The 66377-nt window shown below is 40.1% G+C and overlaps 2 protein-coding genes across 3 annotated transcripts; both read right to left on the reverse strand.

Moving 5' to 3' along the window:
- Nucleotides 1-589: 589 nt before the first annotated feature.
- On the reverse strand, nt 590-11262 carry alkbh3 (alkB homolog 3, alpha-ketoglutarate dependent dioxygenase). 2 transcript variants are annotated; one of them, XM_060908956.1, is made up of 10 exons: nt 11134-11262; nt 10707-10791; nt 10415-10485; nt 10301-10335; nt 10161-10208; nt 8009-8115; nt 7382-7470; nt 6146-6355; nt 5898-5996; nt 590-2325 (listed from the first exon to the last, which is right to left on the reverse strand). In XM_060908956.1, exons 2-10 carry the CDS (start codon nt 10780-10782, stop codon nt 2230-2232), a joined length of 831 nt encoding a protein of 276 aa, XP_060764939.1. In that variant the 5' UTR covers nt 10783-10791; nt 11134-11262; the 3' UTR covers nt 590-2229. The 2 variants fall into 2 exon arrangements, with proteins under 2 accessions (XP_060764939.1, XP_060764948.1); XM_060908965.1 differs by lacking the exon at nt 590-2325 and having other exon boundaries at nt 5949-6038; nt 10707-11262.
- A 4979-nt stretch (nt 11263-16241) lies between these two features.
- Nucleotides 16242-28513, reverse strand: hsd17b12a (hydroxysteroid (17-beta) dehydrogenase 12a). Its single transcript, XM_060914732.1, has 11 exons — nt 28200-28513; nt 21912-21958; nt 21443-21518; nt 19860-19967; nt 19614-19678; nt 19291-19335; nt 19121-19155; nt 18566-18647; nt 18379-18444; nt 18124-18273; nt 16242-17426 (listed from the first exon to the last, which is right to left on the reverse strand). Exons 1-11 carry the CDS (start codon nt 28375-28377, stop codon nt 17319-17321), a joined length of 960 nt encoding a protein of 319 aa, XP_060770715.1. The 5' UTR covers nt 28378-28513; the 3' UTR covers nt 16242-17318.
- Nucleotides 28514-66377: the final 37864 nt, after the last annotated feature.

Consider the following 66377-nt stretch of genomic DNA (forward strand, 5'->3'; position numbering starts at 1 on the left):
TGAGCTATGCAATCAATTTCTTCCAACCACAAGTGCCACTGTGGTCCATCAGCTTTACATAAGCCTCAGAACTATAGCATATCTGAGACTGAACCTCATGTGCATGTTAAGACAGTAAACTGTATTGTGTTCAGCCTCAGATTTAATCAGAAATGAGTCATTTTTGAATGGTATTTTAATGGATGTGTGAATACAGGTGTCCTTTCAGTTCCTACTTAGCTATAGCCATGATTTATCATGACTAATCAAGAAGTAAAATGTAGTGCAGTTTAACAGATTTAATCTACTGATGTAAAATTACTGACTTTTACAGGGTGTGCAGCATGAAAGCATGCCTATAAACGAACCGCAGGTCAATGTTTTATTAACTCTTAAAACCATTATACTAGTATACCATTATATAAAACCAATATAAACAAATATTTGAAAATCAGTGGCAATAGTGAACCTATTAAAAGCATTATGAGTGGCACTGACTAAAGTACTTGATCTGATATCACAGGCAAAGAGGAAATGTTAAAGGAAAGAAACTGAACCACTCAATACAATGAACTTTATATGTTTATTGATTAACATTTCTTAAGGTCAATAACTACTACTATACACCACATTTTATTGAACTACATGTTGAACGAAAAAAAAACCTTGTCAGAAAATAATCATTAAAAAGAGGAACTATTCAACAATGTGTGTAAAAGCTGTCAAAACTAAAATATGCTCTGTAAGTACAGTTACGATCACAAGTTTACATACAGGTGCATGAAGGTCATGGCAATATTGGGCTTTCAGTGACCTGTGAACAGTTTGTAGCAGAATGACTGTACAACATACAACTTTAATAGAAAAGAAAAATCCCAAGAAATTGGTGCACAAGTTTTATTTTCAGTTTTCTGAAATCAGTACCGGGTCAAAAATATACATATACCCAATTAGATTATTACGGTAAGTCAGTGGTGCTGAAAGTTCCAAAATGTCTGAACTTGCCAAGGCCTCTTACCTTCCTGTTAGTGATCATGACTGACTACAGCTGGTAGTTTCTCTGTGCCAACATAACAAGGGTTTGTCTGAGAGCACTCATTGGTTTGACCAACACACAGTACATTGGGAAAGTCCAAGGAGCTCAGTGCAGATCTGAGAAAGAGGATCATAGGATTTACACAACTGAGGAAACAGAGCAATTTCTAAACAGCTGCTGATTCCAATATCATCAGTTCAAACAACTGTATGCAAGTTATTGTTGAGAGGTGTAGTCACTTTAGTGGAAGAAAACCCAAACTGTCACCCTCATCTGAAAGGAAATTTGTTCGGATGGTCAGGAACAATCCAGGAACCATTAAGGTACAGGCCTGCCACAAACAGGAAACTGCTAGAACACTATCTATAATCAGGCAAGTTTTACGTCAGCATGGACTTGGGAGGCTGCTGTCCAAGGGAGGAAAAAAAAAGAAAGGAAAAAAACCCCACATTCCAGCTCAACTAAAAGTTTGCAGCTGACCACATGAACAAAGAAAACACTTCTGAAGGAAACCTTTATGATTAGATGAGACAAATATTGAGTTGTTTAGCCACAAAGACCAGTCAACTATTAAGCATGGTTAAAATATGGAATAAAAGTATTTGATTGTAAGAACATCTTATTTTTCATGAATTGAAAAAACTATCAAATTTGCAAAAAATTTAAAAAATGCTCAGTTTCTCAAAATCCAGTGAATGTGGATATAATAAAACAGTCATTCCACTCAATTTCATTGTGCATGGCTTATAGCCAACTTGGCGCTATGTGGCTCGTTGACCATCAGCTTATGTATGACTCGATTTCGTCGAATAACCTTTTTTATATATAAAGACTCTGCATGTATAAATTTTCACCGTGTTGATTTCAGAAAACCCAAAATAAATTACATGTGCACCAAATTCTTGCTTTTATCCATGTTGTACAACTATTCTGTTGTACAAAGAGATCATTAAAAGCCCAATATTAACATTATATTCATGTACCTGTATGTAAAGTTCTGACCACAACTGTAAATAACACTAGACTTTGTTTCAAGCAACGCTTATCAAGACTAACTGTATTCCACTTCCATTTGGTTTGAGGCAAAGAAATCATTTATCATTATCAATATATGTTAATGTAATGTATATTAATCACATCCCTTCCACCTCCAGTAAATGGCCTGCGCTTTTCCACATCTTGTAGCTCTTCTTGTGTCTCTTTTCCATTATCCATCATCTCTTGGAGGAATATACTGGTTCAGGGTAGATTGTACGAAAGGTCAGGTTTATCCGAGGCCCACGGTCATGGTACTCTTTCGCCACCTGATGCTATTCAACAAAGTTATTAAGAAAACAGACAATTATAGAATAAATTAGCCTTGAGGAATATGATGGGTCATTTCATATACTACACACAGTATTAGCACATAATTAGTATGACAGTGATCTGAACTAACTGCATGCTAGACAAATGTACACATTTTTAACTGTGCATCTCATTTGGGCCACACAATGATCATACGGTCAGTCAGTGCATGGTCTACCAAGTGACCAATCTAAACCACTAGTAATTTCACAATTGTGTAATTTTGTCTCTGGGGAATTGCTATCAGCAGTCTCAACCCATTCATAAATATTTACTGTATTTTTTAAATAATCTTTTAGCAAGTTGTCCATGTTGGATTAGTACACCTAATTATGGCTCTGCAATGTAAATCGTGTCTGACTGAAGTGTGCTTTCAGACACTTTCCGAGATCAAATTAAGAGCCTCAGAGACAGTCTTTAGGTGTTGCTATAAAATGTCCTTGACCTTTTTCCCTTATTGGTGCTCTCTGAAAAATGGCTCTCACTGGTGTTTGTGCCAGAATCCAAAGCAACTCTGCAGCAGGGGGAGAATACCCTTCCAAGGCTTTTCATGTTTAGCTGGCAAGACAATAATGTAATGAATGGGCCTGTCCGATCTCTAGTAGTTACCCAGGGTTTACATGGTTGCATTATGTATATTCACGGTTTAACGTTACCACTAAAGACTGTACATAATTTATCTGCCCATAATCACCAGGGAATACATCAGCAGCAGTATAAACAAGATTGTACAGTTCTTCCTTATTTAACACACACTATTCAAGAGGTCAGTTTATTCCAAAGGCCTTCAGTGTGCTGTGACTTTCAGGCACTTTGACTTGCGTGTGTATATTTTATATATATATATACACACACACATATATATATATATATATATACACACACACACACCGAGACATCTAACAGTGTAGATTAGATGTTAACAATTTTAAGAATAAACAACCAATAAGGATGGCCAGGGCAAGAGACTATTAACCAACTGTCCATTTAATACATTTAGATAGTTTAAAGCCTTCACCAATAGTGCCTTAGTTCATATCATTTTAATACCAAAACTGACAAGCTAAGGCCTAACCACCAAACCCTGCTTAGTTAAATTAAGGCCTTTGGACAGAATACAAGTTAATGCTGGAAACTACTTTTTAATCTACGGCTGACTGTGGTGTCCCTCAAGAATCTATATAAGGGCTATTAAGAGTTAGATGGATCACAGTTGGCGACACAGTAGTGTAGTGGTTAGTGCTGTTGCCTCACAGCAAGAAGGTCTGGGTTCGAGCCCCGTGGCCAGCGAGGGCCTTTGTGTGTGGAGTTTGCATGTTCTCCCCGTGTCCACGTGGGTTTCCTCCGGGTGCTCCGGTTTCCCCCACAGTCCAAAGACATGCAGGTTAGGTTAACTGGTGACTCTAAATTGACCGTAGGTGTGAATGTGAGTGTGAATGGTTGTCTGTGTCTATGTGTCAGCCCTGTGATGACCTGGCGACTTGTCCAGGGTGTACCCCGCCTTTTGCCCGTAGTCAGCTGGGATAGGCTCCAGCTTACCTGCGACCCTGTAGAACAGGATAAAGCGGCTAGAGATAATGAGATGAGATGGATCACAGTTGTTTTCAATTAAATTAAAATCACAAATCAATCTCTTTTAAAAACTTTAAATAACTTGAGTACGGGTAGAATACATCAGTCAATGGGCGAAGAATCTTTGTGATGAGAGATTTGAATAGTAGTTGGTAAACAAGAGCCATCTTCAGCATGGAAATATTTTAGAAATCAAACAGATCCTCTTTTTTCCAGGATTTGGAAATATATATTCATACATTCATTGGGTTTTGTGTAGATTTCCATAAACTGCTATATTTTGGCATAAGCAAGGGGTCTGTTGCTCTCTTAGAATTAACATAAAATTTCAGTTAGGTTGACGTGGGGCGGCCTTGGGCTGAGGTGCCGTTGAGCAAGGTACCTGACCCCTGCCTGGGCGCTCTGGTGTGACTGCCCACTGCTCCAAGTGTGCGCCAGATGGGTTAAATGCAGAGGATGAATTTCATTGTGCTTGAAGTGTGCATGTGACAAAGGTTTCTTTTTCTTCTTCAAAATGCAGATTGCTTACAGGCACCAAGAAAACACACCTCAGTTTTGGTATTCTCACACTAGCTACTTTACAGGATCCAGTTTGACATTTTGCTCTTTATTTTTAAAAAGCTCTTAAAAGGTCTAGCACAGTGGTCATCAATCTTTTCAAACCCAAGATCACTTAAAATTTCAAAACAAGTAAAGATCTACCATTCATGAGATATATTTACCTTGTCTGCTTGGAATGCACATCACTTGCACTGTTTAAATCGCATTACCCAGAACATTACTATAGGATTCATCTTGATATATACACAACATTTATGCACAGAAATTCTAGTAGGCTACTCACGATCAAATATTTTCCAGTCATTTCATTTCACAGCAGATCAAAGCTAGTGAGATATTTCTGATTGCATGCATTCTGAAAGTACTTTGTAGTCAGGATACTGCGAGTCTAATACTGTGAGATACCTCTCTGCCAAGTGAGTGCAATATTTTTACTTAAAATGAGAACCATGGATGTGCCCACCCTTCATGCAAGGTGAAGAGAGCCATCCTGCCCTGGTGATTGATATCTGATGGATCTTTTCTGAATGGATCAACATCCCAGAAACAAAGAAAAAACGGAGGTTGAGGACTGCCACACACAACTGTACAGGATGTCTTTGTATGCTGTATTTTTAAGATTTCCCTTCAGTGGAACTATAGGGATCCAAACCTGTTCCATGATGACAATACCACTGTGCAAAGTCCATGAAGACAAGACTGGCATGGAAGCACTAGTGTTCTGCATGGAGCCCTGACCTCAATTCCACTGAACACTTTTGGGATGAGCTGGAACGCTGACTACACCCCAGGTCTTTTTGTATGACATCAGTGCCTGACCTCAATAATATACAGGGTGTTTCAAAAAAAAAATTGATATAAATTTCCCCAATCTAATAACTTTGCCAATTCTCGTTCAATTGACCTCAAATTTTAACAGCACGTGTGGAGAAAGGTCAAAAGTTTATGTTTTTATCTTTTTTAGGTATAGAAATGCCATTCACTGGAAAAGAAAAGGCATTTTGTGTTAGAGTACGCTCGAACACAGTTGAACAAGACGAAAATTTGTTAAATCGTTCATAGAATCCACATACCTTTGAATTTCTCACTCAAATTTTGAGGAATAAATCTTTTATTGCTCAACATTAAGCCTGTCCAGTTTCATTTGCCTAGACTACATAGTTTCTGGGATAGTTACATCTCAAATGATATCAAATTTTTTGAAACCCCCTGTACTTATGGGTGAATGGGAAGAAATTCTCACAGCCACGTTCTCTACCTATAGTGGAAAACCTTCCCATAAGAATGGAGGCCATTAGAGCAACAAAAGGAAGACCAACTCTGGATGGGATGTTCAACAAACACATACGGGTGTGGTGGTCAGGTGTACACATACTTTTGGCCATATAATGTGATTCTATACCTGCCAGTCTTCTTGAGTGCATCCCTCCATTATTAAGAGTGTTCCATGACTCAATGGTATCTTCACCTTCTCTGCATACGTGTAGTCTCCATTTTCTTCCTAAAAAACACACAAACCTGATGTGCGTATTTGTCCACACACCTGTTTAAAAAGTTCATGAATAATAAAATTGATATGACCAAGACACCCATTCATCTTAAGCAACCCCAACTGCTACAACAATCAATACAGCAAAACCGATCACTCACTGGAGGAGGCTTCTTCCGGAGGCTAAACACCCTTGTGTCCCCAAGACTGAGAGAGGCTATGGTGGGGTGGGGGCCTAAAGATGCCTCATTATCACTGTGCCAAGCAATGCTGTCCTTCCCATCACGGTACAGGTTACACAGCAATGAGTTAAAGGTACGAGATATCTCCTGCTCTATAGTCTGGCGCAGATTCAGGAGGATGGGATGCCACTATGGGACAAAACAAGGTTGGCTAGGTATGTGTACAAAGAGAGAAATAGAGAACATGAGAGATTTTTTTTCCCCTACAATCCAAATCATGGTATTCTAATAATGAACTTAAATACTCAATATTAAGTAATATGCACAGTAATTTTTTTTCCAATCATGGCCCAAGATAACTTTATCCATAAAAAAACAAAACAACAACTTGCGTCAAGTGAACGACACCATATAATCAATGGATTTTTTCCCAGTGCTTATTTTAATTCATTGCTGCAAGATGTGGATGTCTGCTTACAGGACCTCTATGAGCACTTGTGTAAACAGCATAATGTTATAAAAAAGCATAAATGAAGGAGCAGAATCTGATCAGGTTTAACATAGCTGACACTGACCCATTAAAATATGCCTAGATCTGGTCCAATACCAATTTTTGGGGATCTGATCCTTTTACCCTACTTTCAATATTTTGAACTCCTATACAAACCAAAAAAATTGTGTTTCTAGGAATTTATTTCCCATTCAGTATGCATGAAAAAGTAATAATGTATTTTTATAATAACCCCTGGGCGGTACGGTGGTGTAGTGGTTGGCACTGTCGCCTCACAGCAAGAAGGTCCGGGTTCGAGCCCCGTGGCCGGCGAGGGCCCTTCTGTGTGGAGTTTGCATGTTCTCCCCGTGTCCGCGTGGGTTTCCTCCGGGTGCTCCGGTTTCCCCCACAGTCCAAAGACATGCAGGTTAGGTTAACTGGTGACTCTAAATTGAGCGTAGGTGTGAATGTGAGTGTGAATGGTTGTCTGTGTCTATGTGTCAGCCCTGTGATGACCTGGCGACTTGTCCAGGGTGTACCCCGCCTTTCGCCCATAGTCAGCTGGGATAGGCTCCAGCTTGCCTGCGCCCCTGTAGAACAGGATAAAGCGGCTACAGATAATGAGATGAGATGAGATAATAACCCCCTCCTTTTACAATTATGTTGAATTGTACTTGTATAAGGTACAGGAAGAATTAAAAGTGAAAAGAGAAAATGGCTGAAACCTTCGGGTTAGCTTGCATCGTGGAGCGAGAATATGTGTAAGGAAGTTCTCCATACCAGCAGGTCAACCTCGGTTCCTCATATGCTTCACCTGAACCAAGAAACATTTTACACTGTCAGCTGAAAAGCATGCACTTTTGCATGTCTATTTATAACTGCAAAAGTAGTGGAATTGTAATTTTCTCTCCATTTTTAAGGATTTCCCACACAATGTCCATGTTAAATCTAGGAGATTTCAATTTTTTTTGTTGTTACTTGTTTCAAATATGAGAACGAATCTAACTCTGATTGCACAGAAAAAAATAATATGCATCAGTAACAGGAGCTTTGGTCAAACAAGATTTTGTCCAAATGAAATGTTTATTCCCTTAGTATATTCAAGTCAGTATGATACACTGCTAGGCCTGGAAAAGATCAAAATCTGTGCTGGAGGCAGTAGCAGGTCTGCCAATTTAGAGAGGAAGAGGGTCTGGAAAAAGTGAGTCATCAAGTGCATGCACACACACAAACAAACTTCTTATTTCACAATAATCAGAGATTTATTTTTAATATAACATGCTACTGAATTTAACATGTTACTGAAAGGATTCTCTCTTCGATGTGCGTCAACTTCATTTGTTATCACTCACCCATCATGCCATAATTGGTCTTCTGTGACCATGGAAGCTCAGCCAACAGTTTAGAGAACATCCAGTCTGCTTGCTCCTGGGACACAAACCCAGGAAGGAGTCGCAGTCTAAGAACAAACATAACACTGGCTTTAAAAAGAGGCATGAAAGAAAAAAGGCATCGCATAAGGAGACACTGTTGTGTTTAGCAGAGCCGATGATTTTGAAACACTGATCAGTTCACACTTGATGAAGCCTCTCCTGCCGAGAACAACACTGGGCATTTTTCTGTAATGTTCAACAACTTTGGAGACACTTGCAGAGGGTCTTGCACCGCTCCGCAATGCATTTCATCTGCAGCGCCTTCATATATTCAAGCTTGTGTATTTGGACTGTCTGCTTAATTTCAGGCCAGATTGAGATGGCTGTTACAAAACATTGATTTTGTTCCTGCAAACAGTTCAGTCAGTCAATCTGGATACATGTTAGCAGAATTCACGACATCCAAGAGCCCCTGGACCGCTGTCCCACAAAGAACAGCAACAAAGCATCAATGCCCCATTACCAGATTTTATAGTGTGGATCAGGTGATTTTACCTTGTGTGCAGTTTATTTCCATCCTGGTACATTTTTGGATACCTTTTATGCCCCTTCTCTAATATACGCAGATCAACAACAAGCTGTCTATTTTGCATTTTCTCCATGGTGATGGAGAAAGTGATTTTACATGCGTGCAACCTCATATTTGGTCAAATGCAAGTATCAAGCTAAAGAGGTTATACAAGTTAGCTAGGTAGCTTAGCACACACACAGCTGAAAGATTCCAGGTTTCATAGCATTCTCTAAACTTGGCTGTGATTGGTTCATGGAGCCTAGTGACATCACTACGTGAGCTCATACTCAGTAGTTTTATAGTACTGAGAAAATCTACTTTAAATGGGGGTAAATTTGTTATGACATATCTAACCCAGGGCAGCACGGTGGTGTAGCGATTAGCGCTGTCGCCTCACAGCAAGAAGGTCCGGGTTCGAGCCCTGTGGCCGGCGAGGGCCTTTCTGTGCGGAGTTTGCATGTTCTCCCCGTGTCCGCGTGGGTTTCCTCCGGGTGCTCCGGTTTCCCCCACAGTCCAAAGACATGCAGGTTAGGTTAACTGGTGACACTAAATTGACCGTAGGTGTGAATGTGAGTGTGAATGGTTGTCTGTGTCTATGTGTCAGCCCTGTGATGACCTGGCGACTTGTCCAGGGTGTACCCCGCCTTTCGCCCGTAGTCAGCTGGGATAGGCTCCAGCTTGCCTGCGACCCTGTAGAACAGGATAAAGCGGCTAGAGATAATGAGATGAGATGAGATATCTAACACAAACACTAATATTTGGACTGAAATGAGCCAGCCTAGAAAAGTTCAAATTTAATATTTAAAAATCTTTCATAGTACTTCACAGGTATTAATAATACTGCCACGGGTTTTAAAAATAAAATACAATTAATGAGTTTGCATAATAATAGGGCAAAAAGTTTTTTTTAGCTATCTGAATTAAAAGAATCATTTTGTGCAATATTTTCTGCATAGCCCCCCCCCAACTCCGCTTTTACATTATGGGTAGGTAGCACATACGACCCTACAGTGCTACCACTTGCATGATCTCATCTCATCATCTCTAGCCGCTTTATCCTGTTCTACAGGGTCGCAGGCAAGCTGGAGCCTATCCCAGCTGACTACGGGCGAAAGGCGGGGTACACCCTGGACAAGTCACCAGGTCATCACAGGGCTGACATACAGACAACCATTCACACTCACATTCACACCTACGGTCAATTTAGAGTCACCAGTTAACCTAACCTGCATGCCTTTGGACTGTGGGGGAAACCGGAGCACCCGGAGGAAACCCACGCGGACACGGGGAGAACATGCAAACTCCACACAGAAAGGCCTTCGCCGGCCACGGGGCTCGAACCCGGACCTTCTTGCTGTGAGGCGACAGCGCTAACCACTACACCACCGTGCCGCCCCACTTGCATGATATACAGACAAAATGTTAAAATACAAACAAACAGTGTATTACAGTTTAATTTCTCTCAGAAGAGTTGAAGAGGGGTCACCCAAAACACAGAAACAGCCTTCAACTTACAAACAAACAAACAAACAAACAAACAATGCATTCAGTCACTGCTACCTGGATATGCCGGTGGGACCTTGGCTGATCTCATAAACCCCAGCATCTCTGCCAAAAAGAGAAAAACAACTTTCATTTGTGTTCCTCAAAATGCTCCAATTTGATCGTCTAGGGCCAAAAAGAAAGTAAAGATCACTCACTTGATCACCTTCTCCACAGGCATCACTCTGATGGGCTGGAGTAAACGTACAGAGTTTACCAAAGGAACAGGGTTATGGTGTGACCTCGCTCAAAATGCATTACTTAACGCTTACCTCAGCGGGCTGATTGAACTCGAACGTTACAGGTCCAGCCTTCCATGACCCAGACTTTTGCTCCCTCGGTGCTGTAAACATTTTAATGACAGTATGTAGTATTTAATTCATAAAACCAGCTCCACAAGTTCTCTCATATAAAACTAATTTGAAAGTTGTAGTGTGTTCCTGGATCCAAATTACAAAATGGATGTTGACTTTTGCATTTCACACTGTGCTAGAAACAGGGCTATTAGATTTGATGGTCTGTTTGGTCCAACAAGCTGGGTTCAGGCCAGATGGCATTTCCTACCTGTTGAACATGCTGGTTTGGGAACAGGTTTGGCCCAAGAGCCCTGCACTCTTGCTCTCTGGCGTTTATCTCCCATAGAATTCAACTGAATCAAATGAAATAATGTTATAATCAGATTTGTATTGTAATATTAAAGAGTGGTTGGGAGGTAGAGTCAGTCTGCCACCTTCAGGTCTAATGGGGTAGAACCTATGCAGTTAGCACAACATACAGATGATTCCTCACTGCTGACTAAATTTACAAATCAACCCAAACCATCAAGTCGAAAATTCAGGAGTTGAACAGCAGATGAATTTAAGGACAGATCTCTAGCTGTATGTTAACAGAAAGTCTGGAGAAGACTGACTGCCAGCATGCAAATGTCAATCTGTTACTCAGTGACTTTACAAAACCTGGACCTGATTATCCTGTCAGCTTTAATTCACACCTTGCAGTGAACGAAAAACCTCACGCGTTACCAACAGATCTGTATTTAACTCTATAAAGCTGCAGCATTTCAGTAAGTCAGGTTCCTCACGTCGCCTTTCAGCAAACTACTGACATGCTGTTCTCGAGGGAGTCGATTCCTTGAGCCGACTCTTTTAGGTGAACCGACTCGCACATTTACCTTCATAAATTCTCCCTGATTATACTAGTTTATTTATTATTTTAAAACGACGTTGTAAAATACAATGTCAAGTAATGTGAGGAACAGGAATTATAATCATTGGTCCTCATGCAACAACATTTCCGGATTATAATTTTAATTTCCTCACAGTGAGCTTGTATGAGTGTGCATTATCAGGTTCAGCAAACGCTCCTAATGTCAGATAACTGTGGAGCTAAATGACCCTGAATAAACAAACAAATGCTACCTGTGTGTAATTCAGCGTGCTTTCATGAGAATTGTAAATTAGCATAATTAACGCCCCAGTAATACCATATAAGGCGATGCATCCTTCCCCATATGTCAGGAAGTTTTCATTCATAAACATGGCCTTTACGAGTTCAGGGATTGAAGTCCTGCTTTCGGAAATCCAGTTAACCTTTAATTACTGCCTAATTTTTCAGAATTATGTTTATTGTCCAAGTATGTTGATACACACACAAGGGCTTTGGTTCCGGCAGTTGGTGTGTCTCTAGTGACGGGGGGGGGAAAGGGAGGAAATGTATGTATATATAACATAAGAAAAATGCATATATGTATATACAATGTACAATCTGGACAATATTGACATTACACAATATAATAAATATGCAATCTATAATAACTATTATACACAATATACATGATATACAATAACTATATATGCAATGTGTCTAAAATATCTGTATTATACAATATCTATAATCTCATCTCATCTCATCATCTCTAGCCGCTTTATCCTTCTACAGGGTCGCAGGCAAGCTGGAGCCTATCCCAGCTGACTACGGGCGAAAGGCGGGGTACACCCTGGACAAGTCGCCAGGTCATCACAGGGCTGACACATAGACACAGACAACCATTCACACTCACATTCACACCTACGGTCAATTTAGAGTCACCAGTTAACCTAACCTGCATGTCTTTGGACTGTGGGGGAAACCGGAGCACCCGGAGGAAACCCACGCGGACACGGGGAGAACATGCAAACTCCACACAGAAAGGCCCTCGCCGGCCCCGGGGCTCGAACCCGGACCTTCTTGCTGTAAGGCGACAGCGCTAACCACTACACCACCGTGCCGCCCATATCTATAATCTAAATATATAATATCTAATAATATACAATAATATATTATGCATTAAAATATTTATCAATAATATACAATATCTATAATACACAGTATAAATTATAAATAAATAATTTAAATAGTTTCGCAGTTTGTGATGTACATATTGATTTTGTACGATTATATAATAGCATCAGTAGCCAATTTAAATTAATGTTATCGTTTGGTTATATTAATATATTTACAATATTATAATTATTCGAATTGAAGAGTCAAACAAGATAATACTAACTGTGTGTGTGTGTGTATATATATATATATATATATATATATATATATACACACACACACACTGTGTACTTGTGTATACACAGTGTGTGTGTGTATATATATATATATATGCGTGTTGGGTGTGTATATTATATATATATATATATATATACACACACACACACACGATGACGTGGACAAGATTTTCAAACTCAAAACTGCTTCAAAGTAATGAAGAAATATACAATCTATTAGTGAGAAACTTGGGTTTGGATAACAGCAGACTAATTACACATGAGGCCTGAAACAGCTCTGGACCACTCGTAAATTTTGTTCGTGCCTCAAAAAAAATTCAAAATATGAGAAGAATGGTGACTGCAGCAAGTCCAGTGTTGGTCTGAGTGGTTCTCGCAGGAGGCCCATTGTGTCTGGTTTAGATCAAACTGGCAATGAACCGAAAGAGTCGACTCTAATGGGTGAGCTGAACCAAGTGATCCGACTCACTGTAAAGAGCCGGAACATACAGCAAACTCGGTGTATCCAGGATAAACGTCCGGCTTCCTGCATACTGAACATTGGTTCCTATTTAACATACAGGAAACCTATTTTTCAACAATCAAAGAGGCATATAATAAAATAATGCTTTTTTAATGTACAGTAGACATCAAACAAATTAAAAAAAACACCAAACAAATCTGCAGTATACTAGTTACATCAAATATGTATTTATAATCGGTTTGATTTTCAAAATAGTTACTAAGCAATCAACACAAAGTGTAAGGTGAGGTAACCTGAGTGCACCTTGGCATAGACTTTACACGTGTCTCTCAAATGTGTTCATTTGAAATCTCGTGACTGTGAAGGACATAAAGATGAATTTACTTAATTTCCATACTATCAAACCATTCAGTAATCCAATGCCCTGTGGTTGGGGACATTCTGGAAGTGAGCATTCCCCTCAAGATACTAATGTTTCATCATATGATAAAGGTGATCAATCAAAGTAACTTTGTATTTATTTGCAGTGATGCTTACCTCTAAAGAGAAGAGTGGACCCAAAACACAATGAGAATATTATCTTTATATCCCAGTGACTGGATTTTGCACCAGACAACACAAATGTGCATTTCTCTGTGTAATGAGGGGTTTATGTTCCGCACCCTTACTCAATAACATCTCATCTCATCTCATTATCTCTAGCCGCTTTATCCTTCTACAGGGTCGCATCCCTCTTGATATAGTTGCAGACATTCTCAGTCACCTGAGGAACAGTTGCATGATATTCATATGATATATGAATGGCTTTGTTCTTATCGTATGGGCATTAATCTAATTGGGTGTGCACTTTCAACCACAATTTTCAAACTTTATCATGGCAAGTGTCACTTTAGCGAGTGTTCTTTTTGAAACACAGCCAGTTGAATAGTGTTTGTGAGGTCTTTGATGGGCAGTAGTTCCCCAGTGGTTAATGCTACTGGTCTACTGTATGTGTATAAAAGTTCAGTAGTGGCCACTACCACTATTGATCTTTTATACAAGAATCTTAAACCTCAACTGTTCAGTTGTATCCAATTGCATATCATTTTGGGTAAAAGCATCAATTAAATGAGGTTAAAAAAATTGCTGAAGCTTATGCCAGCCATGCCCCAATAACAAACCCTCTTACTAAGCCAGATATTTTCCTCTTGCTTTCTTAATGCACAATAAAGGTCAGCTGGGCCTGCTCAGCATTTTATACCTGACACGGAGCATGGTACGACGTTGATTACTTAATTGAATCATGCAGTACACCTGTCTGGAGGTACCTACACTTGTTGGCCTAATGGTTAGAGAAGCAGCTTTGGTACCAAAAAGTCTCTGGTTCAATTTTCTGGACCAGCAGGAATGGCTGAAGTGCCCTTGAGCACCTAAACCCCTACTGTTTCGGGTATGTTGCTCTGGATAAGAGTGCCTGCTAAATGCCTGTAATGTAATGTTAAGTTTCAATACTCTTCTATTCAGTTTTCTCCCCCTTAATTTATCACCCAGCTGTGTGCATGCATATACACACACACACACACACACATAGAAATTAGTGTTTTACTGGGAAACACACAACTCGAATTTTTCATACAAACTACATCGAGGACATTGACTTTTCATATCCTCACTTGTGAGGACAAGGAATTGTTGATAAATTTGCATACTTTGTGTCTAATAAGAACATCACATGTTGGCTTGAGCATATGAAGTTTATCTTAATGTTGAAAAACCTCACATTATTCATATGAAATACAGTCACAGACCTGAGGGACATTTAATATTGGCTGATGTGCAGTGGTCTATCAGATATATTCCATTCAGCTAGCATCATATTGAACAAGTTCAGTATGATACTAGCTGAATAGAATACATCTGATAGACCACCCCCTCAAAAAAGCCAGCCAATATTACACACGCTTGCTGGAACAAACCTGGGAGCCATGTTTGTTTATAAATTGTCACTCACCAGTGTGGAAGCTTTACATACAATATGTACACTATATTGCCAAAAGTATTCGCTCACCTGCCTTGACTCACATGAGCTTAAGTGACATCCCATTCCTAATCCATAGGGCTCAATATGATGTCGGTCCACCCTTTGCAGCTAGAGCAGCTTCAACTCTTCTGGGAAGGCTGTCCACAAGGTTTAGGAGTGTGTTTATGGGAATTTTTGACCATTCTTCCAGAAGCGCATGTGTAAGGTCACACACTGATGTTGGACAAGAAGGCCTGGCTCTCAGTCTCCGCTCTGATTCATCCCAAAGGTGTTCTAGCAGGTTGAGGTCAGGACTCTGTGCAGGCCAGTCAAGTTCATCCACCCCAGACTCTGTCATCCATGTCTTTATGGACTGTGCACAAAGCAAGGTCATGTTGGAAGAGGAAGGGGCCAGCTCCAAACTGTAAAAACAGTCTGCATGCCTAGGTGCTTGATTTTATACACCTGATTCTGATAATTTGGATGGGTGAGCAAATACTTTTGGCAATATAGTGTATCTTATGGTATTTTCAATTCACTGCAACAGTACTGTGGTTGCTGCCACTGAAATAAATACTTCTATGCATGTGCAGTAGAAGACACTCATTGGATATTTGCATCAGCACCAACATGTGACATCTTGATAACCATGCAATAAATGTAAAGCATATTCACTCATTTTCCATTGGATAGTATGACATAATACATGTAATATTCTCTTAAACCAAATGAATGAAACCTGGTAGAAAAGAATACATGTTTTTATTCCATCAGGAAAGTGTCCTGTATGTATAATTCCTGATATTTCATGCCAATTAAGTCATGCCGTGTTTTCCTGCTGCCGAGACATGTCAAAGTTCAAAATTAAGTGGAAGTTTCTATATAAAAAGGATTACATGGTAGTGTGAAGACACCATCTTAGTGTTAACCATTTCACTTGTGAACATGTTCAACACTCAAAGATAAGCATCTTTGCACCACTGTGTAATAGCCCCTCTCATCTGTCTCAGATTCCAGTCTTGACATTCTTGCACCACCCCATTCTTTTATATTGAACACTAAATAAATTACACAATGAGTAAAATCACATCTTTATTCAAAAAAAAAAAAAAGCTGCAAGTTTAAACAAGCATAATTTGGTAGAACAAAGAGGCACACATTGTAGTCCATGCCTAAATGTTTTGGAATGTAAATTTCAAGTTTTCCCTGTGATACAACCAGCAAGGGTCAAATACCTGAGCACTCATTTGACTGGCTTTGGGTTCAACAAAAGTCAAAGGGAGAGCTAGGCTAAAGACCCCCATATTGAGACCTTTTAAAACAAAAAAAAAACGAACCCCACCATTCATCTGGCATGGTACACTCTGGTGAAAGTTTAAAATAAGTCACTAAATGTCTTGTCATGTTTGAGACAGAATAGCAGCTGGTAGAGATCTCTTAACAGATAGAAGATTCCTGGACTTTTCAGTAAGGCACATCATTCTGGATGATCAGAGATTGACACTGTGTCCAAGGTGGCTCAATATAATTAAAAAAAAAAACCCACACACAAGCACCATTGCAGATATTTGAGACAGCACCAGAACCACCACCAGTTTCATAAATGCTACAAAAATGTGAAAAAAAAAAAAAACCAAACAAAACTTAAAGGCCAATACTCATGTGATCATTCAACAGTTAAGGAAGACAATGTATAAATTTCACTCTTAATCATTGTAAACAAATAACAGGGAACTAGCATCAGTGAGCAAGTAATCAGGTGCACATGTAGCTTTTATACACAAACTTAGGAAACCCATCTCCATTCAAAATACAATCTGCCTAGAACAGCAGTGAAAACAGCCCTCCATGCACCCATGCAACACTCTAGACCCTGTTAATTATAAGTTACACACCCATTCCCAAAAAAAAAAAACCCACCAATTTACAAGCCCAGTTTGAACTACTTCATTCAACATGCGTCAGTGTGACATCTGTGGTCAGCAGTTCTTACAAGAACATAATATGCCTCAAACAAGCCTCATATACAGAAGCCTGGACACAGTACTACTCAAAACACTGATACAAAAAAAAGTCAGGCAGTCATACCCATACTAACCAAACAGGAAAGAAGGGACACTTTAAATATGGTTTGTCATGTCTGTTTAGACATCAAGCTATCGCAGTTTTCTCCTCCTGAGGTAACCACCACGCTGAGCCTTGTTCATGCGCATGCCAAAGTAAATAACGAGTCTGATTGGAACTAGAACAGTAGTCAACCATCCCTGTAAGACAGATACACAAGAGAGTCATTTGTTTGCTCACCTTCAGTTACCACATTAACCAGTCATTGTCATGATGGAATTGGAGTTTATCCTGGGAACACTGGGCAGACATGCATCCTGGATGGGACACCAGTCCATGACTGAACCATGCATGTGTACAGCCACACACCCAAGGGCAATCAAGCATTTTGGGGAGGTGGGAGGAAACCTTGGGGTGAACACACCCCACAAACAAACCCAAAATGCCACAAAATACAATAGTTACTTGTCCTTACCAGGCATTTGGTTTGTCAGTTTAACCTTTGAAGTTATTAGAAAGGTATGTAATGCATTTTGACTAGGGCCTCTGTGTGGAGTTTGCATATTTTCTCCTGTGCCTGCTCAGGTTTCCTCCCACAGTCCAAAGACATGTGGATTTAGTAGACTGGCTACTCTAAATCGCCAGCATGTGTGAATGGTTGGTGGTTTCCATGTTAACCTTGCGACAGATTGGCAGCCTGTCCAGGGTGTACCCTGCCTCTTGCTGAAGTGAGCCAAGGTTGACTAGCTTCCTCCATGACTGATATACAAGCAGTAGAAATAATGGAGGAATGTAATGCATTTTGTAGATTAGTTACTTATTCATGCCTTTGAAAGAAAGCTTTCAGATTCATGCAGCTGTCTTGGAATGTGCATGATTGAGTGATCATGTGCTTACCATGACTGCATGGGGAAAATAACCATTAGTCTGGTCTTGTAGCCCCACAGTTGTTAGCTCAGCAGCTACATAACGCTCAGGAGTTGGCTTGTCCAGGGTGGGTTTCCTGATCCTTGTCATTTTGGTGGCCACGAAGAAAGGCAACACACTCTATAGCATGTAGAACAGGGTGACGAGTTAAAGCGTCAGCACGGAACCAAAAGCTTAAGAGAAACATGCTTTACATAAACTGCTGAATGGAAATGAAATTCTGACCTGAATGATGATCCCTTTGCATTTGTACTCTGCTTGAAGTCCACGGGAGAAGAAGTCAACAAAAGCCTACAAGAGCAGTTCAAGCTTTACTTATTTTAGCATAATCGGCACCATATGGACTATTTAACATGTTCTAAACTAAATATTTGATATTCAAGTACATGGTTGTTTAAGGAAAAAGCCTTGCCTTGGAGGCAGAGTAAACCGTGAGTAGTGGAACTGGGTACATGCCACTAGCAGAGGAGATGTTGAGAATCACACCTTTTGCTCTGAAACAGACAAAAGGATTTGGATTTACATCTTTGTGCACAGCTGAACTTATTGAACCAGCAAGTAGACTAAAACTAGAATCAATTCTGACAACACTAACAGATCCCCCATCACATATACAGGCATTGCTTTATGTGTTGCCATGGCACCTGCTTTCACAGGCAGCATCCCTGCAGTAGTGTGCTTTAGCAAGCTGAGGTTGGTCCCATTTGTATGAAATTATCCCAGCACTGATTGGCTAGACCAGGTCACATGCATCAGTAGGACCAATCAGTCTAGCATGCATTTGTTGCCCAGTGTGGAAAGCCATATTTACAAAAAGACTGGGGGGGGGGGGGGATATGGGCAAGGCTAATCAACAGACAATGACTTTAAAACCACCTTTTCCTTCCCTTTCTGGACATCTAGAATTCCTACTACCATGCAATATGAAGTCCCCCATCTTAAACAGAGGAAGATTCTCAGGGCTCACCTAGCTTCCATTTTGGGCAAAACCAGACGAGTCATCTAATGAGAAACAGGGGATTAGTATGGAAAGCCAGAATAACTAGGAAGCTTACATATTTAAAAAAAAAAAAAAAAAAGTTAAAATGAGGCACAGGAATGCATGGTTTCAAAGTGCAGCTCAAATGTACTGCTTACCTGACACACTGATGTTATGTTGACATTGATCATTGTGTTGATGAACTGAAATAGACAAGTGTTTAATCCATCAACTTGAATACAATAAGCAATACACACCAATTGGTTCTGTATATTGTATCCAGTACACTACTCTAGCTTGTGAAAGGTGTGCCAAGATGCAATATACCCGAAAAAGCAAAAGTAGCACTGTCTGAACAGACTCCTTTGCCACAGCCAAAAGGGTCTGATGCCTTTTGTGCCAAGGCTTTTGCTTTAAATTAAACCAGTACCAACAGCAAAATAATCATGTCACTTATAATACAAGGTATAATTCTACTCACATTGTCCAGGTCAGGGATGTGCAAGAAGAACTCCGGGTAAGGGTAGGAAATACCAACATTGTTTACTATCGAGACAAAGAAAAAATAATTTTTTTATATATACACACACACGACAATCAACCAACTGACTTCAGGAAGTCAAATGAAGTACAGTTAGTTTAATGTCAGAGTAGATTCTGGTCACCTTAATTCTGAAGACCTTCACACAACAGTAGCATAAAATTACACACAAAAAAAGTGACTCACCAAGAACTCCTATTTCTAGCCCAGCAAGTGCAGAATCAATCTTTGGATAAATGTCAAGCTGACTGAAATCCACAGCAATGGTCTTGGTCTCCACATTATACACACTTTCTGTGTAGCAGAACATGAAGTGTTGACAAGGTTTCAGATGTCAGGAATTGTTCAAAAACAAACAGCCACGATTTCTAAAAGCAGTTTCTATAAGACTCACAATGGGTCTTAATGGAAATGACTATTTAAAGTAATCCATTTTGTGAATATACTAAAAATAAATTGGAGGAATCACTACAGATTTTGAATAGCAAGTCTTTGACAGCAGAGGGCGCTTTGTGCCAAGAAATAAGCTAGATGCAACTTCCCACACCCTTCCTGTACTTCAGTTTGATGTGCCTGCAGCAATTAGAATGCATTGTCCAAAGAATCATGTCTGAACCCCGTTCAAGGGAGTTATGAGAGGAAAATTCCTCTGATGCATCACACTGTAGACCATTTATATGGAGGATGCACAATGGAGTGTGTGTTTAGGGAGACTCCTGGCCAGTAAACACAGTCTTATTAGAAATCTAATGATCTAATAAGAAATCCATTTTAATAAAAGGCTTCTGGCTTTAAATAGCTTCGTGACTGTAGCAAAGTTGTCTTGGTGACTCCAAGCCCCCATGCTGCCAAGGCATTTGGTTGAGGCGTGAGCAAAGAGTGCCTGGTTTGGCAGGGATAGACCCAGCTCGTGACTACCCATAACCCCCCCTCCATCCCCTTTTTCAGTGTGCCTTCAGCACGACTGTGGTTATGGTAGACTGGATAGCTGCAGAGAGTCTCTCCATTTTTTCACCCACCACCCTTAAATCACTGCCTGGATATAAATATTGATACAAATCTGTCAGCCTGCAAAAACAAGATAGTTTTGCCAAATAAAAATCAGTTCACATAACCCAAGGACATGAAAGGGTTGTATACTGAAACCAGAAGGCTCATGCAGAGTAAAGTCAGTATTTAATTATTCTCGAACGCAGAAAAAGGAGAACATCTTTCCACCAGGGAGACCATCCCCATTCACACAGCATCTCCATTCAGGCAGTGCAGATAAGGGAGTCGACATCAATGAGCGACCATTCATACATGCAGAAATCCTTGTAACTCAAGTTCCCAGCCCAGAACATTTCCATGACAGCCATCATCAAAAAGGATTCCAGGGAAGGCAGTGAATAAGAAAAGGCTTTCATGGGTGGCATTAGCACAAACAGTATTCAGCAGGAGAAAATTGAGGCCATGCCCATGGCAAGTGGTACTGCCTGTACAAATATGGTCAGAAATGCTCCAGAAAGACTCTGTACAGTAGTGATAAACTGAAAAGTCTTGCGTGCATCTTAAGTTTGCATGTTGTACAGTAGTAGGACCAACACATGCATGAGACCTAGCCTAGCCAACAGTGGAGGTTCTATTGAAAAGAGCCACACCAAAGGCACCAGAAACCCCAAGGTAGAGGCCCAAGCCTTTCCCCTCTCAGGATAGCACCAAAATACCTAGCTTTGTTAACAGTTTATAGAGAGAGTTGTGCTTTGCTAACCAGCACACAAAATGCATACCAAGGGACTTAGCAACATCATCCAGCTTCTCCTGTGAGCGACTGATGAGCATTATGGAGAATCCTCGCCGAGCAAGCTGAGAACCAAAAAGAAATTGATCAAATTTTATATACACACACACTTCCTAGCCCATTTTTACTAAAATTATCAAAATGGCTTTAAAAAGTACTGTAGGAGGTATGAACATGATGTTCACTTCCTGTTTTTCAGGACAGATCGAGAAATAGACTATCAAATTTCATTTCCTTTAAGAAAGAAATGGAGAGTGGCCAGTTTTGCAGCTCATGAGTTTAGGTCAATGAGTTGCTCAACACTGCAAGGGTGTATGTTAGTGTGTAAACAGAGGGCCCTTTTACATGAGTAGTCCTAGTTGCCCTCCCTCCCATGGTCTTCAAGAGAAACCCATCTCTTTTGATGAGTCACTGTGCCTTCCATGGAGGGAGGGTTCCTCTACTTATTTTTCCCTTACCTCCTCCGCATAGGATTTCCCAATTCCATCTGTGGCTCCCGTTACAACTGGAAAAGTAAACATGAAAACAGTCAAACAAAACGCACAAACTTTGGAACAAAAGCACGAGGTCAACAGCATGTTACCATGTAGTAAATGATTAGGGGGAGGGAAAAAGGGCACATCACACCAACTCCAAGCTGCATAGCTGTATCTTTGGGTGACAGGATGCAAGTCAGGTCAGTGCAGTTTTAGCTTGAGTTGAGTACTACATTATAAAGAACATTGCTGCTAAAAACCTACACCTTATATCAGTGTTAGGAAACCCAGACTTTGTTCTGGTGGGTGCTGTCAAATTTGTTGAAGCCACTGGCCAGCAGTTTTTTTTTTTTTTAATAATTCAACTAGATACTGTATTAGATCAAGTTAAATACATGCTGACTTGACTGAAGTGAAGTCTTTAGACTGTGCATAATACCCAGATTTAATGCTTTCAGAAGGCAGTCAGTCATTCACTAGAGCAAAGCTAGAAGTTGGCTAGAAGAAAGGAGGGAGGGAGCAAGCAAGTGATGACGTTCATGGAGCCTAACAGAATGGGAGGGGTGAGGAGGGATCCTAGGGACTGCCAAAAATAGCAACATGGAGAGAGGGAGACTGCATAAAGTCCAGGGATGAAGAGGGAGAACTCAAATCTTTTCCTATTTTTAAACCAATGTTAAGAAATCAAACTTGAACTCAAACGAATTGCACAAATCTTATCAGTAGCTAGATAAGGGTAGAAAATATGGCTCCAAGTCAATTTGAGAACACCGTTACATCAAGCTCTTGTGGATGTCAGAACATGCATCAAGGAGGGACCACATTAGTACATCTAATAAACGCATAGATCAGCAGAAGGTTCCCCAACAAAAGTGGCTGCTGGGGGGGGGGGGGGGGGGGGGGGGGGAAACAGGTCTATTAACTGTAGTTTGACGATTTTCATTTAGCAGCTTTCTGCCGCCAAATTCAAACATGTACAACGTTCCTGGAACAAAATCAATTTGTCATGTAATATACAGCTTCGAAATGAAGGAAGGAGGCCAAGCAGGAACACATGCACACAAAAGGTCAGAAATAGGCAGGTTCAGTACATTTCACATCTGCAAGTCTTAGGCCAAGTTTACATTAGACCGTATCTGTCTCATTTTCTTCGTGGATGCACTGTCCGTTTACATTAAAACGCCTGGAAACGGGAATCCGCCAGGGTCCAGGTATTCAATCCAGATCGTGTCTGGTCCAGTGCTGTGTAAACATTGAGGATACGCGGATACGCTGTGCTGAGCTCTAGCTGGCGTCGTCATTGGACAACGTCACTGACATCCACCTTCCTGATTCGCTGGCGTTGGTCATGTGACACGACTGCTGAAAAACGGCGGACTTCCGCCTTGTATCACCTTTCATTAAAGAGTATAAAAGTATGAAAATACTGCAAATACTGCCCATTGTGTAGTTATGATTGTCTTTAGGCTTGCCATCCTTCCACTTGCAAGTGGTAAGTGACGCGCATGCCCGACATGCACCGAGATCACACACACAGCAGCTCAGTCCCGAATCACTGCTCGTGCACTCCACTCACGCGCTCTGAGCTGCACAGGGCCAGAGAGCACACCCTCCAGAGGGCACTCGCTGTTCAGGGTGGAGTGATTTGGAGCGCAGGATGCCTGCGGAGCCGAGCGTATCCGTGTATTGGCGTTGCTGTGTGCACGCGAATCGTGTATTGGCGTTGCTGTGTGCACGCGAATCGTTTTAAAAACGTTAATCTGATGATCCGCTGATACGGTCTAATGTAAACCCCACCTTAAAGATCAAAAAGAAGCTAATGGGCCTTTCCCCACCAATCCTTGGGACAAACCCACAGCAATGTTTCTGGCAGCAATCCACCGCCCTTATGTGAGCAATACCATGGAGAGGAGCTACACAAACTGTCCTGCAAGTACTAGAAATGAGGCTTCAAAAAAAAAAAGGCACTCTACATACAACATGTGAGCCTGCATGTCCATTTCAAATTGTCAAGAGAAGAAACAGAGCAGATGCAATTAAAGGCTCCACTAAGCCTCTTAAATGTTGCTTACAAATCGGAGCCATCATCTGGTTGACTCTGGGAAGAAATAGGATATGAAGATTGTCCTTTTCATTTTTCATTCCCCACCCCCACTCAAACATGGAGGTCAGAGCCTCTCTTCGTGAACATCACGCTCAGAAATACGGACTGTCCCAGCACTGCACAGGCGCACTGGCCCCACTTCCTAGGCTAAAAAAAGCAGCAGTGAGTAAAAATAGCTGCCGTGTCTGGAACAGCCACTGCACCTGAATACCAACATGCTACCCTCCCTCCACCCCCACCCACTCTCTGCTTTCCCCAGCAACCCAGCTCACGACAGAGCGCTTGCTGCACTACATTAGTGCCAGAACAGCACTCGAAGCCTTACTGCAGAATACTGCTCTATTCAACAGGGCCTTTCCACTCTGCCAAAAAGAACACAGCAATGATGTGGCTAGTCAGCCAAACACTTCAGCATCTGAGGATATGCTGACCATATACAAACTGAAGTCTTGTAACTAAACCCCATTTGATATTGGCGCCAATATACAACGCAAAGCAGTGGCCTACGCCCTTAGACCACTCTGACTATGCAATCTGTCGCATCCCCCCCCATTCATTGAATAAGCTCGTCCATCTCTGGCTCTGTAACTCTGCAGAACGTTAGACACCCACTTTCACCTCCTCCCACTCAAAAGCAGCTCATCATTCTTTAAATAGGCCCGTCACATGGCCAGGAGAAAAACTACACAGCAAGGCACCCAAAATAGCTTTGCTACTTGTATAAAAAGGTGGCTCAAACATGACAAAGTTGTCGTATAGTTAAAAGAAGGGAGGAGAGAAAAAAAAAGTCAATAGCTCCTTGTCTAGCTCTTATCTAAAATAGAATAGATGGCACATAAAAGGCAGAATTACTCATTCTCTATGGTAGATTCCAGTCTTGTCAATTATATTTAAAATTGAAAGTCTCAGCCCTATAACTGCCATGCATGCCCGAGGAACAAGTAATGCCATAACAGAACAGACAATAAAAAGGACCCCACATTCCCATTTTTGTGGGTCAGCTTTGGACTGTTAAGTTGACAAGGAATGAAGTTGGATAACTACATAAATTAACTATTTGGGTTCCACAATAGCAGGATAAAGTACATTTCATCATGACCTGACCAACCAGTCATGGTAAATATTTGCACAATTAGACATGAAGTATTCTAAATGCATAAAGAACTCATGCTGAAATTGAATAGAAATAAGGCACAATATTCATGCAGGCACAAACTTGAGGACCACCATATGGAAGACTACATTTCAGGAAATGTATAAATAAAAAGGTGACAATCGTGACAAGAGGGAGGGGGTCTAGGAGGGCAAACAGTGAGCAAAAAGAAGAAAAACTAGTGATGAAGGCTCAAAAAAAAAAAAAAAAGTTGAGATTTTACCCAGCATCCCTCTTCAGGACATGGCACTGAGCTTGCCAGTTACATGAATGAATGCGTTTTTAGACACCCCCCCCCAAACTGGTAGGCCCCTTTTACCTCACAGCCCTCCTGCCTGATTCCTGCACTATGGCACTGTTGGAGTCTCATTCACAACACATTCACAAGCAGCTAGACACACATGCACAGTTGACACTCGGACACAGGGGAATAAATTCACATAGCCTGTTGCTTGGTAGGAATGAATTCTGCCATTTAAGATCTATAGGCAGAATTGGTCCTAGATTTAAATCAGTCCTTAGTATCCATTTTTGCTTAATTAAAAAAAAGATTCTTTATGCACCAACTATTAGCTTCAGTAAAGAAAGCAAAATAGAAGTAGCCCTTGCATAACCAAGAAGCCATATGTAAAGCTACATTTGTACAATACGCATGTATACTGTTACTTCTACTACATAAATGTTTAATGTTGACAGACGAATCATTTGGGCAGTAAAATTCAGCAGTAGGCTACCAAGATAACTGATCAAATGCCTACTATCTCCTTCCACAAAACATGTTCAAAGTGTCCATTAGCATCCATATGCTATGATAAACACTTCCAAACATTATACACATCTATACATTACCAGGAGACGGGAGTAGGACTGGAATACAAAGATATACACTCTTGGAAATAAAGGTAACAGATTGTACTTTTCTTTGTTGCATGGGTGGCATCTGCAGGCAATACCTTCAACATGCACTTTTTTTTTAAATGTGGAATGGTACATGTGGTGCATCTAATTAGCTTAAGCCTTTAAAAAAAAAATCTATAATTTTCCAAAAGGTTAATGAGTCAGAAGGAAGGTACAGAGTGTGCAGTGATGGTACCACCCCAGCAACAAGGAAAAGTACCAGTTATTTCTGAGAAAAAGTACTCATTGGAGCAACTTAAAAATAGTGACACACAGTTACTGAACATGCTTCACTTTTCAAGAAAAGAGGAGGAGTTCAAATTAAAAAGCACACTGGGAAAAGGTTAACTTGGCACGCTGCAAAGGAGCATAGCTGCACCTGAAACACCAGTTTGTTACTCTCACAGCCTCTGTGCAATACTCAGACTGAACACCAGGGGTCGCCTGATCATAGGGCGCATGGATTCCTGAGTAACTGAATCCAAAGTAGCCTACATTTGGAATGAGCCAACATGACCCTAGTAGTACAGAATAAAGCATTATCGCTATTTTAAAAAAAAAAAAATAAAGTTAATAACTTGTTGGTCTGGACGTGACCGGCTATTCAGTTGGTTTATAGAGAGGAACCACCCTCCATTTAGAAACCCAGTATTTGGTTTGATGAACTCGCTCCAAATACATATGCATTAGCTACAATGTGTTCACCCCCCCCCCCAAAAAAAGTCCTAACTAAATGATCTAGAATCCTTCAAGCGTGAAGATGAACGATGGCCATAGGACCATGCAAGACGAACTGGCGTCTAGTTCAGAGACACGTGAGACTTTGAAGCAGGCTGTTGCTCAAGTTGACAGGACTGGCGCTGCAGGAATGACAGGAAGAGGAAGGTTTCGCCTTCCACCTGCATTCAAGCTCACCTGTGCTGAAGATGCCTGCGATAGGATTCGGCAGTGACGAGAACTAGTCAAACTGGTCGCCTGATTCAGCGTTTCAGGGAGTGGCGCGAATACTAGGCTACATCACCCCCAAAACGCGACTAAGACAAAATACACAAGACAGAATCTCTCTCTCTTTCTCTCTCTCTCTCACACACACACACACACACACACACACTCTTGGGCACGACCAAGTCTGGCTTTGGGTGGGGGCTTATTGATCATTTTATAATTAGTATCCATTTGACCGCCTATGATGGTCAAGTTGACTTGTGTGTGCGCCATGAATAGTCTTCATTGGGCATTTGATAGAACCTGAAGCCTACAGGCTCGGACATCAAACCCACACAAGGCGCACGTGGTATGGACCCGCATTATAATTAGGATTGGCGTTTTAAACTGCGTCACGTTGCCAGAACCAATATAGGCTATGTGGAGTTGGTGTGCTCTCTAAAAACCTGGCCACATCAATTTATTAACTGCCCTTTCTTTATACAACATAGCACTGAGGGGAGAAAAAAAAAAGCCTGTATTAGACGCACTGTGCATCAGTACAGACGATAAAATTAGAGAAGTGGGTCAGGCTAGGCAGAACAAACAGGCTAGTAGGATTCGAGATAATGAAAAGAAATAAAAAAAAGTATTTGAAAACACCATTATACCCTTTTTATATACATGTCTACGAACTAGAGGTTAAAAGAAACTGTATAAAGTACTCCAATTAAGAAACAATTAGCGCTAAAATGGCATTTTGGCTTCTACAGAGCTGGGATTTATAGCCACGATTTAGTCTGACTTCATCCCAGTGAGTCAGAACCTGCGATTATCTGCGCACAGCCCATGGAGGTATGGCGTAATCCGTCAATCTGAGACTCCGCGCCTCTTTAAGAACCAACCACTGAGTAGTTCGTTATTCAGTTTCCTTACCAATACAAATAAAACTTTATAATCTTACTGGAAGTTACATGTGACGTGTTTGTAGTGTGATGAAAATAGTTTCAGCAACATATACACATTTTAAAGAGAGTTCAATTAGTATGCCATTATGTAGTACAGTATAATATACATCTCCATGATCACTCAGTGGTTTTACTTGAACGCTCAAAATCTCCCACGTCAGTCACTGCTTGTAGCTCAACTTCCTGAAGGGCTTCCTTGGAATGAATGAACGAATTGAGCTCACCTGCCCATTTCCCCAATTTAGGGGACAGCAGATTTCCATTCCCAAGCACCCATATCCTGAAGCCGGAGATGATGTGGTAGAGGAGCCAGAGCGCCAGTGAGGCCGTGATGACTGCACCGACCCAGTAAAGAGGAGTCTCAGCAAGCTGAAGCATCTTCACCATGTTCAAGTGCTCCATGTCTGTACAGACTACGCGGCTGGGCGAGCGTGCTGTCTGACCCACAAAATTAAGCGATATGCAGTGATTTAGAACCACACACTGTGCAAGCCCCTTTATAAGCAGGTTGTGGCATCACACCCCCACAACTCCTCTAACATACTAGTCTATCCAGATTGAAGTGCACACCCCCGCCTACTCCTTCACCCGCCCGAACACGCCCACATTCACCGAGGATTGGATGAAACGCTTGTCTGATAAACAGATACTCTCCGCTCATTGGTTAATTCAGGTGTCAGTCACAAAGGCTTCTTTCTCATTCATCGGGGTTTGGGTCTGAAGTGGGTGGGCCCTGTGCGGCTCAGGCTCGAAGGCGATTGGACAAACATTACAGTAGTGCTCCATTCAGACACTTTCATTGGCTCTGATTCAGAACAGGTTTTCTGTTTCGGTCAGGATTATGAAACCTCCAAATCCACGTTTTTCGATCATCAACCCCTTTTTTATGAATGAAGTTCTTTACCTATTGGTCAGTCGAGAGCCTGTTCTCCCGCCTCCTGTGTAATGTGAGGATGATGCTATTCGGTGAGAGGTATGTCCTTCACATTCATTCACGGGTGCTGTCTCGCGTATGACTCATAGGATGCACAGAAAAGGACAAGAAGACCGACTGAACTATAACTACACATTCTTTGTCAGACTGAAATGGATGACATGAAATATAACTATTTTTAAACATATTTATGTCTATGCTATCATTTGTACTCACATACACCCATGATTATACGGATTTGAGCAGTTTTTTTTAGAAATAGGAAAAAAAAACCCAAACAAACTACAACTACCAGCGCTCCTCCTGAAATCTCGCGAGAAGGTCCGGTGTCTTCGTTTTACAAACGCGGAAGTGTCTGAGCCTGGGATTATGTAAACATGGCATAGATAGTAGTACATTTAGGGGGGAAAAAAAGGTGACGTGAAACCTACGCGAGAGTTTTACATACGCTAAAAAACCCAAACAAATTAAACGATGCCAGAATTACAGCGTGTATCTGTATTCCAGTCTCAGTCACCCTGGTTTATCAGACACATTTTAGGGTTGATTTCATCCCACAGATTTTCTCTCTTCCATGCATTCATGTCCTGTCGCCATGCTTTACTCGACTCTCAACACGACCTGATATATAACGTCAAAATTAGTCAGATAAAGGTTTAGACTTTTATCTTAATAAAGGAAACGTATTCCTCATATGCTATTTAGTACAAAATGCAATGTTTTATTCAACTAAATTATTTTTGCTGTTCACATTTAATATTTGATTTGAGTAACAATTCACAGGGTTATTTTTAATACTGTTAACGCTGAATTGGTTTACACATAGTCTCACATCGTTCACTCGGAAAATGTCTGCATGATTTAAATACTTGATTTAATACAGTGATTCACAAATGAATAACACAACCCAGCACTGTGCACAATTACATGCAAGCTTTATTCCTTTTAATTAAAATATAACAGCAAAACAAGAAATATAGATATTAAAACAATGGCAAATGATAGCCTACAGTGCCACTATATTAAAATCTATCAAAACTTTATCCTCTGTCAAAAACTTAAAATACACTATATATATATATATATATATATATATATATATATATATATATATATATATAAAATACTGAAATATATCTGTTGATCCAGTTTTTATAATGCACGCACTCCACCAAGCAGGACATTATCTCGTACACTATTTTGACAGGAGTATTACAAAGGTTCCTCTGCTTTGCACATATAAGATACAAAGAGCAGCAACGCAGATACAGAAATTATTAGGCTACATCTTACAATTTATATATATATATATATATATATATATATATATATATATATATATATATATATATATGTGTGTGTGTGTGTGTGTGTGTACATTGGTTATAAATATACCTATACATATTAAGCAAAACAAAACAAAACCTTGTGTATTGTTAGAGACACTGATACGACAGCTGAGGTTTGAATTACAGTGTGGACTACAGTCTAGTATATGTTCAGACGTGCAAGCTTAGCTTTGTTCCACAAATTGTTCATTTTTATGTTAAATTAACTCATATTCAGCACTGTTAAGGTACTCCACCCAAACGGTACGTGGACACACAGATCCTCGCCCTGAGCCACTCTCAGCCCCACCTACAGTATCGATGTATTCACAGTTTTCACCTTTCCCCTCCTTTCTGACTGTTTCGTGCATCACATTTGCAATTGTCTGTACACGTGCTTCTCGAGGAAATTCTTTCTGGACACTATGCCTGAGGACGCAATTGTTCTTAAACCGTGGACATTGTTAGAATCACTGTGTGTCTGTATCACACACTGAGATCACAACAGTCTGTTGTAAGCAATGAAACAATTACACACAATTTACTTAACGTATAGTCCGATATTAACACACTGCAATCTGAATGCAGGTTTTGGTTATCAGCACCTTTGCAGGGGACAGCGACCTTCTCGACATGAACTTTGCCTCAAAAACACCGAAACGTACCTTGTGACTTCTTTCAGACAAAAGTACTCAACATGTCCACGTATTCAGTTCTACCGAAACATTTTTGCTTGTATTACATCCTGTAAATTATTTTAAAAAAGAATCTCAGTAGGCCTACTGTCATGACATTTACTCAACAGCATCAAATATTTAGTTATGTAAGCCTCGTACTACTACAATCATTTACACCTCTGCACAGAAAACACATTTACTGTCCTCTATAGGACAGTGTTTGAGACCCCACATCCTTACAGTATCACGCCATTGTCCCCACAGCAGCCTGCTTGCAGACAAACCAAACACACGCGCAGCCGTGCTCTCACAAGCCTAATTCAGAGTGTGAAATGTTTTACTCCATCCTCCAGAATTTACTTCAGTGTACGTCTTTCTCATTAGCTTATTCTACTTTTTTGTTTTTATTACTATTTTTTTTAATACCACACGCATCATATGCATCAAAAAACGACAGGAAATGGCAGCGTTCTCAATGTGTGCATCCTGATCCAAACGCAAGCTCTATAGAGACAAAGACTTAAATACCTGACACTGTCAAATTGGTCCTTAATTAACCAGCTGCCCTCGACGTGTATAGAACAGTCCTAAGTGAATTTCAACGCAGTTATCTGTATCCAAATCCCTGTGCACGTGTTCATGACGGTCATCTGTACAGACAGATGGAAAATGAGAAGTGCAAAGTCAAAACATCATGTTTGCTGTTTACAGCTTGACAAATGTTACATTTGTGAATTTATAACGTCTCATTTCATAAATAAAACAAATAAACAGAACAACAAATAGCCTAAATATCTGCTTATAATGTCACATTTCACATCAAAATATAAACGTCACAATCGACACATCAGGCTGTAATCGTTTAATACCTATATTTAGAAACAAGTATGTACATATTACATTACATGTTGAGTGTTTCTGTACAGTCATGTTTTCATAGCATTGCTGTTTGCCATGGCAAAATTATATATAGCGTCAGAGGTTCCTGAGCCTGATAATACTGGACGTACCTGCCCAGATCCTCATTTTTAGGTTTCTGCAGATACACAACCACAGGATGCCAAAGCCCAGCATGGCCTTTCTGATACAAAGAAGACAAAACACATATAAAGGAACAATTAAACACAGATATCAACACCAGAAAATAATAGACAATTATGTTATATTATTCCAGATATTTTTTTCCAGCTACAAACAAACTCAGATGTATATGCACACACATACACACCACACAGAGACAGATACATAGGTATTCAGACACACACACACACACACACACACACACACACACACACACACACACACACACACACACACAACATTGCACATCATCTTTAAGATTGTCCACAGGTTGCAGTAATATATTAAATAATAAATCCCTCAGTTTTGCATTTAAAGATATTAACCTTACAGCAACAATTATTAACTCATGATTTAATTTTTTTTTACCGCAAAACATATAGTGCTACAAAAATGCAGTATATACGAGGCTCCATTTTACACATAAGACTGCAGTGACATAATAAAAAAAATTCTTAAGAATGCTGTTTGTCTTTACTTGAGCTTCTATATGCAAGAACCTTACAGCCGTCTTATATTACAGTATACATTCTGAGTCATGGAAACACACTCAGAGCAAAATTGTGCATCTTCTCATGCAAATCACAAATACATCAAACTTCACATACATTCAGGCCTACACACACACACACACACACACACACACACACACACAGAGCACATACGTGCAGATATATATTGTATCATACTTGGCAGACATAACATTTATGCTTGTGTACAATCAGATAGCCTGGCTGTTATATCATAAATACTCACAATACATTATTTTGAACATGGGGACATCCTTACAGTTAATTTAAGAATAAAATATAAACAACAGAACATTTTTAGCAATTCAGCATTGGTTAATATTAGCGCTGATTGCATGTAAGGGCCAACTTAACTGTACAGTCACATGGTCATACATATTTATGTTTCCTCTAACCTATGTAATAGAAATACACTGATCACTATGTCATGCCAGTGGCAGTTTTGTTTATAAACACTGCAAATGACAAGCTGATGAAAACGCCTACAAATGACAAATCTGTTCTGGACAAGCAGAAAGACTGCATGGCAAACACACATATTTCTACATTTTGAGAGTCAGTCTTGTTCCAGTACAAATAAAATATCAAGAAAAATACATGTAAAATGGTGCCATTACTTTACAGTATCTTCTGTACACACACACACACACACACACACACACACACACACACGTAATTGTTGGCACACTCTGTGATAACCTTACAATATTATATTATTTTTCACTTGCACACAGGGACTTACATTCTATGACCAAATCTAACAAACCCAGACAAAGGAGCACATACACACAGTCCCGTTTACATACATCCACACATCCACAGACACTTATACATACTATATATGTGTGCACACCTTGATGCTCAGTCATATGCCTTCACATGCTAAATCTCTCTCACATGCAATAACAGCCACACCTGGCATTCTGCTTTTATTGAAATGTCTGCTCATTATGGCCATGTTGTCCTTCAGTGACCATATAATCACACAATTAGATTGTCCTAAAACTGCACTTTTCACTTTAAACACTAAATTTTAGCACAGCCCCTTTACCAGTCTGTAGTACACAAGAACTTGTGACAGATTCAAATAATGGGCTTACAATGTGTGTGAAACTGTCACCATTCAACAGTCGTAGATGGATGACAAATAAGAAACAAAGCCCCCAAACTAGTTTTAAGCAACTCTGCATGTATTTATTTAATCTTCCGTTTTTGATATATGCTCTAGATTCAAACCTGGTAGGCCCTCTTTCATAGTCTCTCTAAAATGACATGGCACCAAACATGATCGAATTTCCATAAAATGTCCACCAATTACCAATCAGAAAAATCCAAGCATATCAGAGCTTTTAGAAACAGAAGTTTAAATATCTGTTAAGACGCTGTCATCTTGTTCCTTGATTAAGCTGCAGAAATGGCCTCTTGACATATGGAACAGAGATAAACAGATTGCACAAGGCAGATCCAATGTCTTGTGGATTTTCTTAAATGGCTTCCTGCAAAAACATGAACAGAACACATAAAAAAAAGATGTCTTTCAGCTTTCTTACAGCTACCTTTTAAAACAAAAAATATTAAAAATGTTTTTTTTACTGACTTTACATGCTAGGACATTGTATTAAGTTTCAAGTCCACAGATGTATACAGCTATAGTCATCCTGCTATAATTTAGAGATTTGCGTATTGTATTTTTAAAGCACTCATACAGCAGAACTTATAGACCTGGAAGTGTAATATAACGTAGCTTTGTACAGAGCTAGGAAATTGTGTAAAGACTAGACACAGCTGCATCAATTGTCCTGCAAATACCTATCCATATGACTGTTTAGGTGTTTTCGATAAAAGTAAGGAAAGAAAGAGGCATGTGAATGTAATGTGCATGCATTTTGATCCTCATGGACAGATAGATGCAGACGTTCACATGTACGTACATACACTTACACAAATGTACACAAAAGGAACAGAACACAGAATTAAAAAAAGGCATCCCTTTCCACTTAGACAGCAACATTTTAACAGACTTTAGGATGACATTCAAGTTACTGAAGCTTAAAAATGAAAGTAACAAGATACCAGTGTGGAAATGACATGAGCTCACAGATGAGTGGCACACTGTGTACCGTATAAAAAAGAATAAAGAAATAGATAGATAGATAGATAGATAGATAGATAGATAGATAGATAGATAGATAGATAGATAGATAGATACTGCAAATATTATTTTACATTTGATATTTTCTGTCTAGACTATGAGGCATTGTGTACTGGATTAAACCGAAACATAAAGTGTTAAATTGCATTTATTTGACTCAGATTGAAATAGTTGTGTTTCATTGTTCAAATTCAATAAAACCAGAGTTGTGACACAAAGCCCCCAAACTGACAAACACTTTAATGTAAAATATGCACTTTAAGCACTTAAATAACTGTTGAGCACTAAAAAACAAACAGTGCCAAACATAATAAAGGCACTATTCTTGTGTCTAAACAGCCTCAGTGACACTTCTCCCTATTAGGAGGAGATAAATACGATGATTTATAATAATAAGAATTAGAATGTGTCTATATTGCTTCCTGATAAAATCTATGTGCAAGTTTTGGATTATGTTTTAAAGAACCGGTCCATCCTTTAACACACGTATGCAGCCTTTAAACATACACACACACACACACACACACACACACGCAACAACTGGAATACGTGCATGCATCTACTGGATGGCTTCCCTCTCACCCACTCGTGCGCACACACACCCTCCTCATACACACACACACCCACAAGCAGTATTCATGAAAATAAGATTGTTTTTACCATAATCACTAACATATACATTTACATGTAACTGTAATAATTTACTTCCCTGTATTAACATGCACACAAAAAATTCATGAGTCATATCTTCTCTAGAATATATAAACAATACCTTAACGTGGCACATTTTTCTGTGTACATATGTGAATCATTTTGCAATGAAACAATTGTATATTTTTTTCTAATCAATAACATATCACTAACATGCTGTGATGTGGGTCACTAAGTGTAGTCACATCTTTCCTGACATAAAGACACACCCTGCACAGGTAATAGTTCTAAAGCAAAATCTTTACTCCCCTTTATTTGAGGAGCGCTCCAATCTCAGATCTATACTCAGTAAGATTAACATGATGGAATAGCGTACTTCTCTACACTGTACACAGTTGTCCTGATAATAATTTAATAATTGTGCACACATCAACATGATGTTGTGGTCAGAGACTTTAAATGCCACTTGAAATATACTCCTAGAATAACACATTATAAGCACAACTAACCAGTAAATCCATTTTTACAATATTTGCCTAAAATGGCAGGACTGCGTCACAGTACCTGCTGTAATCATTATCCCCTCAAGCAAATACTCATCTGTCATCTGACTTGAGGTTAGATACACACCTATCAAAATTTTTCTTCTTCTTTTTCAGTGGTCATAGTTAAAATCTTAGGTCTTAAGTTATACAAACAAACACACATATACATCGACTCACACAGACATATATATAAAAGGCAAGCACTTATTCAAGCAAATGTACTAAAAAGCCCCAGAAATGCAACTGATCCTTTTGTGCACATAAGGAAGTATAAATTTACATCACTACTTTTTACTATAAACAGACTTTAATACACAGGCATGCATACATACATCTCCATGCAGCACACATGCTCACTAAAATGGCTGCTCATGACGGTCAGTCAGTTGTTACTGCTACATCTGTCTCAGCAACAATAAAGTCAGTACACAGCAAAACCATCTCTATAACGTGAAGAATTTGTGTGTGTGTATATATATATATATATATATATGTACACATATATACGCAAGCTTCTATGTAACTGTCTTTATTGCACACACCACCAATATGTTTTTATTATTATTATTATTATTATTATCTCATCTCATTATCTGTAGCCGCTTTATCCTGTTCTACAGAGTTGCAAGCAAGCTGGAGCCTATCCCAGCTGACTACGGGCGAAAGGCAGGGTACACCCTGGACAAGTCGCCAGGTCATCATAGGGCTGACACATAGACACAGACAACCATTCACACTCACATTCACACCTACGGTCAATTTAGAGTCACCAGTTAACCTAACCTGCATGTCTTTGGACCGTGGGGGGAAACCGGAGCACCCGGAGGAAACCCACGCGGACACGGGGAGAACATGCAAACTCCGCACAGAAAGGCCCTCGCCGGCCACGGGGCTCGAACCCGGACCTTCTTGCTGTGAGGCGACAGCGCTAACCACTACACCACCGTGCCGCCCCTATTATTATTATTATTATTATTATTATTATTATTATTATATTCCAATAGCTGCTAGAAATATACACACCAACATATAACCTCTAATTGTTAAAACTAACAAACTGGACTTGCTATATGTTTAAGACATGACAAAGGCATATTGTGTGTGTGTGTGTGTGTGTGTGTGTGTGTGTGTGTGTGTGTGTGTGTGTGTGTGTTGTGTTAACCTCCTTTTAACACAAACGATCATAACCAATTAAAAGCAATTAAAATTTCTGATATAGGAATTATATAATATTATATACCCCTGGTAATATATATAGTTTCAGCCAAAAGGAGAAAATCTGAACATATTGCTACTCATTGCTATTTTCAACATGGTCAAGCTTCAACCAAAACACATCTACCACACGTTTTTAATCATCTTGCTCAGCCCTCCGTACAGAAATTTTCTATGTCTACAGAAGACTTCAGAAATTCCTTTCAAACTTTCTATCATTATGATAGCTTCGCTGAAAATAAAAATGTCAAACAAACCATGTGCCATGGTTTACAAGTCAGCCCATATGCTAACACTGAATTAATCAGTGACGAAAGGCTTGAAACCAAAACAAAGTCTCCTGAATGTAGTTAATTAATGGGCGTATTAATTGACATTGAATTAAAACATTAATACAGTTTGAAAAAGCATTGGTCCTCTTAGACCTATGGGTCCCCTTTTCGGTTTGTTTGTCTGGTGTCCTTTACATTCTCTATTCAAAGTGTTTTATCATCTGTAACCTTATTCTTTATGTTCAGTGTGATTTTAGGAAATGCAGCGTGCTGTTAAATACATTTAACTGCATACATTAAATGTATATTTTGCTGATTGAAAGTAAAGGTCATGTTATAGTGAGATATATTGTCCTTTTAAATGTGTGAAGCATCGAAACTACAGTATTCTGACTTCCTTTCTTTGACTAAATTTTGCTTTATTAATTTTAATAGAAATGTAAGTGTTTAAAGAACTAATGCTATGAGCAAAAGAATGGTCCACACAGACAGTGTGCACTCAGACATACAGTAAGACTATACAACTGAAGCTAAATATGTTTAGTAATTTAAATACTATTTTATTCTTTTCTCTGCAGGTATGCTTTGAGGTAAACGGGTAGCAGGTTATACCTACCGGTGCTGACTGATTCATCCACTTCGTTCTGATTCTCAGCACACACCCATATCGTCCCTTCCTCTGTCTTGGTCTTTGTGCTCTCTGTAGAAACACGATATGGTACTGTGACAGGATGCTTGGCACTCAGAAATGTCCTATAGTTTAAATCTGAACATTAATATATATCTAAATCAATGCATACCCACTAATAAACTTATACATACCTCTTACATCACACCACATGATGTGTGATGTGATGCATAAGCCTTATAAATCCTATAAATCCAAAAATTTAACTTTGCTTCATAATGTACATTATTTTATGTGTCAAATTTAACACTGATTTAGAGATTGTCTGTCTGTATTGCATCATATTTACTGATATCATGCCCTTGGCACACTCAAATATAAACTACTAACGTGTGCCTGCTTATGCCACCCTACCATGACACTGTTTTTTAAATCCAGCAATCATAATGTCATGTGTTAATTTTATTTACACCGGATGTATTTAGAATGATAAGCTGTAATTATTAATAATGCAATGTATTTAAATCACAGTTTTAAAAAGTCTCTGCTGAGCATGTTTTTCTAAGTTTAATGCATGTGATCATGTAGGAGTCAAATCATTAGATATTATTTTGATCGCTTTTATTTGTACAGTGCTTTTAATAATAAACATTGCTACAAAGCAGCTTTACAGAAATCTGGGTGAAATATCCCTAATGGACAAGCCAGAGGTGACAGAGGCAAGGAAAACTCCCTGAGACAACATGAGGAAGACACCTTGAAAGGAACCAGACTCAAAAAGAACTCATTTCCTTTTGGGTGACTGAATAGTGGGATTTAAAATAATTACAGTGGACGGTCATTACTTCATTCAGTAATCTGTCCATTAGTAGAGAAGAATGTTACTGAGGGAAAAAAAAACGTACCCATGATATATCATTAACATAAATAATATGAAAATGATATCATTACATTTATATAAATCTGTCACATCAAAGTTTAATTTGAATGCCTCTTGTAGGTCACTCTTAAAGTCCTGTCTTTGCATAACAAATGAAGCTAAACACTTTTATCAAAATTATTCAAATAGATTACACACAACTAGGTATAACATACTCTATAACACATACTGTATCGTATTACATACAAATACCAACAAAGCAACAGAATTTAAGTGACGTGGATGCACAATTGCTCTTACACTTGTCATCCAAAAGACTGAATAAGATGTTAAATGTGTTTTCAAGTTGCATTATATACTTGCATTACCATTATAAGCACATTTATTTTGAGCAGTCTCTAAAAAATGCACCAGATCCAGTCATAGGACCCCCTCATGAGTAACCAAGGACGCTCTCTGTTTCCAAATCCACTGTGTTTCTGACTCATCTGTTGCACCTTCTCTGACTCATGCATTCAAACTTGTAAAGAACACTTTGACTTCCTCTCGTCATGGGTATTAGGCTTGTTTTTAGTAATAGGGACTAATCCCCCTTTATAAACATGAAATTGTTCCAATCTTTATAGTGCAAGCTGACGTCTTAGTTTGTGTCGGTCCGTTCAGACACAGTGGAATGAATGTAGCTAACAAATCACTCTGACTATTAATAAACTGTCCATTGTCCCTGTCAATGTATAAAATGTATATATGAATAATAAAATTGATAACAGATTGAAGACAAAACATATCAGTATAGGCTTTACATTGTCTTAGTAAAACACTGAATATCTCTCACAAACCACAAATAAATATGAAGTTGAAATGTTTGTAAGTAAGGCTACTGTACCATTTACTGATGATGGAAGCAGAAAATTGGACGGAGTGCCACAGATGGCTTTGTGGATCTTCAGACTTCTGGGTTTGGCCATCTAGAACAAGACATTGAAGAGTGATTAAGGGAAGAACCATTATAAGAGAGACAAAATTAATGCATTCAGATAACAATGTGTTTTACATTAAACTAACCCTAAACAACACAGTGCCAAAAAAAAAGAGCTTGATTTGCTCTGGTGTTGAATAGGCTTAGTACCTGCTATGTCAACTTTTTTCTTTGGCTAATCCCCCAGACCAGGCGCATGCTTTTACTATTAATTAAAAGCTGTTATGTTGTTTTCTAATAGATATTTGCTTGATGATCTTATGCTAAGTTTTGTGTGAAGAGGTTTGAAACATTTCACAGTGAGAGCAGGCAGTATGGTTGCTGCCTCACAGTTCCACTTTAGTTCTGAGCTCAGGTTACTGTCGGTACAGAGTTTCACTTGTTCTCCTTGTGTATGTATGGGTTTTCTCCAGGTAATCCAGTTTCCTCCCACCTCCCAAAAATATGCACGCAGATGAACTGACTACACTAAATTACCCCTAGATATAAATGAGTGTGTGAATTGTGTGCACGTTCCCCTACGACTCATTCAGGGTGTATTCCTACACTCTAAAAAATAATGGGGCCAGTACCGGTTCTTCAGGGCGATGCCATAGAAGAACCTTTTTCAGGGCTTCAAAGAACCGTTCATGCAACAGTTCTTTAAAGAACCATTTAAACTATTTGTTTGAGCAGTGAAGACAGATTTGTGTAAACATAGCCTATGTGCATTGACCAGCAAATGGTAAGAGAATGCCAGGCTCTGAAGAACCATTTCCAATGTGAAGAACCTTTCGCATAATGTAATGGTTCATCACAGAGTTTTGACTCTCCATGGAACCATCCAGAGATTTGAAGAACCACTGAAGCACTTTTATTTTTTAGAGTGTACTTCTCACCCAGTGTTCCTGGGATCAGCTGTAGATACACTGCGTTCCTGACCAGGATAAAGCAGTTACAGCAGATGAATGAATGAATGAATGAATAATGAGAGTTGTGGTGCGTACTGAGTTCCTGCATTGTACCTCAGAGAACCGGACCCTCACTGAGCTGATTAGATGTGGAGAGAAGTGGAAAACTGAAGGATTTTTTTCCCACTGAAATAAGCTACAACAGCCATAAACAATACCTTCTCTCAGAAATGTGTTCAAATACACTAAACAAACACACACACATATATATCACTTCTTGAAGAATACTTCCTGTTACATTTTGCAGTTGAATTGATTTATGGAGTCACGTCTTTTATGGAAGTTAGAACAAGTTTTTGCAAAAATGAAAGGCTTTACCAGTATAGTGAGAGACTTACTAATCCCCACCATGACAAGCTCCTTATGTCTCAAATAGTTCAATAGATCCAGTGCAATGTAAGTTTGAGAATAATGTACTTTAGTTTGTAGACAAACTTCAAAAACTGTTCATGCAGCAGCATGGACAGTTTTTGCACACATATAAAATATATTTTTTTGCACACACATATATATATTCCATATACATTTCGCATACACTATCACTGAAAAGTTTGAGCACACCTAAATGGATTTGCATATTTATATAATATAAGATACTCTGATAAAGGTTTAGTACCTTTGGTCATATGCACATTTCTGGAAAAAAGTACTTTAATTAAAACGTAGTTTTTACTTAAAATGAAATTGCTTCCACAAACAAGGTTATTTAGAACCTAGGACAAGCACCCGAGAAGCGTTCAGCCTATTTGAAAACTTTAAGAAAAGCCTCCTGGCTGAAGCTCTTTTAATAATCTGGTTTAGAAAATGCCAAGGGTATGCAAAGCTTCATCAGGAATAGTGAATCTAAATGAATTTAAAAATATTAAATAGTTTTATTCTTGGTCACTTCGTGTGTGTTTGTTTATAGTGATAATGTATTCATTATTGTTCTAAAATAAGAGGCAATAGTAAAAGTAAAGGAACCCCTTCTATGGGAAGGTGTGTCAAAACTTTTGACTGGTAGTGTATACCCTTTCTGACGTACTAAAACACTCAGAATTGTTAAAGTATATTTGGGACCTATATTTTAGAGCTTAATATTAAAATTCTGACAGGTATCATAATGTATCTTCACTCATTCTTCTCAGGTGAGGCCTTCGGCCAGGCTATCATGACATGTTAGTCATCCGTCGTACCCATGCTTGTGTGTGTGTGTGTGTGCGCTATTATTTTTCATCTCATCTCATCTCATTATCTGTAGCCGCTTTATCCTGTTCTACAGGGTCGCAGGCAAGCTGGAGCCTATCCCAGCTGACTACGGGCGAAAGGCGGGGTACACCCTGGACAAGTCGCCAGGTCATCACAGGGCTCTATTATTTTTCATTAAGTATTATATTAAGTACAAAATGAACAAAAATAAATTGCATTTGAATGATCAATGCTGAAATGCTTAAAGATGAAAGGACTGTCTTTATATCTTGCTGTCATTATGGTGTAAAAGTCCACATTATCTGGTCAACTGCTAAAAATATCATCATATTTAGCACTTTTTCAGCCAAATGATATGTATTTCAAACTCTGTTATATATTACAGACAGTATTACAGTGCAGGGCACTGATTATGTGGACCACACCCAGCTCTGATACTATCACTGACAGACAATTCCCTGATTGGGCCACTTTATATGCATTCTACATGCCTCTTTTTTTTTATTTAAAAAAAAAAAAGCTTCAAAGTGTCACAGGCTGGTCTAGTTAATTAACTTAACTTTAATTTTCTTGCTTGACGCCATCTTAGAGCATTTTCACATCACATTTGGCATTAACCAAACGAGATACAGGAATGTTAATAACAAAAGGATCACTGGAACACAATGTATTTATGAGGAAGGAAATAGAAAGCAATAGCTTGATTTTTCAGAATAAAACACTTACAGAGGCCGAGGTGAGCTATGTGTATGGGGCAGCACTAGGATGACGCTGAGACGTCTGTAGTGACGAGACTCCACCGAGAAGTTTTTGTGAACCTTACAAAAAAACAAAACAAAACACGTATATGTATACATCATCACATATATAACATTCATATCGTTTTTTTCGGTATAAATATAGAAAGCAGTGAGAGTGACAAAGTTCTGCGCTTCATCGAGTCACGGATAACGACTTTTCCTCTGCGTACGTACACACACACACACACACACACACACACAGGCTGCAACTTCCCAGGCAGCAGCAGATGGGCTAGTTGTGTGTGAGTTGCTGAACCCTCAGTGACACAGGGGCTGGTTTGTGCGCTCGCATGTCAGAGGATGAGCGCAGGATCACTAACTATATTTCTAAAGAAAAATAACTCTTTTATATTCGTTATTGCTCCTAATGTGATAATACAATGATTGTTGAAAGTTCTTTCTTTCTTTTTTTCTTTTAAACCAAGCAGAACGGATCATCTAGAATTAACTCACACGACACTCATATGGTATAGTCCTTCCTCCCCCATAACAATACAGTTTGCCTTTTTTTTTTTTTTAACTCATTCTCTTCTTTGGTCAGGCTAGAAACTTGAGCACAGAGGAGAGACGACCTGAATAACTGGGCGTGAGGAACCTGGCATAGAACTTGTCTGCACCCTTATGATGAGAACTAATAAGACCTGAAACACACAAGACATGATCTATAATGTAAATCTCATGATAGGTTCACTTTCTTTCTTTCTTTCTTTCTTTTTTCGTTGCATCCCTACACTCTGTCAAGTGTCTCGATGCAGGGATAGTGCTATTTCTATTAATAAACCAACAAAAACGTGTCTGGAGCCCCTCTTGAGTGTTGCGTCATAACACTAGGCTACATGTTGTGTGGATCAGGGAAGTTCATGATATAGTGGAGTGTCTAAAGGGCCACGTGTCACCCAGGATTAAGGCCTATGCTATACATCGGGTTTTTTTCTTGTTGCTTACGTAGGCTATCTGATTGAAGCTGTTTTCTTATGTTAACAGTAAACACAATGTGGTCAGGTTCAGAAGCGACAGACTAACTCAGGAATGATAACTCGTCTTCTCATTTCTGGGAGCCTTTTGGCTCTTATACAATATCATGATGTGACAATATTCATTTCTGTACAAAATAATGCTTGGATTAATATAATGAAGTCTCGATTAGTTACGTTTATTCAGTTGTAGAGGGATTACTTGCCTTTACTAACATTAGCTGCTCTTGTGCGTTTTCATTGACCACAAATGAATGCAAGCCAAGTCGTCTTATTCGAGGCCATCCTTGTGCTACCTACCAATTTTGTGAAATCCGGTGTTTGATTGCTATAAAAAATATATATATATATTGTAATATTGGCTCTTTAAGTTAACACAGACAGGACTGAGTATACTGTGTACAACCTACTCATGAGCGATAAGTTTAATTGAATATGAGAGGTGAAAAGGTTTCTTTTCTTGTCTGCATCAAAAAGCCTAACGTGATCATGATCAACAGCCAGATGATGGTCAGCGAGACCGGGTTTAAAATAACGCCAGTCTTACATCCAGGTCACTAATTCATCCAACTGGTTTCACTCAGAAGCCACGATAATGTTAAATCGTAGCCACAATTTGACAAGTACCCACGGGAAACAAAATTATAGCCATAAGTTTTGTAGGTTGTAGTGGTTCATTGGACGTCTTTAGGGTCATTGTGACACACACACACACACACACACACACACACACACACACACACACACACACACACACACACACACACTTGCTTTGTTTCCTTGGCTCCAGACAGTTGTGAAAAATCTTTATTATCATGAGTGTAGGGTTACTCAGTGACAGAGAATGATTGTATGAACTGAAAATGATGAGGAGTATGATTTCTGATTTTATAGGGGTGTTACAACTGCCGTGAGGTGTGTGTGTGTGTGTGTGTGTGTGTGTGTGTGTGTGTGTGTGTGTGTGTGTGTGTGTGTGTGTGTGAGAGAGATATGAATTACTGCAAGGAAGGAATCTTCTCGGGGCCCCTAGAATGACGTACAGACTCACAGTGACGCCTGTATTCCACACATTGGTACTGTTATTTATTTAAATGCTGGTCATTTAAAATCTGCTTATGGTACCATAAATTGGCGTGCATCTATAGCCTAATAGTGACTAAACGTGTGTAAATATTGTTGCAAAAGAGGTTGGGCAATTTAACCAGTGTTGCCCTTAATTCAAAGTACCCAAACAAGATACCCACCCCCACCCCCCGAATGGACCTCTGTGTTTTCCCACGTGCGAACTGGAAACCCGTTCGTGGACCTGTGATGTTTGAGTGAATTTCTGCAATCACATTCACGATAGGAAAGCGTTCTGGCAATTGAGACGCCAGATAGTCTTAACTCTAGAGTGGTGAAAAGTTCGGCTTTCACATTGGAGCCGCAACACACAGTGGCAATGGAAAAAAAATCCTCAAATAATATACACAATAATAATAATAATAATAATAATAATAATAATAATAATAATAATAGTGAGTGTAAACATATAAAGTCCAAGGGGTCTGTGAAGCTTCTTCAGATGTAAATTCGCCGAATGCGTCTCCCGCAAATGCTTTTTGGGGTAAGGGCTTCCCATCTAGATACATATGAACAGCAAGCCCAGACCGCAAAAAGATTCGCGAAAGACAAATTTCATTCCGCTTGCAGATTAAGTCCATGACATCGAACAGTGACATCCAGGTGCCTTGCGCTTTCCTACACGGCGCTGTGTGTATCCAGATAACGGCAAGCCGAGGAACTGAAGGTTTCTCCGTGCCTAAAGTATATTCCCCCACTCATTCACATTCTACGAGCACAGGGGGAGGGGGCAGGGGTTCAACATCCAAAAGCCAGTGCGTTGCTTGCGAGCGCTCTCCACGGTCCTGAATACACTCCTTATGCCGATAGTTTATTTCCCTCCTACAGGATTTCCCCCCTTTTCAGCCCGCCTAGCGCCCTGCACTGTATGACTCGCCTTATAATAGCCTACATCTGCACGCGTGCAATAAAACCAGCACATTCTCCCTTTTTCTTTGCGCTGCGATTCTTTTGTTGTAGCCAAAATGCCACACATCCCCTCATTCGAGCTATCGGTTAGTAGAGCCATGAGCAGATAGTGTCGTTGGAGTGCTCTGGGTGGGAAGAGAGCAGTCTGTAATCTGCTCGCAATAAATAGGGAGCAGAGAGGAATCTTATTGGACCAAACAAAAAATCGTCATCCACCAATCGGCGTCTTGCTCATATAGGGACCCCCCTTTTTGAAAAAAAAAAGCGAAAGAAAAAAAGAAACCAAATTACATCCTATTTGGCACAAATGACCAGACATTCGTATAAAACTAGCCTATGTTAAAAATATAAAAATAAAATATTGTCCAGTCACGTATCAGAGTGTTTCGTGATGATAATACAGGATATAGAATAGTATGCATTCATGATTACGATCATATTGCTAGTTAAGACGAACCTATGACCGATGGTATACAGCCAGGCTTTAGGCTATAGAAACAAATGACCATTAATAAACAGGTCCTAACGCCCCTTCCCAGGATTGTGCATGTAATTCAAGAGAGCAGACCACCAAATCCACCATCCTCCACAGTAAGAGAACAACATGACAGGTTTCTGAAGCAGGTTCATTGCATGACCACTGAGAGTTCACTGGCTGATACCACTGAGTGGGGACACGGGGGTCTCCATAAACTATCTGTACAATAATTCAGATTCTTTTCATTAACGTAACTAAAACGTGATAGCTTTAGTCGTTTATTGCTGAATGCAAACTTACTTACATTTAAAAATTAAATAACATTACCTTTAATAAAACGACATTTGATAATGTAGCACATGTTGCTGCAAAAAAAAAAAAAAAAAAAAACGCCGGTGACTTAAAGACTTTTACTTATTTAGGCTACACACTAGGATAGCATTGTTATTATTACTTTTACACCAACAAGCAGAATAACTGCAACATGAAAAGTAATATAAAATTGCAAGCAACCACTTGTTCCTTTAGAGTAACAGACCTAGCCTATGTAGTATTGGTAGCTGAATTTTACTTACCAGAAAATTCCTGTTCCTATATCCACATAGTAATCATTTGTCAAAATGCATCACAAAGTCTTTGGCAATCCTTTTTCGGAACTATATGCAAGAAACTGTACTGGGTGGGAGGGTCACGATCTATATCTGGACCCCCTCCCCACCCGGTATACACACACACGCTCTCTCTCTCTCTCTCTCTCTCTCTCTCTCACACACACACACACCAGTCGGAACTCATCCCAAACAAAGATCCTCTTTCTTGTCCCTTAATCACAGATATTCTTCTCATGTGTCTTCGGTGGTGCAAGGGGAGGTTGAGGTGGCTCAAGGGCTAGAGAGATAACATGTGTAAATATCTCACCAAGATGCCATTAAGAGGATTTTATTGGGTGGTCGTTTGGTCTGCGGACGTCTCCAGCAGTCAGTCACGATTCTCTCCTTTCCGTCTGCAGCGCACAGCGACTGCATCTCCTGACGCAGCCAACGCGCCCATATTACTCACTATAGCAGTCACGACTCGGAGAAATCTGTTTTTGCCACCAATTTACACCGCCAGTATTGCATTATTTAAGAAGATCTCGGCATGTCTGGACTATAGGTGCATTTAACAAAGAAAGTCACATGGTCTTTGAGGTCAAGGTTATCAACATGCCTTTTTTTCGTTTCTCATGTCAGTAAGCAGTGCTCACTAAACAGCTCGAGTTTATTTTCTTGATAGAAGTGATCTGCCAGTTTCAGTGTCTGAATGATGTACCTTGGTAGGCATTCAACAGATATAACTAGGATAATGGACACTCTGGTATAGAAAATGCTGCACGTCTGGTATAAACCTGAAATCTGCTATCCAAGTCGACTGAGCTACATCGTACACTGTAACAGTGCTCTTTGGCGCGATGTAGCTTATCAGGACAGCAGCGTCTACCAACTGTTGTTTCTTACGCACAAGTATTCTCCCTCTAAAGCACGCGCTTGGACGGATTTGTGCCAGATTTGTCAAGAGTAGCTCCTGACAGACGCAATTTTGTGATTGCTGGTGAGACTCTGTAAATAACCCTGATAAATACAAAGTGAATGCATGCGTGCTAGGAGCAGAGCAGTTCATAGCAACGAAAAAAAAAAAAAACACAACCCACTCTGTTGCAGCGCTGTATAATGAAAATGACGTGGGCGGAAGAGTAATCCAAGTCAGCCCGCCTATTGCCATATTATCTCAAGCTTCTAACTGCAAACTGAATTGCACGAACAAAGCAGGCGGGAAAACTGCCATGCGGACTTTATGAGTTCGAAACTTAAGGATGCATTTCGAATGACTCTGGAAAGCAGACCACTCGCGCTGCTGCGTCCATCTGCGGGTGGTAGCTATTAAAAAAAGATATGCCTAGTTGAGGGTAATTTTGGTGCAGGTCGAGCAGGAGCACAGACTCCCCTTGACGCCACATTGTATTTTCAGCCCAACTGTGCAGCCTGTAGGTTTCCCCTCTCATCAGCTCGGGCGCAGAGCTCCTTCAGCGCCTCATGGCACTCCTTCTTTCCCATGCATGCTTTCATCTAGTGTCCTGCTCATTTTTTAAGCCAACATCACCGCGGTGTTCTTCTGATGGTAGGGATTTCCATTCGCGAACTTTCAGTTGTAGTGAAGACAGAAAGCGTAAAAATCGCTCAACAGCGCCGTCAGACAAATGAGTTTGGTCTTGCTTTTTTTTTGGTTGTCATATTTACGATTTGTGAGATTCCTGCTCGAGAGAGAGAGAGAGAGAGAGAGAGAGAGAGATATGGCGTTTTAATGTCCATGAAGCTGAGGGGGAAAAACATGAAGTTACAATCAAAGCTTGGATGAAGTCCATGCCAGTGGTTACAATGTTGTTTACCCCTGCGTCGTTTCTGTTCTATGGCGGGAATGGCTTCTGTAGGCTAGAACCCAGCACCATGCATGCACCAAACCCCACTGCAATAATCAAATACAACAAGTACATTGAATCGAACACCGCTTTGCACATGTACTTACCTATGTAGGAAGCCCTTGCTGAAAGGGGAAACACACACACACACACACACATTTTAAACCAATCAAACGTGACCACATTACACATAAACAAGATGCCAATCAAATGCTGCTTTTTGATTCATATCTAACCTCAGCAATGTCCAAGGTTTCTCAGAATTGCAGTCCTTTTTATACTTGTGTTACCCCACTGCCTATTTCTGGAGCGCGATCAAACACTGCTGCTATTTTTAGCTCGCAGTACGAAAAAAAAAAAAAAAAACCCACTCACAAAGGCATCGCTCCGGAGCGTTACGTGGAGTGCATGCAATGTACATTAATTTCTGCTTCTCGAACTCCGTGCAAGGGCTCCGAGTCGGTTCTGTTGCACCAATGCAGTGGTATTTGGTTACAATACTCTATCCAGATGCCTTTTTTTTTCTTTTGCCTAAAACAACTCGTAAACTAATCGGTGGAGATCTGCTGTGATCTCGCTTGGTATGAGTTTGTTCTCGCTTTCCTTCTCTTTTAGCCCATCTCTCCCCCTCTCCCTCTCTCTCTCCCTCTCTCACTCCCCATTCTCTTCATTACACGCGTCTTACGCTGTGTGTCTCCATGCAACTTTCGCTTGGAAACTCAGGACGGATTCGCTGCTGCTCGGGAGAGAGCGCGTGAGAAAGAAGGAAACACACACACACACACACACACACACAAATCAGCGTTACACTACGACTTCAACGCTTTTATATATAGGTCTACATATATACCAGTAAAGAATAACAGTACGTACGTATAAACAGTATACAAAAGATGATAATTAAGCCTTGCAGTCAGTCTTTTTTTCCTGTTGGAGGCTGCGTCAGTTACTAGGCATTGACGTCACATCTAGGTTTTCCCACTTTACTGTCTGTGGCTGTTCATTACAACCATCGCACACAAACGCGCCGGAATGAAAACGGTGTGCAACAAACTAAAACCAGACCAATGCAAATTTAAAAAGGGGGTACGAGATCGACTGTATTTTTTTTTCCTTTCAGTGTGTCAACATTATTAGGGAATCATTTCATGTAGTGGATTGCCGGCGTGAGCAACTTGCTTTGCTATGGACGCATCCAGTGCAGGGAACACCATGTATCATTTCTCTGAACACCACACATGCACATTTAGCTGCTTGCTTTGACCCAAAGCTTTGGATCAAACTATAGTGTACTGACGTCGGTAATCCTATTACACAGCTTACGGAAGCTATATTTGAACAAAAACGCATTTATTTTGCGATTAATATAAAGACCCATGACACTGTTTTGTGAAAGGGACAGTGAGGTTTCTTGTTTCTAAACTGTGTAACCCGATACCACAGTCACAAAACAGCCCAGAGATGCTATGCGAAGAAAGAGGTATATGCAGCAAAAAGGGTAAATCAACCACGTTGCAGCGGAGACATATCAATACCTCCACTATCTGAAATAACGGACGCATGGTGTCGCCAAACGCCGCCACTGATATCTTCAGTTTGGTGGTCTGTTCGGTTTATGAAATTGTTGGCGAATAGAAACATTTCTGGTTTTCTTTTGATCTTAGAAATGCACATATTTAATTCAAAATTATTCAAACCAATATGTTCTTTTGAATTTTCTCTTTAATAGGTTGACATGCGGCGGCACGGTGGTGTAGTGGTTAGCGCTGTCGCCTTACAGCAAGAAGGTCCGGGTTCGAGCCCCATGGCCGGCGAGGGCCTTTCTGTGAGTTTGCATGTTGTCCGCGTGGGTTTCCTCCGGGTGCTCCGGTTTCCCCCACAGTCCAAAGACATGCAGGTTAGGTTAACTGGTGACTCTAAATTGACCGTGAGTGTGAATGGTTGTCTGTGTCTATGTGTCAGCCCTGTGATGACCTGGCGACTTGTCCAGGGTGTACCCTGCCTTTCTCCCGTAGTCAGCTGGGATAGGCTCCAGCTTGCCTGCGACCCTGTAGAACAGGATAAAGCGGCTAGAGATGATGAGATGAGGTTAACATGCTGTTTTCTTAATCTTATTTGGATTGTTATTGGGGGTGGCACGGTGGCATAGTGGTTAGCGCTGTTGCCTCACAGCAACAAGGTCCTGGGTTCTAGCCCAACAGCTGACGAGGGCCTTTCTGTGTGGAGTTTGCATGCTGTCTTCGTGGGTTTCCTCCGGGTGCTCCGTTTTCCCCCAAAGACATGCAAGGTTAGGCTGATTGGTGACTCTAAATTGACCGTAGTTGTGAATGTAAGTGTGAATGGTTGTTTGTCTCTATGTGTCAGCCCGGCGATGACCTGGTGAGGCTCCAGCTTGCCTGTGACCCTGTAGAACAGGATAAGTGGCTACAGATAATGGATGGATGGATTGTTATTAGCTAACAATATAGTGGGTTTTTGTATTAACCCGCTATTCATGCATAAGACACCATGCTATGCATGTGTCAAGACGTTGATTGACTGCTTAACTTGCACACTGCGAAAGGAAAACTGAAGGGTAACCAACTCTCCATGACATTAGTGGAAAGAGTTTTTTGTTTAAAGTTATGCATTGCTGTATTTAGTGAAAAATATCATGTTGCCATGCGTGAATTATGTGTGAACTTAGCAGATGTTGGCTAAGAGTGATATAAAAAGAAAACAGCTTATGCGAAACACTCTAACACAGATGTATCTGAGGTTCACTTCACTGTCACTGTGGTAGTATTTGCTATAAATACCTTCAATAAATTCACCTGCTATAAATAAATATAAATACCTATCTTTTCCTAGTAACTACTCTCTGAATATCTTTTGGGTTGGCTGTGATTCCAAATGATAAGGAACACTGTGGGTTATCTCATGTTCATCTGAAACATCTGTAACAAGCATGATATTTCACCCCTTCTAACTGCCAAAGCTACTGTCTAACACCTGGATACCCCTGCCACAAGGTTACAAAGAACCAACTCATCTATGGCTCATTGGTAAGGTGTTTTGAGATGAAAGCTTTGCTCATACCACTAGAAAGGGTAATGTTGAACTGATAGGACCTCATCTCTCTCTGATGGGAAACTGCTCCTAGGAGTACCCCTTTTGTGAGAAAGGATTGATCCATCCTGGGGTTTAGCCACAGGCTGATGAGTCATTTCTGACAGCCCCTTAGTTCCAAAAAGCCAAAAGGAACCACTGTTGCAGCTGCAATCAACAATCCCAGCATCCTCAATAGGAGCCAGTATCAGATGTAGAATCCCACTTGCACCTTGTTGGTGAATGTTCAGAAGTTTGCCGCATGTCATGACATGAAGGTAGTAATAAAAGTATGCATTGCACAGATCCACTCATGTGAATCAGTCTCATAGCTGCATAGCAAGAACAATAACTGAAAAGAAAGGGGAGGTCTTGAAGGAACCAATATGTAGCCCCTTCTGATCTACAATAGGATGGAAGTCATCATTGTTTTTCTGAACAAGTTAAGTTTGGTAGAACCCTTTTTTTTCTGAATGGCAGGGTCTACTATTTCAATCATGCCTCTGTCCAAGAGGGAACAAAATTCTCACGTCAGAACAAGAACATTTCTGGGGTCTGAAATTGGTGTGTCCCTGAGAAGGTTGGGTGTCAGAGGCAGAACTGAACGTGTAACCCTGTGACATGGTCATCAGGATCCACTGGTCTGATGTAGTGGCTGCCCATTCTAAAAACGCACATCAAGTAGGCAGACGTCAACCTCTGGAAGCTTGGGATGGCTGCCACAGATAGGTCTTCAGATGATACTTCATAGTTACACATGACTGGTGACACAGAGCTGCCTTGACATCTTGCATCTGCGACTGCATGTGTGCTTTGACCTTTGGTCTCCACAGCCACATGCATGTCCACAAATATGCACAGTGTATCATCATTCTCAGATAGGCTTTGGATTACTAGTGTGACTAGTAGTGTGGCTACAGTGTGCACCAGTACTGAACTAACAGTATTTCAGGTACAGTGGTGCTTGAAAGTTTGTGAACCCTTTAGAATTTTCTATATTTCTGCATAAATATGACCTAAAACATCATCGGATTTTCACACAAGTCCTAAAAGTAGAGAAAGAGAACCCAGTTAAACAAATGAGACAAAATATTATACTTGCTCATTTATTTATTGAAGAAAATGATCCAATATTGCATATCTGTGAGTGGCAAAAGTATGTGAACCTCATCTCATTATCTCTAGCCGCTTTATCCTTCTACAGGGTCGCGGGCAAGCTGGAGCCTATCCCAGCTGACTACGGGCGAAAGGCGGGGTACACCCTGGACAAGTCGCCAGGTCATCACAGGGCTGACACATAGACACAGACAACCATTCACACTCACATTCACACCTACGGTCAATTTAGAGTCACCAGTTAACCTAACCTGCATGTCTTTGGACTGTGGGGGAAACCAGAGCACCCGGAGGAAACCCACGCGGACAACATGCAAACTCCGCACAGAAAGGCCCTCGCCGGCCCCGGGGCTCGAACCCAGGACCTTCTTACTGTGAGGCGACAGCGCTAACCACGACACCACCGTGCCACCCGTATGTGAACCTTTGCTTTCAGTATCTGGTGTGACCCCCTTGTGCAGCGATAACTGCAACTAAATGTTTGCGGTAACTGTTGATCAGTCCTGCACACCGGCTTGGAGGAATTTTAGCCCATTCCTCCATACAGAACAGCTTCAACTCTGGGATGTTGGTGGGTTTCCTCACATGAACTACTCACTTCAGGTCCTTCCACAACATTTTGATTGGATTAAAGTCAGGACTTTGACTTGGCCAATCCAAAACATTAACTTTATTCTTCTTTAACCATTCTTTGGTAGAACGACTTGTGTGCTTAGGGCCGTTGTCTTGCTGCATGGCCCACCTTCTCTTGAGATTCAGTTCATGGACAGATGTCCTGACATTTTCCTTTAGATTTCGCTGGTATAATTCAGAATTCATTGTTCCATCAATGATGGCAAGCCATCCTGGCCCAGATGCAGCAAAACAGGCCCAAACCATGATATTACCACCACCATGTTTCACAGATGGGATAAGGTTCTTATGCTGGAATGCAGTGTTTTTCTTTTTCCAAACATAACGCTTCTCATTTAAACCAAAAAGTTCCATTTTGGTCTCATCCGTCCACAAAACATTTGTCCAATAGCCTTCTGGCTTGTCCACATGATCTTTAGCAGACTGTAGACAAGCAGCAATGTTCTTTTTGGAGAGCAGTGGCTTTCTCCTTGCAGCCCTGCCATGCACACCATTGTTGTTCAGTGTTTTCCTGATGGTGGACTCATGAACATTAACATTAGCCAATGTGAGAGAGGCCTTCAGTTGCTTAGAAGTTACTCTGGGGTCCTTTGTGATCTCGCTGACTATTACACGCCTTGCTCTTGGAGTGATCTTTGTTGGTTGCCCACTCCTGGGGAGGGTAACAATGGTCTTGAGTTTCCTCCATTTGTACACAGTCTGTCTGTCTGTGGATTGGTGGAGTCCAAACTCTTTAGAGATGGTTTTGTAATGTTTTCCAGCCTGATGAGCATCAGCAACACTTTTTCTGAGGTCCTCAGAAATCTCCTTTGTTCGTGCCATGATACACTTCCACAAACATGTGTTGTGAATATCAGACTTTGATAGATCCTTGTTCTTTAAATAAAACAGGGTGCCCACTCACACCTGATTGTCATCCCATTGATTGAAAACACCTGACTCTAATTTCACCTTCAAATTAACTGCTAATCCTAGAGGTTCACATACTTTTGCCACTCACAGATATGTAATATTGGATCATTTTCCTCAATAAATAAATGACCAAGTATAATATTTTTGTCTCATTTGTTTAACTGGGTTCTCTTTATCTACTTTTAGGACTTGTGTGAAAATCTGATGATGTTTTAGGTCATATTTATGCAGAAATATAGAAAATTCTAAAGGGTTCACAAACTTTCAAGCACCAGTGTAGCTACAGGCCCAAGACAAGGGTGGCAAGCAAGCGATTTCTGAGTTCTGATGGCCAGATTTTGGCAGGGTTATAACAATGCTCCAGTGATGGGACTACCACCAAAAATGGATAATTAAAGGCTTAGTAGCCAATGGGAGATTGTGAAAAACTCTTGGTGTTGTGTAAGTTACTTGGTTGGGTGGCACAAAAGTATTGGCAAGATGCATGCTCCAGCCATGCTTGTGACAACAGCTCTGGTATATGTGAGGGGAAAAGAGGGGCATGTACACTCCTATCCCATGAAGCAGAGAAAAACTGTGGTGTTGAATGAATAACTTGGCTGGGATGCTGATGGCAGCACAATGGTAATGAAGGGGGACACACACTCCAGCCTTGTTAGTGCCAATAGCCCCAGTGGCCGCAAGAGAAACAGAAGGACATGCAAACTCTATTTCCATGAGCCAGAGTGAAGCTCTATTGTTGAAAGAACAGCTCAGGCAGAATTGACTTGGTAGAATAAGTGTGATGAGGGGCACACATAGTCCAGCCTTGTTAGCACCAATAGCTCCAGTGGGTGTGAAGTAAACAGAGAGACAGGCACACTCCTATCCCGTAATCCAGAGTGACCAGCTCAACTGGTATGTCCTCAGCATAAGGATCATGGAGGGATATACATGCTCTGTCCCTGTTATTGCTAATAGTTTGAGAGGATGAGAGAGAAATGGAGGGACCTAAATGCTCCTAACCAGTGAACTGGAGCAACATTCTACTGATCATGGACACAACAGAGTGTAAGCTAACGAACTAAGCTAGTAACTAGAGAACACTCTCAGCTAGTGCAGACTCCAAGAGCTCAAACAGAGAATGAAATGTGTACACTCACCTTGATTGAAAGAAGGAAAGGAGGTTAAAAAATGTCTGTCACAGCATTGAAGGACAGACTTAATGTTCACTTTCTACCTGTAGAGAGATGCTTGATTTAATTGATAAAGATCACGTTTCTGGTATAGTATTTAGTAAACCAACCAAACAACCAAGCAAACAAACAAACAAACAAATAAACAAAAACACTAATTCTGTGGCTTATGTTAATTTAATTCAAAGTAGAAGGACACAAACATAAATGTACATACAGTAGGGTGAACTATCTGTGGAGGATGGTCCACCCAACAGTCAAATGCATTTGGGCAGTATGGTGGTGTAGTGGTTAGCACTGTCGTTTCACAGCAAGAAGGTTCTGGGTTTTGAACCCAGGGGCCTTCCTGTGTGGAGTTTGCGTGTCTGTGTGGGTTTCCTCTGGGTGCTCCGGTTTCCCTCACATTTTAACCTAACACGTGGTTAGGTTAAAATGGGGCAGCCATGGCCTGCGGTTGGGCTGAAGTGTTCTTGAGCAAGGCACCTAACCCCCAACTGCTCCCCAGGGACTGTAGCATAGCTGCCCATTACTCTGGGTATGTGTGGGTGCATGTGTGTGTTCACTGTTTCAGATGGGTTAAATGCAGAGGAGGAATTTCACTGTGTGCTTGAGGAATTTCACTGTAAGTCTGTGTTTGAGTGTACATGTGACAAATAAGGGCTTCTTGGCTTGGCTTCTTCTTCTTCTTCTTTTAAAGCCTGTCAAATTAGTGGCCATTTTGTCTCCTTTGGCTAATATTAACTTAAGTGCCCTTCTTTGTCCACTTGGAGGGCAGTTTACCTCCGAGGCAGTTATTTCACTTATACAAACCAGAAACTTATACAAATCTACTTGAAAGTGGACAGATCCATCCATCCATCCATCCATCCATCCATCCATCCATCCATCCATCCATCCATCCATCCATTATCTGTAGCTGCTTATCCTGTACAGGGTCACAGGCAAGCTGGAGCCTATCCCAGCTGACTATGGGTGAGAGGTGGGGTACACCCTGGACAAGTCACCAGGTTATTGCAGGGCTGGACACATAGAGACAAATAACCATTCACACTCACATTCACACCTACGATCAATTTAGAGCCACCAATTATCCTAACCTGCATGTCTTTGGACTGTGGGGGAAACCGGAGCACCCGGAGGAAACCCATGCAGACATGGAGAGAACATGCAAACTCCACACAGAAAGGCCCATGCTGCCCACTGGGCTCAAACCCAGCACCTTCTTGCTGTGAGGTGACAGTGCTAACCACTACACCACCGTGCCGCCGGACAGACCCATATACCAGAAATAGATTGATTGAGCCAATGACTGATAAAATGAAGCCACATCTTGCCAGATTCAAAATAGCAGTTAAAAATGGCATAAATACTGTGTGATTATTTGACTCAAACAACACAAAACATTTTTTTCAGGTTGCTCCAGCTACCATGCATGCTTCTCAATAACAGAGAACAGTGATGTATATCCAGTCAACCATCCCTCTAAGTGATACAGATAAACTTATTGAACCATATAATATCTTATATTAACCGAGGCATGTACCCAACAGTTAACAAAACATGACACACTAGGTTTCACACCACATTAGCTTAATTTTGGTTATTTCTTTGAAGCTTACGGACATAGTATCCATCAAGTCATTTCTTTTTTGCTAATCAGAACTGATGGAACCAATGGTTTTAATGCACACATTATTCTGTTTCCTGTAAAAAAAACCCAGCATTTTAATCATTGTGGTTGATTGTTTTAATTTGTTAATAATTATAGCATAGTTAGATTTGGAATCCCCCCCTCCTTTTAAATATGTATTGCTGTTTCAGGGTTGCTGTTTTGTTCAAGTTGTGTTGCAATACACTGTGCTTTGAACAGTAAGTCTGTTATCATTTATATCATAATCTGATATTTCGTATTTTCAGGTCTGATTGTTTGATTCTTTTCAGCGTAGTGACTGTGGGTCATCATGGAAACTATTGTTATTCATTCCTGTATACAGACTGTCCAAGTTGTAAAACCCTTTAAACCACTGAATACCATGGTATTTTCATTGTCAAAAAGGTACATTCCAGTGTATCAAATGAATATCTTTTTGTGCATCTGCATATATGTGCTGAGTTTCAACAATGTATGCAATGTTGTATGATGCAGTATTTGCAATGAGTGCTGCTAACATACAACAATTTTTCTCTTTTGTCTGCCCTCAGTGAGTATATTTTTACACACTCTGTAGAAAAACTATGGTCATCTTTCTGAATAACACCAACTAACTCCTGCAACTAGGTCCAGTATACATATGCTGGAATTTCTTATACCTTATTTTATGGGGACACACCAGCCCTACCTACAGCAGTAATGTCTCTTAGAAGTTCTTATTGATATGTTTCTAAGAATCAAATGTGGGCTCAGTTGGGACCTTGTGGTCATTTAATTTAATTCTACTTTAATTATTACTGGTTAAATTCAGAATTGCATTTTTTAGCACAAACTGATTTTTTTTTTTTGGGGGGGGTATACATTTTCACTCACAATAGAAATATATTCAAGTGGAAGTTACCATTTTTCACAAGCTAAGTGCCTCTGACAGTGTTCAATGTCCTCTCTGGAAAACACTCTCCATGTGATGAGGTTGGAAATTTTTTTTAAAGAAAATATTTGTCTCTTCTAAAGCAGAATACTCTATTGTTGCACAGTAACAAACAAACAAACAAACAAACAAACAAACAAACAAACAAACAAACAAACAAAAAAGCTTGAAACAGATGCAAGACACTTTTGCAGCAGAGCTTCACATGTGGTTGAAATGTGAATCCGTCAAAAAATGTCCTCTCCAGAAAACCACAAGGATCATCACACCTTCAGCTGTTATTACAGTTACCACTATGTACAAACATTGCTGCACAGTACTTGTCACATGTGCAGCATAAGTAATCTAAGTGTAATGTAATGTAAGTAATGTAAGTGTAGGAAGGTTTATTTACAGGTGGAAGCTATATACACAACATGAGGCAAGGTACAGGCTTACAAACAGAAACAACAAAACTGAAACCCAAACATCAACCAGAGTCATAATCCAGAGCTAGGAAAACATGGCAGGAATAACAAACATGACAATCAAAACAATATTTCGCACCCTGTAGGTGTTGGCAACGTCCTTTTATGCGCATGCTGATTGCGCTCCAAATCAGCAACAGGTGTGTGCAATGATGCATTGTCCCAAGAGCACGCACAACGTGCTCCATGCTCCATGATTGTGAACGCACGCAGCTGCTCGAGCAGTGCCAGGCTCAAGTGTGGAAAGGCATGACAGTACTGGAAAATTTGTATTTAAAATTACATACATTTCAACAGTTTTTCACTTTGTGTACAAAGTGAAAAGATCTTGTGTAATTTGTACACTTTGCATACTCATGTGGACTATAAGAAAGTGGGTCAAACTTAGAAATACACTATATGCTGTCTTCTTACCACAAGTTACACATCCAGTATATGACCTGTAGCTCTGAAATTCTCTGCAGTTAATTTCCACCTCAAAAGGTAATTTTTGGCAACAGAGAAACAAAAAAATCTGAGGTTTGATTTTTGAACTGTTGTGGACCCTAAAAGTATACCATCCATTCATTATTCTTAACCTCTTATCCTGTGCAGGGTTGTGGGCAAGCTGGAGTCTATTCCACCTGACTATGGGTGAGAGGCGGGGTACACCCTGGACAAGTCGCCAAGTCATCGCAGGGCTGACACATAGAGACAAACAACCATTCACACCCACATCTATGGTCAATTTAGAGCCACCAATTATCCTAACCTGCATGTCTTTGGACTGTGGGGGGAACCGGAGCACCCAGAGGAAACCCATGCAGACATGGGGAGAACATGCAAACGCCACACAGAAAGGCCCTCGTCAGCCATTGGCCTCGAACCCAGAACCTTCTTGCTGTGAGACGACAGTGCTAACCACTACACCACCTTGCTGCCCTGAAAAGTATACCCTGATTGTGAAACAGCCCATAGAATATTGCAGTGTCTCTTAGCTTTGTTGGCGTTTTCTCATTAGCATTGCTAGCTTTATTAGGTACCGTATCACTTACTGCATGGATTTTTATGAACATGCACAAAGTCATTTTTTTCTTTCTTGCAACTTGATGCCTCTCACACCACACTAACCTCATACTTTTCTCACCAGTTGGTCCTTCTGTGTTCTTTCCCCCAAGTATGTCACATCTCATATCGTAGCTGACTAGCCAACTACATGTAGTGTAGTCAAGTGTTTAGTTGGTTCCTTCCTGCTATCTATCTGACTAACTGGCTTATGGCTGTTGTGGTTGAGTGGCTTTTCCTTGCCACACCATGTGCTGTTCACTGCTGTGTGTGTTAACTTAGATGGATTTTACTAATGCACAATTCTACAGCTGGAGTCTGTTTTTCCTCCAAACAATGAAAAGCTTTTTCTTTTCATTTTGGGTCAGACTTTTCCTCTTTTGCTTTGTTCACTATAAACAGTTGTTCGCCGAAGGAGCCATGCTGCAAAATTTTGGAAGCTGAAGATGATCACCAGCTATGTGCTGAATACCTTGTTACTGTCCATCTTTGACACAGTGTCTGGTTTTGCACTGACTGTACTGTTGTGCTAAAACAGCCACCCTTCTTCTGAACAAGGAAATAAAATGAGTAGATCCTTGTTTGAACCTCTGTCCCAAAGAGAATCAACTTTTGGATTCGAACAATAACTTTGTTGGTATGTGATATTGATGTGGCCCTGAGCCCCAAGAATAAGATCAAGGGCAGAACTGACATTTGTATGACTGGGACATTGTCAAAACACATCAATCAGCTCAAATTGATGGCAGTCCATCTGGCCATCAAGTTCAGTTCTGAGAAATTGAAACATATTGGTTCATTTAGACAAAGTCATAATTGTCAGCTACATCAACCATTAGAACAGCACGAGATCAAGTGGTTCTCTTCACCTTGCATGGAACCTAATTGAAGGTTTCTCTGGCAGAGACAGGCAACCTTCTAGGACAGAATGCATTGGCCCACATATGACTTCATCCATCCATCCATCCATCCATCCATCCATCCATCCATCCATCCATCCATCCATCCATCCATTATCTGTAGCCACTTATCCTGTTCTACAGGGTTGCAGGCAAGCTGGAGCCTATCCCAGCTGACTATGGGCAAGAGGCCCTGGACAAGTCACCATGTGGCTTCACCTTCTACTATATGCTTTTTGTCCTATACCACTGATTCTTCTCACATTGCACAGAATTATTCAACCACTAGGCAACAGAGTCCTGCTTGATTTTCACTGTTGATTTTACTGGTGGCTTTCTTCCTATCCAAAATGGACAGAGATATGGCACTTTCAGCCAGGTCACCAGTGCCTGTTGGTTTGGCCATTCAGAATTAACCCATCCTATTAGTCCAAGGTTAGTGTGGGGAGTGTGGGGGTCATCTGTAAACACCTTTCTGTTTAACTCTAAAGTGAGTTCCATTCATGACAGTGTTGGTCTACATTATCCAGATGATTCTCAGTGAAGGTTCCATCCATCCATCCATCCATCCATCCATCCATCCATCCATCCATTATCTGTAGCTGCTTATCCTGTGCAGGGCCACAAGCAAGCTGGAACCTATCCAGGCTGACTATGGGTGAGAGACGGGGTACACCCTGGACAAGTTGCCAGGTCATCGCAGGGCTGACACATAGACACAGACAACCATTCACACTCACATTCACACCTACAGTCAATTCAGAGCCACCAATTAGCCTAACCTGCATGTCTTTGGACTGTGGGGGAAACTGGAGCACCCAGAGGAAACCCATGCAGACATGGGGAGAACATGCAAACTCCACCCAGAAAGGCCCTCGCCGGCCACGGGGCTCAAACCCAGAACCTTCTTGCTGTGAGGCGACAGTGCTAACCACTACACCACCATGCCACCCTCAGTGAAGATTATGGGATGAAATAGAAAGGGAGATACATATATAACTGGTTCTGTGAAACCATTTTCTGTATAAGAATGTACTTTTTTTCAAATCCTGTGTTATATATGACTCTATGACTGTGTTGCAAGTAATTAAAATATATGCATACACACAGGAAGGTATCCAAGTGAGGAGAAGTTGCATGGACACAAGAAACCAAGAATCACCTAAATGTTCATAAAAATGGTACACAGTATATTATAGCAAGTGAATACTTATTATACACAGCTCTGCAGGTGGGAAGAATTGCACAATGGCCAGTTCTGTGACTGAAAATGACTGCAGAAAATTAAACATTTTCTTTGGAATTTTAGGATATTTAGCATGTAGGCTGAATGTAGTCTATGTACCTTGGTCACCACTGAAATATACCCAGTTCTGAGAAGCCATAGTTTTGTAGCAATTAGACCAATTTGAGAAAGATATTGAAAACACATGAGGTGGTAGTCTCATCAAAACCCAATTTATGTTTTCTCACTTAGCTCTGGTAGCATGACACTTTCATCCTGTCTTCTAAGAGATCATTGAGAAACATATGCATTTGGATGGACTAAAGCAGATGAACGATGGAATTAGTTAAAACAATTAGTTCTTCCAGTGTTGCTGTTACCATAACGGATTTTCATTAAAGATTAAATTACAACACCAATTCCATAAAAATTGGGACACTGTGTAAAACATAAATAAAAAACGAATGTGAAGATTTGCAAGTCATGGAAACCCTGTATTTCACTGAGGTAAGGTGGAAAATTGTCCCAAGGTTTGATGAATCAAAAGTAGAAATTCTTTTTAGAAACCATGGACACCACATCCTCCAGGCTAAAGAGGAGAGGAACCATCCGGCTTGCTATCAGTGCACAGTTCAAAAGCCAGCATCTGTGATGGTATGAGGGTGCATTAGTGCACATGACAGGGGTAGCTTGTACATCTGGGAAGGCATCATTAATGCTGAATGATATATACATGTTTCAGAACAATATGCTGCCATCCAGACAAAATCTTTTTCAGGGAAGGCCTTCCTTCTTTCAGCAAGATAATGCCAACCCGCTTTCTGCACATATTAAAACTGTGTGGCTCTGTGGTAAAAGAGTCTGTGTGCTAAACTGGCCTGCCTGCAGTACGGACCTGTCTCCCATGTAAAACACTTGCCGCATTATGAAGTGCAAAATACAACAAAGGAAACCTTGAACTATTGAGGAACTGAAATTGTACATCAGGCAAGAATGGGACAATATTTCTCTTTCAAAACAACAGCAATTGGTCTCCTCAGTTCCCAAATGTTTCCAGCGTTGTTAAAAGTAGAGGTGATGCAACACAGTGGCAAATATGCCCCTGTCCCAACTTTTTTGAAATGTGTTGCTGACATCAAATTCAAAATGAGCATATATTTTTCAACAAACAATAACATTTCTCAGTTTCAACATTTGATACGTTGTCTTTGTACTATTTTCAATGAAATAAGGGGTTCCCAAATGGAATAATCATATTCTGTTTTTTTTTTTTTAAATTTACAGTTTATACAGCATCCCAACTTTTTTGGAATTGGGATTGTAAATTAAATTCTATACATTTATGTTGATTAGCATCTTGATAATTTTGTAGTCCAGTAAGTTATACACTAAGGGCTCTGTTTTCTAACTTCACTTTATAGTCATAAAGACATTTTGTTACAGCCTAAGAGTTGAAATTTGTTTCCAAGTTCTCAGACAAATGTAAATAGGGAAGGTATATAAATCAATTAGTTTATATGTCAAATAACAATTTATCTAAACAAATTGTTTTCATTTAGAAGAATCATCAAAATGCTCAGCCTGGGAAACTTAAGAAAAGTCTTCTGGGTGGCTCCCTCAGGAAGCTAGTTGTATTTTTTTTTTAAAGAATGGAACGTTTCATTTTATAGTGTTAATGTCTTCATCCATCCATCCATTATCTGTAGCCACTTATCCTGTGCAGGGTCGCAGGCAAGCTGGAGCCTATCCCAGCTGACTGTGGGTGAGAAGCTGGGTACACCCTGGACAAGTCACCAGGACATCGCAGGTAATAGTACTCTTGAAATAGTATTTTGTAATAGACTTCAATAGTCTAGTATTAGCAATACACAAAATATTGTTCTACGTATTTCTTTCAACTGAAAATGCTTGACCAAAATCATCACATGCTGTAACATTTTGGCAACAAATTTCCGAAATGTTCTGCAACAGAAAAGAAGAGTACTGGTTTTGATCTATAGCAATAAAGATAGACTTCCCCCACTCACCACTGAAGCTAAAAATATCATGATTTTGGCTGACTGTGGTTGGAACTTGCTCAAAGCCTCTCCTCATATAACCTATGCAAACTAGATCTGTGGTTCTTGAAACACAGCAAACTGTGAACACAGCCCTTGAATCCTACAAACATTAAAAGAAAATTACAAGAAAATGACAGCCATGTCCTTAACAAAATATTTTATTGCAGCAGTATACTATCCATCATAGGCATTAACCATTTCATGTCTGTGTGGTTATAATATCCATTCATTATCCATACTGTTCATCTGTCAGGGTCACAAGGGGGAGCTGGAGCCAATCTTAAATGACTTGAAACAAGAGGAGGGGTACACCCTGGCCAGATTGCCAGTCTATCACAGGACTAACACCAAGATGAACAACCATTCACACTCACACCTATGAGCAATTTAGAGTAGCCAGTTGACCTAATCCACATGTCATTCTCAGGAAATCCACACACGCTTGGGAAGAACATGCAAACAAGCCCCAATCAGCTGTAAGGTTTGAACCCAGAACATTCTTGCTGTGAAGTAACAATGCTAACTACTGCACCACTATGCCACCTCTCTCACTCTCAATCTCTCACACACCCACACAACCCCCCCCCCACACACACTATATATATATATATATATATATATATATATATATATATATATATATATATATATATATATATTAATCCTCATTCACTGGATATGAGCAATCGCGTGTTCTGATTGACTACTCTACTACTAGTAGAGAAAAACAAAATGGCAGCGCTGAACCAATCGAGGACGAAATAAAAACGCTACTTGAAAACAAAACCCCCAAAATAAAACAAGCAACAAAATATGGAACAAAGTATTTGATGGGAAGAACGTATTTTTTTCAATGAATTATTATGATCGCATTTTTCACAAAATGCTGTCATTTCGCCGGTTTGTTTACATTCTAAGTGGAAATTATATTGTCAGATGTTTTGTATAAAGTTTTTATTTATGAAATTTGCAAAAAAATTGCTCTGTTTCTCAAAATCCAGTGAACGTGGATAGAATAAAACAGCTATTCCACTCAATCTAGTCGTACATGGCTTATAGTCGACTCGGCACTATGCACCTCATCAGCTATCAGTTCATGTAATGACTCAATTTTGTGAAACAACTGTTTATATATACATATACACATACATGCATACATACATACATATACACACACACACACACACACACACACACACACATATATATATATATATATATATATATATATATATATATATATATATATATATATATATATATATATATATATATATATATATATATATATATCCTTTTCTGGGATCTTCACCCACACTCTCTAAAGTTTACTTGGTACCATTAAAAAATAAAAATAAAACATCCAGTGTGTGGCAGTTCTATGGACGGAAACACCTTGTTGATGAGAGAGATTAACTGACAATTGCCCGACTGGCTCAAGCTGACAGAAAGGCTACGATAACTCAAATACAATACAAATAACAATACAGTATAAATACAATAACTCTGTACAATTGTGGTGAGCAGAAAAGCATTTCAGAATGCACAACGTGTCAAACCTTGAGGCAGATGGGCTACAACAGCAGAAAGCAGCATCAGGTTCCATTTCTTTCAGCAAAAAACCTGAAAGCTGAGGCTGCAGTGTGTAAAACCTTATGATCCATTTCAGATCAAATCCACTGGAGTGTCGTCTGAACACATGCTTCAGTAGAAGAGATTAGGCATGGAGACCTGACCTTTTGTAGAAAGCACTTAACATGGTCAATATCACAAATTTGCTTACATTAACATAGAAACCTAGAAATATTGCAGAATCTTGAATACTAAATATTCAAGATATTGAACATATAGGCCTACTTTCTTTGTTTTAAATCTTTCAAAATTCAAAAACCTTCTTTTTATTTCTTCTTTTAAATGAAAAAGAAAAAAACCCTCCCAGGTTTTCAATGTGATCTCAGACTTTTGGACTCCACTGTATATAAATATTGCATATAAAATATTCTGCAATAGGTCCGAGGAAAGGGCAAATGACTGTCGTAGCGCTTCAATTGCCCTTCTGTAAACTCGGGATTAACCTTTTCTCGCTGTTTTGTTTTCGCATACAGCCTCAGAGGTATTAATAAAATTTTCTGTGGTTTATTGTGTAGCCAAACGATGACCACTCAGAGTGTGACTGGACCTAGATTGATAACATGAAATGTGTTGTGTTTCAGAATTCATTCACACACACACACACACACACACACACACACACACACACACACACACACACACACACACACACACCCTCCCTCCCTGTCGGAGAGCGGCCGCGCCAGTGCTCCTTCAGCACCATGGAGAGCATCATTTTTAAAAAATTCAACACAAGACAAAATTCTTGTTGAATGAAAATTCAGGGTTCTTTCAATAAGAACTCTAAAACTTTAAGTCTATTTCACGTATGTAGAAAAAAAAT

The sequence above is a fragment of the Neoarius graeffei genome, chromosome 2, assembly GCF_027579695.1.
Source record: "Neoarius graeffei isolate fNeoGra1 chromosome 2, fNeoGra1.pri, whole genome shotgun sequence".
In the NCBI taxonomy this organism is placed as follows: Eukaryota; Metazoa; Chordata; class Actinopteri; order Siluriformes; family Ariidae; genus Neoarius; species Neoarius graeffei.

Excerpts from the sequence above, each read along its gene's own strand:
- alkbh3 (XM_060908956.1), bottom strand. The coding sequence starts at position 10,782 with ATGGGAGATAAACGCCAGAGAGCAAGAGTGCAGGGCTCTTGGGCCAAA. Across the intron at positions 10,209-10,300 it reads CCTGTGGAGAAGGTGATCAA|AGATGCTGGGGTTTATGAGA; the intron begins GTGAGTGATCTT and ends TCTTTTTGGCAG. Across the intron at positions 7,471-8,008 it reads GACCAATTATGGCATGATGG|GTGAAGCATATGAGGAACCG; the intron begins GTGAGTGATAAC and ends TTCTTGGTTCAG.
- hsd17b12a (XM_060914732.1), bottom strand. The coding sequence starts at position 28,377 with ATGGAGCACTTGAACATGGTGAAGATGCTTCAGCTTGCTGAGACTCCT. Across the intron at positions 19,679-19,859 it reads GCTAGAAATAGGAGTTCTTG|TAAACAATGTTGGTATTTCC; the intron begins GTGAGTCACTTT and ends TTGTCTCGATAG. Across the intron at positions 18,648-19,120 it reads TTGCCCAAAATGGAAGCTAG|AGCAAAAGGTGTGATTCTCA; the intron begins GTGAGCCCTGAG and ends TGTCTGTTTCAG.